At 36.2% G+C, this 72,089-nt stretch overlaps 1 protein-coding gene across 1 annotated transcript; it reads right to left on the bottom strand.

The window, feature by feature from the left end:
• Positions 1-22,187: 22,187 nt before the first annotated feature.
• On the bottom strand, positions 22,188-64,164 carry LOC102959637 (tigger transposable element-derived protein 1). Its single transcript, XM_042977208.1, is given in 12 exon segments — positions 22,188-22,900; positions 22,903-23,573; positions 23,575-23,678; positions 23,680-23,807; positions 23,810-23,836; positions 23,839-24,010; positions 41,662-41,805; positions 42,336-42,446; positions 45,117-45,219; positions 49,661-49,734; positions 52,872-52,897; positions 64,017-64,164. Coding segments are annotated over 12 exon segments (2,421 nt in total).
• Between the last annotated feature and the right edge of the window lie 7,925 nt (positions 64,165-72,089).

Below are 72,089 nucleotides of genomic sequence, written 5' to 3'. Positions count from 1 at the left end.
CTATCAACTGAAATTATAATTTCTTTCCCAGTATTATTTCTGCTATACCATGAGATATAGTATTTTACCTAGAAACAATTAGAACTTTATATTTAATATGTTAATTTAAAAACACATTTTAAAGGAATTCATAGAAGGATTTTTGATAACTTCCTTTAGGAATTAATGTTAGTATTTAATGTCACTGTGTAATTGAGGAAAATTTCTCCTGCTGCAGGAGATGATCCAGCCTCTTAATTCAGGTTATTATGTGTGTTTGTAATTAAACTCAGCACAGTTGATGAGAAGAAAACATCCTAAAATTTGCTCTTTAATGAGCCATTTTATAGAGCACTAACACGCTAGGAGCTATAGCAACTTGTCTAACTCAATCACCTGGCCCACAATAGCATCTGAAATTTCATATACCTATGCTACCTAAAAAATAAAAAAAATAATCAATTCTGATATCTAACAAATTAAAAGTAAATTAAAATCAAACATATGCAGTTTAGAGAATAATAATTTTAAAAACACCTATGAAATCACCACCGGCTTTAAGCAAGTGAATACTGTGGGCACCATAAAGGCCTCTGTTCTAAAGAACTAACTACACTACCAGCCTAAAGCGTGTGTAAATCACTCACTTGACTTTCATTATAACTGTATCACCTATGTATGCAAGCCTAGACAGTATGTTGTTGCCTCACATGTTTTGGAGATTTATGTGAATGGAATCATACCCTATGTATTCTCCTATGAGTTGGCTTTCTTTGTTTGCTCATTATTATGTTTTTGAGGTTCCTCCATCTGACTATAGTGGTGACAGAATGTTTATTTTCAGTGTTTTATAGTGTTGCACTGTATAACTATTCCTCAGAACACTTTGTCAACCATTTCTGATAGCTTATTTGAGTTGTTTCCAATTTCTTGCTTAAAAACAATTTTTATAAGAATATATGCATCAGAATATATCCTTATAAATAGTCTGGCGGCAAATGTAACCAGAGTTATTCTAGTCTATATGCGTGGGAATGGGTTTGCCTGGTCACAAACATACCTGTGCCGAATTACTGGTAATGAAGATCACCAAAGGGTTTTTATCATTTAAATTAGTCCTGTCAATAATACTGAATAAGTTTTTAATTTGTGAAATTTGGTGGCTTTGATTTGGAATTGGGTTGTGTTGTAATTTCAAGTTCCCAGACTACTATTAAAAGTTAAGGTTTTTAAAAAAATAAAGCTTTGAAACATTTGAATATCCTCCTCTGCAAAATGCCTATTTATTTCTTTTACTCATTTTTTATGAATTATCTGTTCTTACTGCTTATCCTCTGAATAGTAATAATCTGCTATTTATAAATACTATAGATCTTTTATATATTATTACTTCTATTCTCCCTCTCTGTACGGTGTCTTTTAATAAATATAAGTTTTTTTTTTCTGTCATGAAAGTTATCAATCTTCTTTTAGGCTATGTAATTTTTATTATTTGATTAAAATTCTTGCTTCCACCACAATTATAAAGATATTTCCTTAGAGCTATGCAAGTAAGTCTTTAATTCATCTAATACTTATTTTGGTAGAGGGTGAAGTAGGAATCAATCTGATTTAGGTATTTTAATACATGACCAAGTTTTCCAATATTATTTATTGAATAGTCTCTCCTTTCCCCACTGACTTGCAATATCCACTCTTCTATAAATCAAATTTGCATTCATGAATGCAACAGTTCCTGGGTTTGCTATTTTGTTCCTTTGTTTACTTGTCTATCTCTTCATCAACTCCTCTATGTCTTAATCACTATACTTTTTGATAAGACTTGGTGCTTAAAAGGAAATTTCAGGGACGCCTGGGTGGCTCAGTCGGTTAAATGACCAACGTCAGCTCGGGTCATGATCTCGTGGTGCTTGAGTTGGAGCCCCATGTTGAGCTCTGTGCTGACAGCTCAGAGCCTGGAGCCTGCTTCAGGTTCTTCTGCCAAAAGAATTGATCATTATTTTTTAATCTAATTATTAGGTATTTTACATTTATCAAGTTATTGTCATTTTTATCCGTTAATACAGTTATATTCTCCAACTGATTTTTACTGCCGTAAAATCAGCAGTAAATGTTTCCTTTTGAATACTGTTATCTAGTAACATGACTGATTTCTAAATTAACTCTAATAATCAGTAAGTTCAATTATGTTATCTAGATTTAATGGCTGTGCTGTTTCTTCCATTCCAATTTTTATACCTTTTACCCCCCTTATCTCAAGGCATTAGCTAGAGCTTTCAATGCAATGTTAAATAGAAATTGTGATAATGGGAACCTGTGACTTGTTCCTTGTTTCTAATTTGAAGAATTTTCAACATATACCATTAATATGATGTTCATTGTGGTTTAGTGAGAATGATTTGCTGTGCTAAGAAAATTCCCTTCGGTTTTTAGTTTTCTAAGGATGTTTATCCTCAGTGGATATTAAATGTAAAAATTTCCCCAAATACCTTCTGTAGGAATAATGAGGTGATTTACATTAATTCACTTTCTAGTAATAAATGGTCTTCACATTCTTGGGATAGATCCAGCTTAGATTATGCTATATGTTTTTGTTTTATAAATTGCTAGATTTAGATGCAAATAATGTATTTAGGTTTTTGTATCTGTTCACGAATCATTTTTGGCCGATAATTTTCCCCTTTTCATTTTTTATACTTTTCTGTTTTTGTTGTAGGCCTTTCCTTTTTTATATGGTGTGGAGAAGTTTGCATAAACTGAAATTATAAAAAAAAAACAACAAAACCTTGTGTTTCAAGCTACCTGGACCTGGTATTACCACAATGAGATTTTTTAAAATTGTGTCTATTGGGGCACCTGGGTGGCTCACTCGGTTAAGCACCCAACTTCGGTTCAGGTCATGAACTCATGTTTGGTTCCTGCGTTCAAGCTCAGCATGGGGCTCTGTGCTGACAGCTCAGAGCCTGGAGCCTGCCTCAGATTCTGTGTTTCCCTCTCTTTCTCTGCTCTTCCCCCACTCACACTCTGTCTCTGTCTCTCTCAAAAATAAACATTAAAAAAAATGTGTCCATTATTTTGACAATAATAGAACCATTCAGATTTACCAGTTCTTCTGGGGTCAGTTTGGATGAGCTGAGGTTTTATAAAATTCATTCATTTCACCTAATTTTTATATGTGTAAAGTTTTCATAATATTCTTGTATTAGGTGCATAATACAAATAGTATCTCTAGTTTTATCTATTTTGTCTTTCAACGTGGTATATGTTGGGAGACTTTTTATTAATCATCCAGGGAACATATATGTCATCAATGTATTCAAATAGCTCTCTTGGCTAGGTTGGTCCTCCCTCTTGCACTTTTTATTAAATTTTACTTCTATGTTTCCTTTTTTCTACTTTATTTGATTGTCTCCTTAAATTATCTATCTTTTAAGTTGGATATCTGGCTTATTAATTTTTAGGTTTATTTCTGTTCTAAATTAAGCTCTTAAGCTATACATTCCCCTTTACTACATTAGGACGTGCCAGAAGTTTTGAAATGCAGTAATTTCATATTTGTTTACTTACAAATAAATATTTAGTATTTCCTTTTTTAATTTTGATGATTTAATTTGTGAGAATTTAGATATATATTTTCTAATTTCCAAGTATGTGAAGTTTTTTAGCTGAGACTTATTATTGATTTCTAATTTAATTCCACTGTGATTGAAGACTGGCCATTTTAATCCCTTTTACTACTTAAACAGTTATAGTCATTACATTTTATTCTTTTAGTGATGACCTTAGCTATTGTAACACACACTCTAAACTAAAGAAGCACTAAAATTAGTGTTTTTACTCTTCAGCTGAGCAAAACAAAGACTTTATATATTTCAACTTGAATCATACCCTCCTACCTTACATGTTACCTTTTGCCTTGTGTTTCAGTTCTTTGTTTCATTCCGTTTGGAAGGTATTATTAAGTATTTTAGATAGTGATTTTTCATAGAATTTATGCACATATATTTCAACACCTTTTTTCTAACTTGTTATTATATTTCAGACTTTACTTCTGTTATCATTTTTCTTACACCTGAAATTCATTCGCTGGAATTTAAATTCAATTTAGGAAGAATCTAAAGGCTGTAAATTCTCTCAGTGTTTTTTTTTTTTTCCCCTGAAAACTGCCTTTATTTGTCCTTTATTCTTGAAAGATAGTTTCACTGACTCTACAATTCTAATTTGACATTTATGTTTTCCACATATTAATAATAATTTTTCATTGCCTTTTGCCCTTTATTCTTGTTTATGAGAAGCCAGGCATTAGTTAAATTACTGTTCCTTTCTCAGTAAACTGGATGTTTTGTTTTGGTTTGGTTTTCACTGCTTCCTTTTATGATCCATCTCTGGTCATTTTGATGATTTTGGTTTTTTTTAAGGAAGAGAATCCCATGAGGGGCAGAGAAAGAGAGAGAGAAAGAGAGAAGCAGAGCTCACCCAGGGTTCATGTTCTACCTGAAGCAGGGCTTGAGCTTACCCCATGCGGGGCTCAAACTCACAAACTGAGATCATGACCTGAGCCAAAGTCAGATGCTTAACAACTGAGCCACCCAGGTGCCCTGACCATTTTGATGATTTTACATATGATTTTCATTTTATTTATTTTTTTTAATTTTTTTTTAAACGTTTATTTATTTTTGAGACAGAGAGAGACAGAACATGAACGGGGGAGGGTCAGAGAGAGAGGGAGACACAGAATCTGAAACGGGCTCTAGGCTCTGAGCCGTCAGCACAGAGCCTGACGCGGGGCTCGAACTCACGGACCGCGAGAACATGACCTGAGCCGAAGTCAGACGCTTAACCAACTGAGCCACCCAGGCGCCCCCATTTTATTTTTTGCTTGGGCTTACTTTGTTCTTAAGTCGGGTAAGTCTGTTTTTCAATAATGTTGAGAAATTCTTATTTATCATTTCTTCAAATAATAGATTTTTCCTCCATTACCTATAGTAATTCTTTCTAGAAGTCCAATTCGAGACACCTTAGACTGTCGCAATCTCCCCTTGATGTCTCATATTCCTTTTTCATAATTTCCAGACAAAGGTCTCTATGATAAATTCTGAGTATTTTCTTCAAATACTTCTTTTCTAAATCTCTGTAAGGTCATGGCTAATTATTATTCACTGAGGTTATTATTATTATTATTATTATTACTATTATTTTATTTTATGTCTAGAAGCTTATCTATTTTCCAAATATTCATGAATCTCTTTTCATTTGCCTGTAGTTTCATGCTATTCCTTCATTATAAAAATCCTAGTCATAATTAAGTTTATAATTTGGTGTGTGATATTTTCAGTTTTACGTCTGTGCGGGTATGATCCTAATGTTTGTTTTACTCTTTCTCATTCATGGAGACCTTTAGCTAGTGGACTTTGTGACTTTTGTCCATGAGTTGTTCATTCTCCTCAGAACTTTATCTTGGGGATGATGTGAGGCCAGAGTTTACGCTGCCATTCCTTCAGAAAAGAGTGTCATTTTCTTGTGTAAGTTGTCTGACATGATCTTAAAATAAGAAAATTTGAGATTCTTCAAATAATAAAAATTGTGAATTAGAATCCAAGAAGTACTTAAATTTTTTTTTTTTTGTTTTTAATATGTACTTCTAGCACCATGGTATGGTGACAAGTTTCTTTGGAATGTCTTTGGTCCATACTTTGCAACACTTAATTTTGCCCTCTTCTCTCACCCTGCCCTTCCTCTACTACCACCACACAGAGGATAGAAACAATAAATCCCAGGTTTATTGTCTAAGCAATGTACTTTAGGCATTCCTCAGTCTTTATCTTTTGTGCCCAGGTCCCACAAAGTTGTTTCTTAAAAGGTCAGGTTTCCAGAATTCCATACAATTCTTCGGGGAAAGACTATCTTGGATCCTAACTTTCCACTCAGGAGTTCTAATTTTCCTCACAAGCTGGCCTTTGTGGATTTCCCTTTTTTGTACAATTTTAGCAATGGATGTCTACCCAGCATTATCATTAGGAGGGTTCTATAGTGTATCTAGTGAAACAAACCATCTGAAAGGAGGTATGTATGCTATTTTTCAGATATATTAATATCATAAAACCTATGTATAATGTAATATTAAAGTAGATAATGTTTGCAAAGTAAGTTTTAAAACATTTCATCTATCAGGGCACCTGGGTGGCTCAGTCAGTTAAGTGTCCAACTTCAGCTCAGGTCATGACCTCACAGTTCATGAGTTTAAGCACCATGTCAGGCTCTGTGCTGACAGCTCAGAGACTGGAGTCTGCTTCAGATTCTGGTCTCCCTCTCTCTCTCTGCCCCTCCCCCACTCATGCTCTGTTTCTCTCTCAAAAATAAATAAACATTAAAAACTTAAAAGAAAATAAAATGTTTTATCTATGTAAGATCATTATAAGTGAGATGTGGTAGATGTTGAGTCCTCTATGCACAGCTATATAGAAAATTCAGAGAGATCACATGTACCACTCCAGGTTTCACACCTCTTGACTATCACAAACCTACAGTGTTGAAAACAGCATTATAAATGTGCAAATTTGTGCTACATTTACCTTACTTACATAGTTAAAACAATCTGATGGGATAATATTGTCAGTTCTGGCATTCCTCCTTTCTAGGAGAAGTTGTAATCTCTACCCCTTTGAATTTATTATGCAATAGATATGTTAAAACTAGTTAAAATATCAACTCTTTCCAATTTATGGAATATGTATTTGAATTATAAAATTGCCCTGACACTTTATACTAAATAAAATTGCTCTTGAAGCGTTGTTCCATAGTTTGCCTTTCCAATGCTTATTTACCATGTGTTTTGGTTTTTTTCTAATTTAGGTATAACTGACATACAACATTACATCAATTTCATGTGTACAACTATCATGTGAATTTCCAACTCCAAAATAAGTTTGTATTCTATATTCAATAGCAAGGGAAAGCTGAAGTTAGAAAAAAGCAAAATAACTACTTCTTTTCCTATTAAGCTTAACATAATGGCTAAGATTGCACTTCCAACTTCCCTTGAAAATGTCTCAAACATATTTCTTCCTTTATGTTTCCTTAAATACAGGATAATAAAGTTATTAAATACTCAGCTTTTTAAAAATCCATACAACATCCTTTCCCAACATGTAGAGTTGCCAAATAAAACAGAATGCCTAATTACATTTAAATTTTAGATGAAAGATGACCATTTTTATAGTATCCGTATGAGCCATGCATATTTTTGACAGTCTATACGAAAAAGTACTTATCGTTTCTATGAAATTCAAATGTAACTGAATATGTCATTTTTGTTGTGGTGGTTGTTTGCTAAAAACAGCTACCATACTATTATGGCAGCATCGTACATGTACACACTATAAATAGACTTTTTCTAAAGTACTAATAAATTACGTCCCCATATGCTTTCTCAAGTGTTTAGTGGGCCCCAAATGATTAATTTTCTTATTTGTAACAGCTTGACCTCATTTGTGTTTTAGAATAAACATTTAAGTTTATTCACAGAAGCCAAGTTCTACAATATCAAGAGTAATGAAGGGGCTTCTTTTAATTAATTAATAAATAATTTTACAAAAGACCAGGTGTTTACATTAGAAGATTAATGTCAAGTGGGGGAAAACTATCAGATTACATTTTGTGATCCTGCAAAGTCAGCAAGTAGGATTCTCAAGCACTCATCTTGGCCTCTGTTAAAAAGAAAACAAAAACTTCTCTCATATAGATCATCTCATATATCAACAAGACACTCTATATAGAAACCCCGAAAAACTCCACCAAAAAATGGCTAGAACTGATGCATGAATTAAATAAAGTCATAGGATACAAAATCAATTTACAGAAATCTGTTCCATTTCTATACACCAATAATGAAGCAGCAGAAAGAGAAATCAAGAAATCAATTTCATATACAATTTCACCAAAACCCATAAGATACCTAGGAATAAACCTAACCAAAGGAGTAAAAGACATGGACTCTGAAAACTATTAAACATTGACAAAAGAAATTGAAGGGGACAAAAAGAAATGAAAAACATTCTATGTTCATGGATAAGAAGAATAAATATTGTTAAAATGTCAATACTACCCAAAACAATCTACACATTTAATGCAATCCCTATACAAATAGCAACAGTATTTTTCACAGAGCTAGAATAAACAATTTTAAAATTTTTATGGAACCAGAAAAGACCCAAAATAACAAAGCAACCTTGAAAAACAAAAGCAAACTGGGAGGCATCACAATTCTAAACTTCAACTTATATTACAAAGCAATAGTCATCAAGACAGCATGGTACTGGCACAAATATAGACACATAGGTCAATGGAACAGAAAAGAAAATGAAGAAATGAACCCACAACCATATGGTCAAGTATTCTTCAACAAATTAGTAAAGAATATCCAATGGGAAAAAGACAGTATCTTCAACAAATAGTATTGGAAAACCTGGACAGCAATATGCAGAAGAATGGAATTGGACCACTTTCTTACATCATACACAAAAATAAATTCAAAATGGATGAAATATCTAAATGTGAGAAAGGAAACCGTTAAAATCCTCTAGAAGAACACAGGCAGTAACCTCTTTGACATTGGCCATAGAAACTTCTTACTAGATATGTCTCTTGAGGCAAGGGAAAAAAACAAAAGCAAGGATACACTGTTGGGACTTCATTAAGATAAGACATTAAGACAATCAACAAAACTAAAAGGCAGCCTATGGAATGAAAGAAGATATTTGCAAGTGACATATCTCTAAAGAGCTTGTATCCAAATTCTAAAAGAACTCAACACCCAAATAACAAATAATCCAGTTAATAAATGGGCAGAAGACATGAATAGACAATTTTCCACAGAACACATCCAGATGGCCAAAAGACACATGAAAAGATGCTCAACATCAGTCATCATCAGGGAAATACAAATCAAAATTCACATCTGTCAGAATGGCTAAAATCAACAACACAAGAAACAACAGGTGTTGTCAAGGATGTGGAGAAAGGGGAACCCTCTTGTGCTGTTGGTGGGAACGCAAACTAGTGCAGCCACTCTGGAAAACAGTATGGAGGTTCCTCAAAAAGCTAAAAATAGAACTATCCTACAATCCAGAAATTTGCACTACTAGGTATTTACATAAAAAACATAAAAATACTAATTTGAACAGACACATGCACCCTGATGTTTATAGTAAGATTATAATAGCCAAGTTATTGAAAGAGCCAAAATGTCCATCAACTGATGAATGTATAAAGAAGAAGTGAGATATATATACTCATTCAGTAAAGTCGTAGGATACAAAACCAATGTATAGAAATCTGCTGTGTTTCTATACACTAATAATGAAGTAGCAGAAAATAAGTATAAAATATATATTATATTAATGGAATATTAGTCAGCCATAAAAAATTGCAAAGTGCCATTTGCAATGATATGGATGATGCTAGAGAATATTATACTAACTGAAATAAGTCAGAGAAAGGCAAATATCATGATTTCACTCATATGTGTAATTTAAAAAACAAATGATATGGATGATGCTAGAGAATATTATACTAACTGAAATAAGTCAGAGAAAGGCAAATATCATGATTTCACTCATATGTGTAATTTAAAAAACAAAACAAACAAGCAAAAGGACAAAAAAAGAGAGAAACAGAGGCAAACCAAGAAGCAGACTCTTAACTGTGGAGAACACACTGATGGTTACCATAGGGGATGAGTATGGGAATGGGTTAATTAGGTGATGGAGATTATACTGTATGTTAATGGGAATTTAAATAAAAAATTTTAAAAAGATATAAATGTTTAAAACTTAGGAGTCTAAGAATATAGGTAAAGACCTGTGCTTACCTTATGGAAACTACAATGTGTATAATGTGCCCTTTAAGTAACATCTTCATTCAGTAAGATATAAGAGTTTTTACATGTATGTGTGAAAGCATATGGGAATAGCCGTGTGCTTAACTGGTTGATACTACAAAATATATAATTCTTCTTTCAAGTAACATTTTCATTCTTTAAGATATAAGGGTTTGTACATTTTATATAGGAACATGTGAGAATAACCTTATGCTTCTGCTTAACTGATTAAAACAACAGTGTATATAATATACATGTATATATATATACATATCATATACATATCACCTCAAATATATGTAATATAGACAACATGTACCACATGTATACACTGTGTATATCACACATCATATACCACATATATATATACCATATAATCATGCTATATACCATATATATTATATATACATTATATGTTTTATCTCATATATAGCATCATAATAGTCAAGTTGCTAATATATGAAAAGTTTGATTTTTTCAGAAGATTATTATTATAGTCTTAAAACCAAAATATAGTTGGTAGGTTTCACCTACAATCTTCATCATAACTAAACAAGTAAGTTCAATAAAGATCCAGGAAAACATAAACTTTACATATCATCCAAGAAATGCAGTATATTATATCAGGAATACCATCTACAAACATGGGTAACTTGAATTTCATATTATGTGTCTCTTCTGAACGTTCAGATTATGCCTAAATGTCAACATCACATGACAAGAACTGTTGAACCTTCTAGCATTTTATGAGTGTGTGTGTATATGTGTGTGTGCATGTTACACTTTTCAAATTATTTCATTCATATGAAAAGACTTTGTCTTTTGGCTTCCAATTTTGTTCAGTATGTTCACTTGAGGACAAAATCAGTATTATGAAGCTGTTAAAAAGTAGCATGACATTTCACAGGCTGCCTAGAAAGCTTTTAAATGTTAGCCAACCGTATTACGTCCCTGAGAGAAAGATTCAAAACTACCGGAGGTTTTTTTTTTTCTTTTGTATATACATTTAGTGAGGCGTAGTGTGGTTTTCTTAAGAGCATGTAGAGCTTTGTGCAGACAGAAGTGGGTTTGAATTCCAGCTCTCTCTTTTTCAGTATTTGTTACTACTGACCTTTCCCTTTGTGTGATAACACACCGCTGGTGGTTCTCCATTCACTCAGGGTGCTCCATACAAAAACTATGGCTAACGCTTCCTTCCTTATCTAAATTTAAAATGTTGGAGTTCCTCAAAGCTGGGTGCTAAGGCCTCTTTTTTTTTTTGGCCCTCTTTTGATTCAGTAGTTTCTCCCAGGTGATCTTTCGACTTAAATTATATTTAAATGCTGATGACTTCCAGGAATCCTGACCTCTTTTTCTAAAAGTCATTGTACATATAGGGCACCTGGGTGACTCGGTTGAGCGTCCAACTCTTAATTTTGGTTCAGGTCATCATCTCATGGTTTCATTCATTCAAGCCCCATATCAGGCTCTGCACTGACAGCACAAAGCCTGCTTGGTATTCTCCCTCTTCCCTACATTTTCTACCCCTCTGTTGCTCACGCTCTGTCTCTCTCAAAATAAATAAACTTAAAGTAAAAAAAAAAGTCATCATACACATCCACACAGACCTTGAGCTGCACAGCTTGCTGCCTTTGATCTGTGATGTACAACCTGCACAACTGCACATGGAAGCCCTTTCTGAGACCTGGAACCACCTAGGTAACTGAATTTGGCAGATGCCAAATGACTTGAAATGACTCCTAGGCAACTGATTGGTACTTAGATTTTTCAATCTTCATCTTAGGATGACAATCATGGCTTGGTTAGAGTTTACCAAATACAGCTCTCTACTCACACATGCTCCCTAGTTACCTTGGTGAATTAGAGCCATATTTTGCACATACTTAATATTCAAGGACAAACCTACTAGTCTCAGCACACTGGTCACTCAGAGGGCAAGTTTCCATTAGTTATCAGTTTAAGGTAGCTTTTCTCACTGAGACTTATAGAGTAGACCAAAAGTGCCTGGAGTATTGCAAGTGTATAACAAGTATGTGTTGAAAGAAATATTCAGCAAATGAAAATCTGACCAGGCCAGGGTTCTTGACCCAGCCATGTAGAGATATCAAGACCCGAGAGACAGGCTGACATGGTACCCTCACTGACATCTCAGGTCGTCTCAGGTCGTCTAGCTCTTCCTAGTTGCAAAACTATGATTCTGGCCAATATCAGAATAGCAAAAGGCTTTATTAGTGAGAGAACATATATGCAAAACCCCAAAAGGTCAAGGAGCAGGACAGGCCCACCTGTTTGACTAGAACAGCATCTGGGTCAAAACCTCAGTGCTTTAGGTAAACTTACCGTAAAGCTTAGCAGTTCACTGACAAAATGTAGAACGGTATTACAATAGCCATTCCTCTAGTACTGCCCCCCACCTAGTTAACACATCCATGACTTTCCAATTTGGATGTTTCTGTTTGGACTCTTTTGGAAGAATTAAAATCTCAGCACACAAACAAAATAATGAAATATTCTTTGCCAGTAAGGATGGTCATTCATTGTGTTCTCAGTACAAAATTCTGGCAATAGATTTCTGTAATTTCTAATACAACACAATACGAAGAATCATCCTACAATAATTTGACCATTGCTAACAACTATGAAATTAACTGTCCCGAGAATTTCTTTCCAATTTAAAGAGGGTTAAATTGCTCATTTGCATGTTGATTAGCATTCACTTTAAAATCTGGCAAATGTAATTCCTCTGCATCCAACATTTAATGACAAACTTAGCATATCTAACCATTAAATTTAAAGGGATCACTACTTTGTTTACTAGATATTTTTAGATAATAAACTCATTATTCCATACTGTTTCCAAATATTAAAAATGCTGATTTATTTGCTTTCCTTGACATAAAAAAAAAATGTTCCCAGTGTAGCAGATACAGCATTTCATAATAAAGCTCAACTGTCTTCACAAATGTGTAGGTTTAAAATAAAGAATCGTGTAAGCTGACATTTAACTTTGGAATTTGTTGCCATAAGGCAAAACCAATCACTGGCCTGTGTTCAGTGGCATTTAATAATTAAAGTTTTTCTCCTATAGCACTGCTATAATACATAGTTATTTAATGAGCAAATAAAGAACATTATTTAACCCTTTATCAAACTCATAAGCTCTGTTTCAATACATAATTTAGAACAATACATAATTAATAAATTTTACAAACATAACAAATAATTAAATGTAATTTTTATGTTATATATGTTTTAGAAACAGCATGCATTTTTTAAAGAATTTTTTTAATATTTATTTATTTAGGAGACAGAAACTGCATGAACTGAAGAGGGGCAGAGAGAGAGGGAGACAGATAATCTGAAGCAGGCTCCATGGTGTCAGCACAAAGCCTGACCTGGGGCTTGAACCCACAAACAGAGATCATGACCTGGGCCAAAGGTGGAACCTCAACTGAGTCACCCAGGTGCCCAATTCATTTTGAGATCTAGGTTTTTTGGGTTTTTTTTTTTTTTTTTTTTGCTTTTACTTAAACAGAGATCAAATTCAAATATGGTATAATTTTAAGTTGTCCTTATTTTTATATTATTTTATTTTATTTTATTTGGTTTTGGTGCAAGGGATAAGCTAAAGGCTTCTTGCATATAGAGTCAAAACTATCCACAGATTTACCACCAGCAAGTTCTATATTGCTCATACATTGGAAATAGGGAAACACAATTAATTGCTTTAGTGACATAAAAGCAGGGATGATAAATGAGAAGGCAGATAATTATCTGTAACCATTTGAAGCAGTGGGGGAGCAAATGTTCTGTAACTATATAGATTTAATTAAATCCACTTGAAGTTTTAGCAATAACTTATTTCCACCAATATTCATAAATGTAGCCATTATCTGACAGGTCAGTGTCTGTACATACTCAACACTGTTCTAGGTGCTAAAGTGGCAATAATAAATAATCCAGTCTTATCAATTTTGGATCTTGCTAGTGGGATGAACAGGAAGTTAACAGTTAAGTAGCTTATGTGCTCTGAGGGAAGAAAGTACTGGAGACCATGTCAGTTTATAACAGAAGTGTCCAAAATGCTTTGAAGGATCAGAACAAGCTTTGTAGAATACCTGATAAATGGAGTTTTACAAGATGAGTAGGACACAGCCTGGCAAAGAGAAGTTGGTGGGAAGTATGGAAGATAACAGGGCATCGCTCTTTTAGGAGGAAAGTTAAAAAGAAAAAGAAGAAGGTGGGCTCTTCTACAGCCTTTCACTGAACATTATCCTCCTTCTCTATAGTTTTTGTAGTGATTCAAAAGGACTACAGGAAAAAGACATTTCCACTGGAGGAACATGTATGATTGGTGATGGAATCACAGACACGGACACAGACCCTCACATTTTGTCACACTGGTGACCGCTGCAGTGGCTCTGTCCACCCAGTGTGAGATAATTCACCCTACTGAGCTGCAGAGAAAACACAATCGTATCTGGGAGAGAGTACTCAGCAGTAAAGGGTGACATTTCTTTTAATTAGATGCAATGGTAATAGAGTATGTACTATGAGTCAGGTTCTGTAGTGATTTAGTTCTCCTCAGATCTAGGTGTTTTTATCCTTTATAAATGAGAGAACTATAGCTGCGAGAATAGTGAAACAGACTGGCTGATAAGGACTGGAGGGCAAGTAGTGTATTGGGGAGGGCTGGGAAAAAGTGGCAGGGAGTAGGGCCAGGCGTACAGATAAGGGAAGAAGGCCAGTAAAGGGTATGCTATGAAACTACCCTAGGGAGCAAATGAAAAGCCCGGGGAAGGGAGGAAACCCACGTCTCAGAATTGTCCTGTCTATGGAGAAAGGGACTGGGATCTTTATACTCATGAGAGTCATTTGTTTGGGACTCTTGGGGGTGGGTGGTGTTATTCCAGCATCTTATCTCCTACACATAAGAACAGAATAGCCTTCTGTGGTTTCCAGTAGAAAAATAAAAACAAACCTCTCAGGCACAGACGTGTAGGCACTGACATTTGGGAGCAAACCAGAGAACACTGAAAGGTCTGAGCAATGGGGACAGGGCACCACCACTATCTGTGACAGATACTCTACAGTTTAGAACAATCATTACAGACAAAATAATAAATAAACCATGACTAGGAACGATTTAAAGTTATGTGAGTCTCTCATGCCTTTAAAACAATATGCCAACTATATTTTGAAATACTAAAGACCCATCTTCTTAAAACCAGTGGCAAAAGCAATTACACATTACAATAAAATAGGAAAATTTTAAGTGTTGAGCAAGAAATTATGCTCTGGCCCCAAGGTTCACACTGTGGTCTAATATTAATAACTTGGAGCAGAGAGTTGAAGAAGATGAATATGAAATCAGAAAAAAATCTAAGGTAAGAAAAAAGTAAAAGCAGTTGAGATGTACAAAATATAAAATGAAGACTATATGTAGAAAATATAAGAACTATGTCAATTATAAATCAAGCAAGAGGTCAGTAAGGAAAAGATTCACTTCTAAATTATAAATAGCAGAGGTTATTTAGAGACAAGATGCATGGTTAATAATTTTTTACTTAAAAAAAGTAGCCATAAGACTTAATGCTAGTGGCACAAAACACATACTTTTTACAGAAAAAGAGAAGGAAAGGCCTTTCACCTGACCCTGGGCTTTGTATAAACAATCATAGGCAAAGTTCACCTAATCATGAGGCAATTTATAGACATATTCCTTCTAAAAATACTTCAGAAGTAACTCACAAAAGTTGGAAGGAAATAAAGTGTGTGTGTGTGTGTATGTGTGTGTGTATGTGTATATATATATATATATATATATATATATATATATCTAGACATACGCACACATATGTGTGTGTATATATATATACACACACACACACACACACACACACACACATACATACTAGAAATATAGGAAATATAGGCTAGGTTGTGTCAGTACTAACTAGCAAAATGACTTTGGAAAATTATTAAACATCTATAGACCTCAGTTTTCTGTTTACAAAACACCAGTTTGAGTGTGATGATTTGTACGGTAACATTTAAGAGGGAAGCCTTCCAAACATATTAGTAATTAGAACCAGACATTTTATTTAATATATTTATAGAGTGAGTAATTTATGGTAAAGGGGTAAAGAAGTATATATTTTAATTTAGAATTTAGATATGACTTACCAATGTGAGAATGTGTTTGCCCAAAATTAAACACTCATTGAATAAGAAAGAACATATGTAATGAAAATGGTCTCAATTAAACTTTGAGTATTTTCAACACAATTTTCAAAACCACTGGAATGAAAGTCAATCTGCTACATTCTATGAATATCAAGAAACTCCACATTGTTAAAAAATTAGTAAAAGTGTAAGAAAAACTTGTATTCTCCATGTCAGTGTATCTCTAGGTATAAATAAACTGGTCAGCACACAGGAGCTATCAGATAGATTCTGGTCTATCACGATTACCAACCCCAGAATCAGTCATTTAAAATTAGTTTAGGGGCACCTGGGTGGCTCAATCAGTTAAGTGTCCAGTCCAGGATATGATCATGCAGTTTGTGAGTTTGAGCCCCGTATCAGGGTTTCTGCTGTCAGCAGAGAGCTCTCTTTGGATCTTCTATGCCCTGCTCTATCAGCTTTTCTCTCTCTCTCTCTCTTTCTCTCAAAAATAAATAGACATTTAGGCACGCCTGGGTGGCCCAGTCAGTTAAATGTCCAACTGTTGGTTTTGGCTCAGGTCATGATCTCACAGTTCATGAGTTCAAGCCCCACGTTGGGCTCCGCACTGACAGTGTGGGGCCTGCTTGGCATTCTCTCTCTCCCCCTCTCTCTCTCTCTGTCCGCCCCTGCTCTCTCTCTCTCTCTCTCTCTAAAATAAATAAGTAAAACTTTAAAAATAAATAAATAAACATTTAAAACAAAAAATAAATAAAAACAGTTTACATATCAGAATGCTTTTAAAGAGCCTAATTTGAAATTCAACTGATGCACACCTTGCCATGTTCATGAGCATAATCAGGCAGCCAGTTCTATATATTTGGGGTATTTTAAAAAGAATAGGATTGAGAACGGAACTTAGAAAAGTTAGAGTGTTATGATCCTCTGAGGAAATAGGAAGGAGTGAAAAGTCAAGATTTGATAAAAAGCTGAAGCAAAAGGAAGAATGAGGATATAAGCTGGTCATGCTCCTGACCCCGGGAGTCGCAGGCCCTCTCTCAAGGCAGAGTGTCACTTCAAGAAGGAGTAGGGCTCAGGGAGTAATGCTGTGTTTCCATTTTGTTTCATGATACACATTTATGCTTGAGTTTTGCCTCTGCTGATCCACATACCTATTCCATAGACTTTGAGTATCTTTAAACTCACTCAATCCTGCCCTGCACAAACCAGCCCGTTACCATGCTTAGAGCTTCAGCTCATTTCTTGTACCCACCTTTACTAGTATCTTGGCCTTTGAGGCTCTCAAATTGATATTCTACATTTAGACCCAAACAGATCCAAATGGCAACAGCTACTTTCAAATACATAACAAATCCTCATTGTACAGAAGTGATTTGATGTATCGTGTGGCACCAGAAGAGAGAACCATAAACAGATATTACATGTAGACATTAACAGAAGGTAAACTTGAGGCTCAGCAAAAAAGATATTTTCTAAAGATAAAGCTTCTTAAAAACAGAGGATAACCCTACACCAGGCTAGAAACTCTGGTCTGCCACCTTCGACCTAGTCTCAAAATGCCAAGACGTCTTTGCTTCCCTAACAATTTTGCCTCCACGGGGTCCAGTTTCTAACCTTTGATCAACATCATGAACTCCTCTTTGTATTTGTGCTTCTGGCTTCCTGGGAGCCACTGGAGAAAGGCAAGGCATTATAATGATTAGCCCAACACAAATCTAAATTAGCAAACTGCATTCCAGCTCTATTTGCCTCTTGGCAACATTTTTATTCAGTTCAGAGATTCTCTAGTTCAGTGGCTTTTGGAATTTTTTTTTTAATTACACTCCACAGAAAGAAATCAATTTTATGTCATGACCCAGGATACTCATACATATCTATTTAACTGCAACAAAATTTCATGGAACAAAGCTTACCCTTACAAAATGTAGTGTGCTCTAATATTTTCTGTTTTATTCTATTTTGTTTTGAAATATACTAGTTGCAACCCACTGAAGTGATTATATGAGCCACCAATGGATCGTATACCCGTGTTTGGAAAAGTAGTAGTTTCATGATTTAGGCATGTATGCTTCAGTACATGACTCCTAAAGTCAAGAGAAGTCATAAGTGTCATCTTTTTCTTCTACATTTCACAATATGCATTTTTACAAGCATTGTTTTACCAATGCTCTTGTTCCCCTAGTTCTGCCCCACCCCCTCCTCTCCAAATCCTCTTTGCTAGGCTTCGATGGAATCCCAGCCGGCCTACTGAAAACTTCTTCTTCTATTATTCCCACTCTCCTGGCCCCTAACTGCCCTTGTATCTTGTATCTCTTTCCCCCACTTCATTCTTCCCCTCTATAGACAGATATTTTTGGATCAGTTCTCTCCTATTTTGGCAAACAATGAAAACAACAACAACTTCCTTTGAGTCAGCCTTCTGTGAAGAGTAGCTATTTTCTTAACTCATCATTTGTCAATTAATTACTCTTTTGAAACTTGATAAGGGGTTTTAAACCCTTTATTCTCACTATAAGTTTTTTGTGTTTATTATTTCTCTGCCTGGATTGGAAATGCCTTGAGAATAGCAATTGCATGTTGTAGCTCTTTGGTGTGTAATTTCCCTGACTCATTTAGTGCATTGCAGGCAGCAATCAGCAGGCACTGAATGACTGGAATAGTTGGAAGATGTCATGACAGGAAGTTCACATGGTCCAGCTTCTCTGGAACGTATGTAACTCTGAACCTAAGGTTCTGCAGGTCGTACACAGGCATGGAAGCCACTGATTACCTCACTCCAGTTTTTCTGGACCGTTTTCATCCCTGCACCTCCTGCCTAGAGCTAGGATACTATACAGATAGATTTGTTTACAAAGTCAAGGCGATAAAAATAACGTTTTGTTTGTTTGGAAATGTGTGGAGTACTTTAGCATGAATCATCTTAACCCATCATCATCACCTGAGCCTTCTCAGCAAAGGGGGCAGATCTATGAGCCCCACTTCACATCTGAGAAAACCAAAGGGATTCATTAAACTAGAAAGATAGAGCTGAAGTTACAAAGCTACCATGTGATCAAGCCAGGGTTCCAATCTAAGCCTTCTGACTGAAAGCTTGGCCTCTTCACTATGTCAAGTTTCGCCCTCAATCAAGAAACAATTACATGCAGATTTTCTTCTAATCAACTAAGTACGTACATATGTGTTTTGAAAACTACAAGCTCCACATAAACATTGAGCTATAAATGCTATTGCGATTCTTGTTCCCATAACACTTCTATTTTTAGAGTCCTCCTAGGTTTTTTTCACAATTACTCTTTCCCTATAGGATAAGCGAAGCAGGTGTTACGATCACAGTAGTCAGATGAAGAATTGATGCTAAGAGAAACTATGTGGCTTCCCCAATTTCCCACTACTCAGTGGTGGTGGAGTCACAGTTGTGGGTGCACGTCTGGCGTTCCACACACTGTTCCACATTACCTTTATAGCCTTCACAATGTTAAAACCCTCCCTAATGTTTACCATATAAAGTCTGAAAAACTGACTTGAACTTTAATAATTAATTATAAAAGAATATTCTAACCCTAAAACCAAGACTGCAGGATTCTAAAAGTGCTGATCAGAACATTTCAGTGGAACTGCAGAAAAATACATTATGATATGTAATTTACTAATACAAACCTCATTCGTTTCCTTATATAATAGAATCAGCTCAGAAATCCGAGAAAATTATTTTATAACCCTAAAATTATGTATATATATATAATATATACTTTATATACTATATATATACATATATACATACATATATATATATATATATATATATTATATATATATAATTCTCATACACAGGAATATAATTTTAAATCTCACTGCAGTTAAGAGCCCTTAAAGCCTTGTAGTTTGCCAGGAAATGAACATCATGAAGCATATATTTCTAATAACACTATGAACAGGTGAACATCCTATGTACTTCAGATAGACTGGAAAACTCCACTTTTAATTATCGTGAGAGAGAATCAATTCTTTCTGTATGTATGAATGGAAGTTTGCTGTATGTTAGTGAAATGAATATTGATCTTGTTCTACTTTCTTTCAGTCTCCAAGGAAGTTTTTCTAACTCTCATAATACTTGGCTTAGTATTTTAGAATTATGTGCATAGTTGTCTTGCCCTCCTCTTCTCACCTCATTTCCCTCATTTCTCTAGGCATCTCCACGTTTTCCCAAGACTTCATCGGTTTCAAAAATGAGACCAGAAGAGTTGGTCATTATGTATATATAAGCTTCCTGAAGACTAGAGACATATCTTACTCCAATTTTCCTCTTGAACCACACCGGGCAGATTTCTGCAAATGATAGGCTAAATAAACATTGGTTGACTTTAATGAAATGTGAAAGCTGAACACTAATAATTTACTCATGGTTATTACCAAATGCAACTAGACTCACTACACATTATAACCTGATTTGTATTTGAGAAGCTACAAAAGCTTAGGAATCAGGCTTAAAAGTAGATATGTGGTTATGGAATGAATAAGTCATGGGAATAAAGGGCACAACATAAGGAATAGAGTCCATGATACTGTAATAGCATTATATGGTAACAGATGGTAGCTACACTTGTGACCACAGCAGAATGTATAAACTTATCAAATCAATGTGTTGTTTACCTGAAACTAATGTAATGCTGTGTGCCAACTACACTCAAATTAAAATATTTTTTAAAAATAGATATGTGACTCCCAATTAAAGATTCAGAAATAAAGTGGTTTTGAAGAGGGGTTTGATTCAAAATATTTAACAACTTTTATTTTTAATAAATATTTAATTAGTACCTATTACTGAACACTTACTCTGAGTGCAAAGCATCGTAGCAAGCATTGAAAGAAAACCATTTCAGTTCAGTTCAGTTCAACCAATCATTTAATTCTTCAAAAAACAATTTTGGCCCAAGTTAAAACCCATCAGTTTTTCCTGCATAAGAAGAATACATTTGATATCCATAACTGCTTTTTTAAAAACTGCCATAAGGAATAGGTGGCTGTCACTGTTAGTATTGGCCAATTAAGTCATTTTTTTGATTATATGTCTTGATACAGAATGTTTTTGTAAAGGGAAGCTCTGATACGGCTCAAATTATGTATATCAGCATATTCAAAATTGAATCAAATGCATTTCAGTTTCCTTAATGATGCCTAGAACATATGGACTTCCATGAAGTCTGAGAATCATTCAAAATTTCAGTACAAATTAATCCCATATTTATCACCATTACTGTGTGGGAAAATCTTTTTGTTTACTTTCCGTTAGCTTTTGAATTTATGAGGACTTGGCTATGATGTATGGAATGAAAGCTCAATGTACTTGTCTTTCTGCCAACCTTCATTCAAATTTTATACCTTAACAGACTTCACACTCATATATTTCTCTGGACAGACAAGTACCAATTTACAGTAGAGTGAAGCAAATTTTGACTATCTTTCTAATTTTGAGGCTTATCATTTGATCATCTCTGATGAACTAGAAAACTGAAACCCCTAATAGAAAATAGGAAGATAAGGATTCTATTACACATACAAATATTTTAAAAGCTTTGTTATAAAAGTGGTATTTGTTGTGTCAAACACAGCATTGAGCAACTTTATAATGGTATTTAATTTTATGGAAATCCTATGAAGTAGGTATCATTTACTGCTCAGAGAGGTTATATATATTATTAGATCTAGGGTTAGAACCTAGTTTGATTATAAGAGTCCTTAATTACTCTGGGCAGCGGTCATAGTAAATTCAATACACTTCCTCCTGTTAGACTAATTAAAATAAAACAAAAGGCACTTGCTCAAATTAAAAAAAAAGAAAGAATAAGAAAAAAGACTATCACAAAATAATAATTCCAAGCAAAAGGAATAATTTTAAGTTTATATACTTCAACCATTAATGAGTTTATATAGGCAGACTTCTGGATATATTACCAGTGGTTCCAGACCAAGGCAATAAAGTGACTATTGCAATAAAGTGAGTCAAATTGATTTGTTTTGTTTGTTTCCCAGTGCACATAAAAGTTATACTGACACTATTCCATAGTCTATTATATGTGCACTAGCATTATGTCTAAAAAAACAATGGACATACCTTAATTAAAAAATGCTTTAGTACTAAAAAGTGCTAACCATCATCTGAGCTTTCAAAGAGTCTTAATCTTTTTGTTCGTGGTGAGTCTTGTCTCCATGATGATGGCTGATGACTGATCAGGATGGTGGTTGCTGAGCACTGGAGTGGCTGTGGCAATTTCTTAAAACAGGACAATAATATTTGACCCATCAACTGACTCTGCCTTTCATGAACTATTTCTCTGTAGTATTCCAAGCTGTTTGATAGTATTTGACCCATAGTAGAACTTCTTTCAAAATTGCAGTCAATCCTCACAAGCACTGCCACTGCTTGATCAAATAAATTTATGTAAGATTCTAAATCATTTGTTGTCATTTCAACAATCTTCATAGCATCTTCACCAGGAGTAGATTCCATCTCAAGAAACTACTTTATTTGCTCACCCATAAGAAGTAACTCCTCATCCATTAGAGCTTCATCAGGACATTGCAGTAATTCAGTCACATCTGCAGGCCCCACACCCAATTCTAATTCTCGGGGGATTTCTATCACATGTGCAGTTACTTCTTCCACTGAAGTCATGATCTCCTCAAAGTCATGCCTGAGGGTTGGAACCAACTTCTTCCACACTTCCGTTTATGTTGATACCTTGACTTCTCGTGAATCACAAATGTTCTTCATGGCATCTAGAATGATGAATCCTTTCCAGAAGGTTTTCAATTTACTTTCCCCAGATCCATCAGAGGATCTACAGGCTATAGCAGTTCTAGTTCATGAAATGAATTTTTTTTTAAATAATAAGACTCGAAACTCAAAATGGCTCCTTGATCCCTGGGTGGATGGTGTGTTAGCAGAATGGATGTTACGTCAAGAGGCAGGAAAACAACATTCATCTTATTCTCCATCTCCATCAGAGCTCTTGTATGACCAGCTGCATTGTCAATGAGCAGTAATATTTTGAATGGAATCTTGTTTTCTGAGCAGTAGGTCTCAACAGTGGGCTTAAAATATGCAGTAAACCATTTTTTAAATAAAAATGCTATCATCCAGCTTTTGTTGTTCTATTTATAGAGCACAGTCAGGATATATTTAGCATAATTCTTAAGGACCCTAGGATTTTTGAAATGGTAACTGAGCACTTGCTTCAACTTAAAGTCATCAGCTGTCTTAGCCCCTAAAAAGAGAGTCAGCTTGTACTTTGAAGCTTTGAAGCCAAGCACTGAACACTCTCTAGCTAAGAAAGACCTAGATGGAATCTTGTTTCAAGAGAAGGCTGTTTTGTTTACACTGAAAATCTGTTGTTTGGTGTAAACACGTTCCTTGCTGGTCTTACTTAAATCTCCTGGAGAACTTGCTGCAGCTGCCGTATCAGCACATGCTGCTTCACCTTGCACCTTTATGGTAACGTGATGGCTTCTTTACTTAAACCTCATGAACCAAACTGCTTACTTCCAGCTTTTCTTCTGCAACTTCCTCACTGCCCTCAGCCTTCATAGAATCGAAGAGAGTTAGGGCCTTGTTTTGGGTTAAGTTTTGCCTAACATTTGGGAATGTTGTGGCTGGTTTGGTCTTCTATTCAGACCACTAAATCCTTTTCCATATCAGCAGTAAGGCTGTTTTGCTTTCCTATCACTCGGGTGTTCATTGAAATAGCACTTTTAATTTCCTGAAAGATTTTTCCTTTGTATTTACAACTTGACTCACTGGTGCAAGAAGCCTAGCTTTCAGTCTTTCCCAGCTTTGGACATGCCTTCCTCACTGAGCTTAATCATTTCTAGCTTTTGATTTAAAGTGAGAGACCTGTGACTCTTCCTTTCACTTGAACACTTAGAGGCCACTGTGGGGTTACTAATTGCTGTACTTTGATATTGTTGTGTCTCAGAGAATAAGGGAGGCCTGAGGAGAGGGAGAGAGATGGGAAAATGGCCGCACACTGGAGCAGTCAGAACATACACACATTCATGATCAAGTTTGCTGTCTTATATAGGTGTGGTTCATGGTGCGCCCAGCCCCCCCGCCTGCCCCGCCAATTATAATAGTAACATCAAAGATCACTGATCACAAATCACCATAAGAAATAAAGTAATAATGAAAAAGTTTAAAATATTGCAAAAATTACCAAAATGTGACACAAATACACAAAGTGTGCAAATGCTGTTGGAAAAAATGGCACCAGGAGACTTGCTCAACACAGGGTAGCCACAAACCGTCATTTGTAAAATGAAGCAAATAAAGTGAAGCACAATAAAAGATATTATGCCTGCATTTAATAATTCCATTTTGAGAACAAACTCATTATATTATCTAGGTATGTGTTTCATACTTTATTTTGGGATGTAAGTCAGAAAGTTGTATCACGTGTTTTAAAAATGCTAAGGTTATTTACTGAGATGAACTTATGGCTATGTCAAAGATGCAGCTGTCTTTTCTCAAACAGATACGAACTCATTTCTAACAGTTCTCTGTGTAAAACTAATAGAGTCACACTCCAATATAAAACATTCATGTTTTTATTCTCTGCACTGGAGTAGATACAAGACTACTTCTTCTGAAAACATCTTGGCTCTGTTTTTCAAGTGTTCCTCCAACCTACACCTGAACAGAAACCCATCTCAACATTGATACAGACTTACTTAAGCTTTGTCTCTTTAATAATCAGAATAAAGCCTAGAGGTATGTCTTTAATCCTTACAGGAAATAGTTACATTCATACTTACCAAGAAATCCTCAAGGATTTCACTATGTATTCACTTTTCTGCCCAGAATTCCTTTGTTAATCATACTGGCATGTAACTTTGTGCCCTGGCATAGTTTTATTGGTCATCTCATAGAATTACCTTTAAGGAAGCCATCAATAATAGTTAACCTAAGCATTCAAGATTGGTGAAAACTCTTTTAGAAAAAAAGATGCTAAATTTGTGAGCATAGAATTTTTCATAATATCCCTTTATTATCCTTCTAATATCCATGGAATCAGCAGTAATTACTGCTCTTTTGTTTTTAATATTAGTAATTTGTGTCTTTCTGTCTCTTTTTTTTAAACTAAAGTTTAATCAATTTATTGGTCTTTTCCTAGAACTAGCTTTAGATTTTATTGACTTGCTCTATTGCTTTCCTGTTTTTAATTTCATTGATTTCTGCTCTGATTTTTATTTCTTTTCTTCTGCTTGCTTTGGATTCAATCTGTAATTTTTCTCTATAGTTCTTAAGGTGGAAGCTTAGATTATTAATGTTAAGTCTTTCTTTGCTTTTTAAAAAAAATTTTTTTAAATGTTTATTTATTTTTGAGACAGAGAGAGACAAAGCATGAATGGGGGAGGTTCAGAGAGAGAGGGAGACACAGAATCTGAAGCAGGCGCCAGTCTCTGAGCTGTCAGCACAGAGACTGACGCGGGGCTTGAACTCACAGACCATAAGATCAGGACCTGAGCCGAAGTCAGACGCTCAACTGACTGAGCCACCCAGGCGCCCCAGTCTTTCTTTGCTTCTAATATAACATGCAACAATATAAAATTGTTTCATAAGCTCCACTTTGGTTGTATCCCACAAATTTTTACAAACTGTGTTGTATTTTCATTTAGTTCAAAATATTTTAAAATTTCTCTCTGAGACTTTCTTTGTTTCATATCATTTAGAAGTGTGTTGTTTAATCTCCCATTATTCGGAGGTTTCCAGCTATCTTTCCATTATTGATTTCTAGTTTAATTCCCTTTGGTCTAAGAGCAAATTTATATATATATTTTTTTAATTTGGTAAGATATGTTTCTGACCAGAAGATGGTCTTTCTAGGTGAAATCTTCACGTGAGCTTGAAAAGAATGTGTATACTGATAATGTTGGGTGAATGAAGTATTCCAGAGATGTCAATTGATCAAGTTGATTGATGGTACTTTTCACTTCAACTATCTTCCTAGTTGCTTTTCTACCTGCTGAACATACCAGTTACTGATATTATTTTGAACAAATAGTTATCTGCTAAATCAATTGAGAGCAAGAAAAATATAAGACTTTATTTAACCTTCATTATTCCTTCTCTAATCATCTTCTTTTCTTTATGTGAAAGGAGTTTCTGATGTATATATTTTCTTTCTTTCTGTAGAATTTCTCCTAACAGTTCTTTTCAGGTAGGTCTACTGGTGACACAGTGCCTCAATTTTTGTTTGTCTGAGGAAGTTTTTATGTATTTATTTTCTGTTTTTGATTTTCTGCAGTTCGAATATGATACACCTAGGTGTAGATTTATGCATTTTGTCTCCGATGTTCTGATTAGTGTCTCTGAGCTTCCTAGATCTGTAGTTTATTGTCCCTAATTAATTTTGAGAAACTCTCAGTCATAATTCAAATATTTCTTCTGCTCGCTCTCTCTCCCTCTCTCCTTTCCTTCCTCTCTTCCTCTCTCTTTCTATTCATTCTGGTAATACCATTACATGGATTTTATGCTTTTATAATGTTCCCACTATTTTTGGATAATCTATCTTTTTCATTACATTTTTTTCTCTTTGCCTTTCAGTGTTGGCAGTTTCTACTGGCATTTTTTTCAAGTTCGCTGATTCTTTCCTTAGTTCTGTCCAATCATTTCATGAGTCCTTCAAAGGCATTCTTCATTTCTGCTGCAGTTTTTAGAATTTTTATTTCTCATATTTTCTTTTATTCTTTATTAGTTTCCATCCCTCTGTTTACATTACCTATCTGTTCTTGTATAATGTCTACTTTTTCCACTAGAGCCCTTAATCATATTAATCACAGTTGTTTTAAATTCTCAGTCTGATAATGCCGACATCTCTGCCATATTTGAGTGTTATTTGAAGTCTTGTTCTGTCTCTTCAAACCGTGTTTTCTGTTATTTACTATGTTTTGCAAGTATTTTCTTGAAAGCCAGACATGATGCATTGGGTAAATGAAACTGAAGCAAATATGCCTTTAGTGTAAGGTTTATGTATATCCAGCTAGGGATTTGGGTCTTTCCTCTTGTTGAAACTATAATTTCATCAGGGCCTAACATTTCATCTGGTGTCCATGTATTTATCTCCTCTGTTGTTTTCAGGCTTCTCTAGAGGCTTCTTGAATAAGATTAGAGATATGCCGTTCTTTCTGTTGCATTCCTCTACTATTCTATGGATGAGGTGGTAAGGTGTTGGTGGGAGGAGGCGAAGTGTTCGGGAGTCCTGTGAATAGGTCTCAGCCTTTACTGACCTGTTGGGCTATGACTCTCTCAAGTGCTCCTCAGGGCTGATCTCTCTCTCCCTCATCACCCTTAGTTGAGACAGGAAGACTAGAAGGGGAGATGGGCATTTCTCTTCCCTGAGGTTGGCAAAACAGTTTTTTTTTTTTTTAGTTTTTTTTTTTGAGGGTATGTCTTGTTAAGAAGCCCAGAATGCTCTGACACATTTTTAAATGATGACTTTTCCTCTTCTGCCGCTTGAAGCAGAAGGGGATTTTTTTTTCTTTCATCTTCAATTTAAGAACACGATAGGTCTCCCAGAGGTAAAATTTATAAAAGCATAGTGGCCTGCTTGAGACAGCCCTCTACCCACCCGAGTTTTACCTCAAACTTATCCACACTGAGGCTCCAGCAATTCTTCAGTATACTGCTAATGATTCCCTCAAAATCCTCACACTTCAGCTTTGCAAAGTTGTAATTTCTTATATCCCCTTGTCCAATTTTGGGGAAAGCAATTTGCCCCATAACCTCAGTTCACTGATGGTTCTAAATAGAGCTGTCGATCTTTCAGTTTGTTTAGTTTTCATCTGTTTCTGTTGGATGGCCGTGACAACTTCCAAATTCTGTACATAATGGACCAGAAACTGGAAGTGCTCACTTATTTTTATATCTATAGAATACAAAGTACCTAGCACAAATGAGTTTTGAACAAATGACTGAAAGAGTGAATTACTGGATGATTTCCATATCTAATCGACAGAATTACATGGAAATAGGAAAGAAATAATTAATTAAAACTGATTTACGCGTCAAGCATGGCTTTCTGTGGTCTGGCCTTATCATGAACATTTCTGGGCAGTGACTTCCAGCCTTACAGTTCTGTAATATCTTGTTTTTTTTTATTATAATGGGTATAATTTTATCACTTAAATAACCAGATTAATTTATGTTTCAAGGGAGGAGCTCACCTAGTGCCAGACACTTAACAGATAATACTTAATAGATAAGGAGAATAATATTGCCATTTGTAGATCTTCAACAATGCAATAATAGAAGCTATCATTAGACATTGTAGGATTAATTTTATGCATAATTCATTCAGCATGGAGCTACCATGATATGCTGAAATATTATGTCAAGAAGCCGTAACATAATTTTAAAAGAAACTAAAAAAAAAAAAAAAAAAAGGCTAGGAAAAGTAAACCTATAGATCTGTAAATGCAAAAAGCATATACATGGTAAAGAACCAAGACTCTGCTGTATGATTTTTCATGATATCTGACATCTGATATACATCAAAGTGAAGTTGCTGAATTGTATTCAGAAAGTAAAAGCCTGACATAGGTGTTATGGCTCCAGGGACCTAATGCTAGCAGCACATTATTATTTTTTCTTCACTGCCAAGTCTAAGCCTGAGATTAAATCAAGAGACAGAAAGTTGCATTTAACTACAAATTTACACAATCATAATTTCAGAGATAAAAAAATTTATTATTAAAAAATATTTATTATTAGAGGCCCTCCAGGTTAGCCTCCCATTTGGCGAAAGAATCCCTCAAACAGTATTCTTGAGAAATGAGCCCCAGCTACCTTTGGAAACCACACTTTGTGAAACATGCCTCCATCTGCTCTGTTGAGCACTTACTATATGCTAGGCAATGGGCCAAGATTTTCATGCATTGTCACAATAACTCTGTGAAGAATATAGTGTTGGTTCTATTTTACTAAGGAAAAAAAAAAAAAAAAATATATATATATAGGCCTAAAGTGGTGGGAAAGACAAGAGGGAGGAGAGAGAAGGGAAGGGACAAGTAACAGACAAGGTAGACCAAACCACTGAGGTGAGGACTAGCTGACATTAATCCAGCAAACTTTGGTAGAGAAGTAAAACTGGAAAAGTAGAGGTTGGGACTCAAAATAAGAAAACCAGTTAGCCCTTATAAAAGAGGAGATGGGCCAGCAGATCCCCTAGTCTACTCTGGCAGAAAACTGAGGCTTGCTCTCTGGAAAAACTGAACCAGGTAGGATTTAGTCTTAAGAACATCTGATACAGTTTAGGGCTAAGCTATAAAACCATTTAAAATAAGGAGATTAAGTGAAAATTTGCATATAAGTGAGATTTCAAATTTCTTTTCTGTTCATGGCTTCTGAAAGCTTCACAGATACTGACCCCTGGAGGTCATTCACTGAAAAAATAATAATAATTACTACTTATCACACCATACTGAAGGTTGCCATCTGGTAAACTCAACCCATACACATAAACCTTCCAATCAAACTTTTGGTCCCTTAGTTATAAATAAGACTGTCAGGTAAACAGCCAAGTACTACAAAATATATGAGGAATGCCTCAAGCACATAAACTGTAGATCAAACCAAATGTGCATTTGCTTGCTCTCTCACTCTCTGTCTCTCTCTATTTCCCCCCACACACATACACACACACAATATGAAAAAATGTTCAGTAGAAAATCTGGAAGATAATATTGTGAAAATCTCACAGAATTTTGACCTAAATACTAAGACATACACATTAAGACATAAATATTAAGACATAATATTAACAGCAAGAAAAATAATAAGGAATTTGGAAGATTCATTCTGGAATTATAATATCCAAATAAGAGAATTTTGAAAGGGAAGAAAGAGAGCAGATGAGGAAATTATCAAATATAATATTAAAAAAATCCCAAAACAAATGGCGAGATTTTCCTAATTGAAATATTCTATGGAATGGCCTGCACAGTGATTGAAATTTGATTCATAGAAAAGCAAGTCATTATAGGATGTTAGCATATTAGGAATCTTTGGAACAGTGTGCATGGTGTGATTTCCCAGACTTTACGTGGAGCATTCCCTCTTCCTGGAACATTCTCCCTCAGATAGATGGCTGTAATCAATGGCTCCCTGTATCTTCTAAGTTGTATCATTGTCTTTTCATTAAGGTCTTCACTGAAGTCCCTAATTAAAATTCTGTTTGCCCAGAGCACCCCCTCTACACTCTACTCTTATTTTCCTCCATAGCACATAGGACTACCCAGTGCTCTGCATATTCTATTATTTTCTATCTTCTTTTTTAGAAGAAGATATTACTTTCTATTTTCTGTCTTCTTTTTCTATTTTCCCACACTCACTGTGATGTCAGCTCCACAAGTATGGAGATGATTGGTTTATTACTGTATCCCCAGTAACTGGAATGGTATCTGGCCCATTGCTGGCTGTAAATAAATGTTTCTTGTGAGAAGAAATGATGAAGAGAAATGTCTAAATGTTTTCAGAAAGAAAGGATTGGGATTAAAGATGACATATGACTTTTCAAGAGCAACATTAAAGTTGAAACCCGGTTGAAAAATAAATCAAGTATAAAAGTAGAATAAGCACATTTACATTTACCGATACACGTGGGTCCCACAGTTTTACCTTGTGTGTCTTAGGAAGCTTCTGGGGACTAGGTTCCAGCAAAAGGAGGAAATAAGATATAGGAAGTCATAAGATCAAGAAAATGAGGAATAAAATCTTGGAGAGAAGCAAAAGCAGTCACAGGATGATGATAAAAAGAAGTCTCAGAACAATAGCTGTGCAGCAGGAGTGGAGAGCAACCTGCGGGGGCTGGGGTAGAAAGAGAGAGGTCCCTACCACCTATTTCTCTAAAATGGGAAGGAGGGAAATAAAAAACAAAACAGAACTGACCTATTGCCTCATGTGTCTGACATTTTGTATTAACACGTTGTTATCAGAGGCACTGGTGGTTCAGTCAGCTAAGCGGAACTCTTGATTTTGCCTCAGGTCATGATCTCACAGTTCACTTCAAGCTCCACATCAGGCTCTGCGCTATCAGCGTGGAGTCAGCTTGGGACTCTCTGTCTCCTCTCCTGCCCCTGCCCCTCTCTCACATGCTCTCTCTCTCTCAAAAATAAATAAATAAATGTTAAAAAAAAAGACTTTGCGGGGCGCCTGGGTGGCTCAGTCGGGTAAGCGTCCGACTTCAGCTCAGGTCACGATCTCGCGGTCTGTGAGTTCGAGCCCCGCGTCGGGCTCTGGGCTGATGGCTCAGAGCCTGGAGCCTGCTTCCAATTCTGTGTCTCCCTCTGTCTCTGCCCCTCCCCCGTTCATGCTCTGTCTCTCTCTGTCCCAAAAATAAATAAACTTCAAAAAAAAAATTAAAAAAAAAAAGACCTTGCTATTATATATGGTACATAGTTCAGAGATAAATTTGTAATAGGCAGTGATAGAAAACGAGGCAAATATAAGAGTAAAGCAATTTCTAACTCCAGGAAAAAAGAGTTGTACAAAAAAGAAAACATAATCATAAGGTAATAATATTATATATGAAGCTCAGACAATTTAGAAGCCACAGTGACATAAATTCTGGGTATCGACTTACCACAATAAAATAGAAATCTTTATGGACTGACAAGATGTAAGTGAAAACATATGAAAGCAGAATAATATGTAAAATAAAATCACATTTTATGTTTACATTTCCTATAAAAGTTAACAATTTGATGTAAATGTTTAGACACTTATCTAAAAAGATAGGGACCAAATTGTTACTACATACTTTTACTCATTGTTCTATACTTCTGATTTTTAATTTTTGATACAAGCAAGTATTCCAGCATCTCTTTTAATAATTAAATTTTGTGTAAAATATAGATCCAAAATGCAATTTTAATTTTTTACATAGTATTCTAGTTTATATGTGTCATAATTTAGTCATTCTCTGTTTTTTTTTTTTTCATTGTAGGTTTAGCATGTTTTCAGTATTTTTCTATTTTAAACATCCTATACATCAATCTTTGGAATTCATTTGATTATTTTTCTAGAATACATGCCAGACGGAATTGTTGATGGGAAAATTCCTATTTTAAGTCCTTTGCTAAATAATCCAAACTGAACATCAAAAGATTGAAACAATTTATATCCTCATAAGGACTGTTTACCAGTGTTTGTTTTCTCACATCTTGTCAACACTGAGTAGGATCATTCTTTTATCATATTTGACAACCTTATAAAAAAAACTCTCCAAGTTTGTATTTAGTTGATTATTAGTGATGTAGACCATGTGTTCATGTGTTGCGAGCCAATGGCAATCGTTTGAATGCACCCCTTCTCACTTTCTCTCCTTGTCACTGCTATATAATGATTTCTGATCATCTCTCTTGGGCTTTTAGCCTCATATCTTATCACAGAGCCAAGCTCTTGCCTGGTGTACCATCTCTTAAACTGCTTTTAGATATATTTTTTCTAAATCACAAATCTGATCATATCATTTGCTTGCTTAGAAGCCCTTGAAGACTAGCAATTTCCTACAAAATAAATTGTAAAATTCTTCAAGGGGCACACCAAATCAGCACGGATATGAGCTCAACTATTTTCTAAATTATAAAAATGGGTTTTTATGACAGCCTTTCTTCAATAATTATAAAGAATGTGGGATTAGGGGCCCCATCTTCTTTACTATAACATTCACTCTATCGAGTTAAGAAGCGTTTAAGGAGTGACATCACCAAGATGTCAAGGTAGGCTGTCCCTGATTTCACTCCCTTTTAAAAGAAGAACAGTTAATAACTGATTAAAAACAAGGTACTACTATGAGACTCCTAGAAAATGGCAATGAGGATGAAGCACCCCACCGCACCTCAGAGCCCAAGACAGACCACATTAGAAGGGAAAGAGAAGCAGCTAGACATTGATGTTATTGCCCTGTCCCCAGGCCAGTGAAGCACCACATAGAGAGATCTCCCCTGAGTCTCTGGTTCCTTCAGGAGAGACAGGGGAACCTAGGCAGGGACAACTGACCCCCACAGCACTGTTGGTCACTTGCGGAAGCCTCTACTCTGATCTCGCCCCACAAGTACTGCAGGGGAGTCTTTGGGCTCAACCACCAGGATGTGACAGAGAAGTGGGGAGGGGCATGGAAGAACCCGCGCATGAATCTTGGCAGGCACAGTTGATATGCCCAAGTATTAACCCAAACCAGCGGCTTTGCTAATTTGAAGAACCAAGGCAGTGGTGTACTCTGGCCAGGGAACTCGGTGGGGTGGTAGCTCTGCCTTATTTAGATCCTTAAAATGCGGAATTTGCTGGTCCTAGAGCTGAGTTTGCCCAACCCAGGCAGGGAGGTGAGTCATAGGTGTCCACCATTTGTGGAGAGTGTTTTGAGGCTACATCTGACCACCGCGGCTGGCCACAACTCCTGGAAGCTGTGCGTCCTAGTGACACTTGAGCAGAGCAGTGGGATGACAGAATGGATTGCCCCCACATCGAAGCTAGTACCCAGCAGAGAGGGTATCCGTGCTACACACAGGCAGAGGGATTAATTCATAGCCAAGCCTAAGGGTAGTCCCAGTTCGTCCCATTGGAGAACTTGTTTGAGAGATTGAGAGTTACCTGGAGCATCCCCTTCCCTGCCCACTCAGACGAGGGAGCCGAGACCCAATTCTACCTGCCAGAATAAAACAGGAATAATGCTCCTTGACATGGCTGTTGGCAATGGTTTCTTTGATAAGACACTTAAAACACAAGCAACAAAATCAAAAATAAACAATTGGGACTAAGTGAAACTCAAATACTTCTGCAGAGCAAAAGAAACCATCAACAAAGTGAAAAGACAGCCTACAGAATGGGGGGAAAATCTGCAAGCCATGTATCTGATAAGGGGTTAATAGCAAATATATAGATAAAATTCATACAACTCAATTGCAAAAAACCAAATAACTCAATTTTAAAATGGGCAAAAGAACTGAAGGGACCATTTTCCAAAAAAGATAGACAAAAGGCCAACAGGTGCAAAATAAAGATGTTTAATATCACTAGACATTAGGGAAATGCAGATTAAAATCACAATGAAATACCATCTTATGCCTGTTAAAATGTCCATCATTAAAAAGACAATAGTTAACAAAGGCTGGTGTTGATGTGGAGAAAAGAGAACCTTTTGTGCACAGTTGGAATTGTAAATTGTTATGGCCACTATGGAAAACATTATGGAGGATCCTCAAAAATTAAAAATAGAACTACCATATGACCAGGCGATTCCAGTTCTGGTAATAATTTATTTTTAAAAAACCCAAAAAACTCAAAAGACACCTGCACCCCCATATTCATACAAGCATTATTTATAATAGCTAGGACATGGACACATCTTAAAAATCCATCAACATTATACAATGGAATATTATTCAGCCATAAAAATGAGAAAATCCTACCATTTGTTATGTGGATGAACCTTGATTGTATTATACGAAGTGAAATAAGTCAGAGAAAGACAAATCTTTAAAAGTAATCTTAGTAAAAGGGATCAGAGTTGTGGCTGCCAAATGTGGAGGGTGGGAGGAGCGGGGATTGGAGGAAGATGGTCAGTAGGAATACAATTCCAGTTATAAGATAAATAAGGACTAGAAATGTGATGTACATGATAACTATAGTTAACACTGCTATATGATATATAGAAAAGTTTTTAAGAGTAAATCCTAGGAGTTCTCATCATAAAGCAAAATATTTTTTCCTCTGTAACCACCCACAATATATGTAAATCAAACTATGCTGTATACTTTAAATTTACACATTAATATATGGCAACTATTTCTCACTAAAACCGGAAAAAAATAAGTGATTTATCAACGGTGGATGAATATACCGATGTAGGACAGAGTGGTATTCACTTACTCATTCTTTTTAAAACATATTTATGGAATCATTACTATGTGCCAAACACAGCTCTACACTTTAGAGAGACAAGGATGGACACATGGCCAATAGAACCAACAACACCCTCCTCTTCTCTTTGTGGAGCCAATGGCAGGGAGAAGGGGAGAGGACAAAAAAATAAAAAGGAAAAAATTGTGTTTACAGAGTAATAAGCAATGGTGTGCTGATACACAAACACTCTGGAAAAATCAAAAAAACCTAAGAAGCATTGTTTGTAGTACTTGTGTATTTCCCACCACAAACCATGGCTGATTTCAAGCTACTGATGGTTGAAGAGCCAGCTCTCAGAATTCTTATACATTGAACAATTGGCTCTGGAGAGCCAGCACAAATAGAGTCTGACCACCACTGAGGGCAAACAGAGTACTAAGGTTGGGAGAACTGACAACGGTCCACTTGAGGTAGAGTTGCAAAGCAGAGATCCTCCCCCCAACCCCCGCCCAGAGAAAGTGACATTGAACTACCACACATATGAAGAGAAGAACCAGGAAGGTTCACATGGAAGAACATTACAGAGAGATATATTGCAAATGTCTTAAAGCAGGAAAGCACTTGGCACATCTGAGATACAGAAAGAGCTAGAATATAGATTTTTAATTTATTTTTTAATCAGGAGACAACCTTAAGATCAAAAAGGCTTTAACTAAAAAAGGTTGGCAGCAGCATTTTAGGAAAGCTGAATTGTGAGCCAGAAGCTAAGATCTTCTTTGAGTCTTTTGTACTTTTTTTGCTAATGGAGGTTCCAATTACTGCTGGGTAATTCCAGGGGGTGGGGTCAGTAAGGTATGTATATATACATTTATATTTACATATACATTTACATATACATATGAATGTACACATACACACGCGTGCGCACACACACACACACACACACACACATAGCAGAAAGCTGTATTATAGAATGCAGAATATAAATGAAGATAAGTAGTATTTTATTTCACTAGCATGTATGTTTCTGAGAATTTCCATTCCAGATACTTGAGTCTACATTTCATCAACTTTGCTGATCCTACAAATTAACTAGACCTTGAAGTTTTTTTTGCCACATTAAGAGGACTAGTAACTTAAACATATAATGGTGAAATATATTATCAGGACAATTGGGGCAGTATTTGGAGAAAATTAAATCCACTTGGGGCACCTGGATGGCTTAATCGGCTAAATGTTCTACTTCGGCTCAGGTCATGATCGCATGGTTTGTGAGTTCGAGCCCCACATTGGGCTCCACACTGGAAGTGTGGAGCTTGCTTGGGATTCTCAGATTCTCTCTCTTTCTCCCTTTCTCTCTGCCCCCCACCTATTTGCATTTTGTATTCTCTCTCTCTCTCCCTCTCCCTCTCTCAAAATAAATAAGTAAACTTAAAAAAAATCAAATTGTAGGCGCAAAGCAAGGGGTAATTGGACTGAATTTGTTTAGCAGTTGTGGGAGTCTTCCTCTTGGAGACAAGACGGCAAAGGTGATTCTGTTCTGCTATTTTATCCTGAGCAGGTAGATTTGGGGAGAATCCAAAATAATATTTTAAGAATGAATCAGTTGGAGTTGAAATTCAGGCTTGACAAGTTCTCCTGAGTGAAAATAAATCCAGTCGTGAGGCAAATGAAAATTAGGAGGATTAAATGTCACATGTGGAGGATCTAAAAGTGGATTTGTTTTTTATTATTGAAGATATTTTCATGGATTATTTGTATGGGGATCAGGCTCCTTTGTTTTTTCTAAATTGAGATGAGCCAGTATGTCTCTGAGGCAGGAGAGATTTTTATTGCATGTAAGGATGTGCAGTTTTCATTTCAGTATTATACACTTGTGGCTAACTGTCTTGAGAAAAGAATTATGACTTGTAGAGAGTCTCACAAGAAATTAGCTGTTATTAACATGTTAGCTATATTAATAGTTACACTGCTGTCTTTATCCAAGTGACTATAATTTGTATATACATTCAAACTGCTTTAGTGGTAATGCTCAACATTTACACGGAAACATAAGTTCAAGGCAATAGCTAAAACAATAGAGTTATTTCCAAAAATGTGAGTTATATATAGAGCTAGGTTGTTAAAGCTAGAAATTTATTTTTCCGCTTATTGAATATCTATAAAAAATTCAGCTTTTTTTTACTGACAAGCAATCTTTCTCTACCAATAATACCTAAGAAAAATATCTTTAAAAAAACTTTTTTTAATGTGTATTTATTTTTTGAGAGAGAGAAAGAGAGACAGAACACAAGTGGGGGAGGGGCACAGAGAGAGAGAAACACAGAATCTGAAGCAGACTGCAAGCTCTGAGCTGTCAGCACAAAGCCTGACGCAGGGCTTGAACTCAAGGACTGCAAGATCATGACCTAAGCCAAAGTCAGATGCTTAACCAAATGAGCCACCCAGGCACCTCACCTAAGAAGAATACCTTAATTTTTTATCAAATTATAGAAAAATTATATTAAATGCCCAATGGAATTAAATTAAAGCTATGACTCTCAGGCTATTTTACTTTATTTTTAAAGTCATATATTTTGACTTACTTCTCTAGATTTATAATATATCTCTGAATAATATAATCTTTATAATAAAATAACACAGGACACTGCTATTCAGGTACAAGACAATATAAAAGCTTAGAAATCACTTATTCAACTGAAGGAGCCTAGGGAATAATAAAAATTCAGATTACCTTGCTTCTCATTCTAAGTCATTCTACCAATGAGTAACAGAATTCATTTCATGTGAATTTAGAGTCACTTCAAAGTATACCAAAAAGACCATACTGTTGGAAGTTCAACAGAAGAGGACAGATATTTTGTCTGAATCCACATGGAAAATAAAATTATAGAAGCTATTCATATTACTCAGGCCAAAAAATATTCTCAGCCAAATCCTCACCACTATCATTATAATCATCATCACAATCAAGAAGAGCCCTTACTGAAGCAAGAACCAAACAGACATATTTAGCTTTGGAATTTGAAAAAAAAAAAAAAAAGACTTTTGCATGTTTTACTTTAGTAAATACTTCCTTTTTCTGTATATAAAATTCAGTTTCATTTAAAAGGGAAATTGTAAACCCAGATTCATTTAAAATTCAAGCTATTGTCAAATTTTTAGGCTAAAATAAATCTTTAGGTAAAAGAAATTTCAACATTACACAAGAAAGGAGTCTTACAAGGTCTACAGCACATTTAATTATTCCATTGGTTTCCAAAGTGGACTCTTGTACAAAATTCTGCACAATGTTAACAGATTTTGATCAAAGAGAATTTGGAAAATGCTGTCAAGTCACCTTACCATGAGATCTCAGCTCTTTGAATATCCAGATAAAAATTGTCAATCTCTGCATTAAATACGCAGGAATATATGCTGAAATACAGCCACGAACGAGATGGGAGGCATCCCAGGCAGAGGGAAGATTAGGAGCCAAGATGAGCAGGTGGGAAAGCATAAGGCATCTTTGAGAAACTGTAGGGAAATTCTGGAGTTGCAGAAGATAAATCTGGAAATGGAAGCCAGAGCCAGACTGTGGACATTTTGAATTGACAGGCTAAGTAGTTCAGACTCTTGAAAAAGTCAGTCATCACCCCCTGAACGTGGTCATTTAAGAAGATTAAATGGCCATAAATGGGTAGCCTGGTTTGGAGCAGGGAAACTACTGGAGATGGGGAGTCCAGTTCAAAGGCCCTAGCAAAGATTCAAAAGTGAGATTAAATATGAATGGTGGAAAGAGATTGCAGAACGAAGACCGAGAACAAGATCTACTGGAAAAGAATGAGAGGAATGAGACACAAGAGCTCCCCAGGATAGTGACGGTGACTTTAGTGGCCAAAGAGAGAGAATCTGTTGCAGTTTCTCTGTGGGTGGATCATGCTCTGGAACCGCCGCATGTCTTGATGTAGGTTTTCTATCATATAAGACCTACCATTTGTCACTACACAGTTAATTTCTAGTCATTCTTTAAGAATTCTAGCTTAATTGTCATCTCTTCTTTCGTAAATCAGTTTTTTACACTTAGTATCTTAGGTATACAATTGCTAGTACACTTATGGTGTGTGGATGTGTCTGTCTCCCCAGTTGGGATGTCAGCTCCCAACTGAAGTTAGGGACCAAATGGGTCCATTTTTCACAACTAGCACAACAGTACATAACAGAAGCTCAACCCTTGTTTGGTGAAGGAGCATACCCAGGAACATTAGAGCACTGATAAGCCTAAAGACACACAGAAATAGGGACACAGATAAAATAGAAGGCTAGAGGAAAGTTTGTTTTATCAACATGTTGGAAAGCCAATGGAAATAAGATTGAAGGAACTAATAAAAAGGGAAATTGATGAGACAGAATTCCAGAGTACAAGAGAGGCTGTAGCAGGTAGAGCAGGTGTGGAGAAATCACCCTCTTAGGAGTCCAGTGCTTTCTACAGTTTTGAAAACATGTCTCATGCCCTTCTATTTCCTCACCTTAGCTTCTTGTGTTTCCACTGTCAAGAATGCCATCCCATCTTCAGCCTCAAGTTCAACATCTACTTCTGCATGTTTAAAGCACAGATCATATGTAGCTATCCCATGAGAACCTTCTCTGGTTACTTATTTTTCTAAATCATATATATGTAATATATATATATAAATATATATATATAAATCATATATATTACATATGTGTGTGTGTGTGTGTGTGTGTATATATATATATATATATATGTATATCATCTCAAGACCACCTACATAAAATCCACTGGGAGTGATGCTTATGGAAATTTCTCTTTATAGACATATTCCATGTAATTAATAATGAATGGATGATAGAATTAGAATCATCATTTTACAACTTGAAATGAAGTAATAGATTTAAGCAAATGATCATCGATGGTTACAAAAATCATTAGTGGAAAAAAGTGAGGTACTTAATGATGGATGGATCAAACAGCTATTATCTAAACCCATTTCTCAAACTTAAAGTCATAAAAATAGAGGCAATTAGACATCATATGCCTCTTTACACAAGGGTACAATGTGCCTTGTATTTTTGCCAAGAAAAAAGTATGAACTTGAATTTGTCTAGATCTCTATATGTAACAATCAGTTTAAAAGAAACACAGAAGACAGAGGAAATGAGAAAAGACAGTATTGGATTACATTTAGCAAAATCCTGAATATGTCTAATTTTTTCAGCAGATAAATTGCAAGAAGTAAACATAAGGAGGGAATGAAAAACCTATAGTTGAAATATATATTCAAAGAAACTTAAACACGTGTCAACCAAAAGTATAGATATGTATGTGTGTATGTTTAGAGAGAGCAAGCACATGCATGCACTAGTGAGGGAGGGGCAGAGGGAGAGGAAGACAGAATCCTAAGCAGGCTCCATGCCCAGCATGGGGCTCGATCACAATCACTGGACCCTGAGATCATGACCTGAGCTGAAATCAAGAGTCAGTTGCTTAGTGGACTGAGCCACCCAGGTGCCCCAATAATGGATATTTTGAACCCTGTTTGAAATTCTCCATTTTAATCATTTTAAAATGCAAGTTCCTGGGCCCCACTCAGAACTATTGAATTAGAATACCTGAAGGAGAGGCTGGGTATCTGCATTATCAAGTTCCAAAGTGATCATTATGCACACTAAGTTTTGGGAATCACAGTCCTAAAACAGTTTATTCCATGTCCTTGCTCTTGACTGAAAAATACAATAAATTATGGATACATGCCACACCTTTAAAAATAGAAACTGAACCTTGGATCTCTCAAGGACAAATATTTTATATGCACTCAGTAAATACTAGGGATGTTAGTCAAAATATTTGTTGTTGTTTAGTCTGAATAAATATTTTAGGTCTAGATTATAGAAGAGTTCCCCACACATTCCAAGATATCAGATCCATTTGGCATCAGGAGTGTACACCTTCTCACAGTTGTGAGCCACAGTCAATCCTCTGACCAAGTGGAATCTCTTTCTTAGTGGTATTTTACACTCCTAATTCTTAAATGGCCAAAATCTTCATACCTCATGCAACAAGGATAAATGCTAACAGGATAAGAATAATAGCCTCCTCTTGCATAGAGAGATGGAAAGAGAGGATTATAGTAGCATGCATAGAATATCCAAACTGATAATATATATATATGGCCCTTTAGGGAAAAAAAATGAAATGTTTCTATATGAATTACCTCTCAACTTAGCCTCTCAGAGTTTTCGTTTATTTGTTTGCAATGGTCCATTTATTAAGTAATCACTTTGACTTTCCTAAGAGGGTATTCTTTGGAAAATGTAACCTTTTAATGAGAATTGTTTTCCTAAAGTCCTAGTTTTCGCTAAACCTCAGAAATCTTGAAAGAACCCTATAACAGATTCTGTCCAGTGCTCTGCTTTTGCCACTATCTAGTTAGGTGATTTTGAATAGGTCACTCTTTTTACTGGGTTCTGGCTTCCCCGTATGTGTAATTCTAAAATAAATATCAGTCTGCTTTTAGATCTTCTTTAAATTCACCTACAGTTTTATGTGACTTCTAGGAAAAAAAAAATTTCACCTAACATTTAAACAGAAAACAACCTTTCAAGAAAAAAAAAATGGTTTCACCTCAGCATCTTAGATGACAATAAATAAGGCTAAATGCATACATTCTGTTGTGAAGGTACAAATCTAGGAATAAGAAAGATTTTTCCCACTCGGGCTTACCTGCTTATGAGCGTGATCGTAAGAATTAATATGATTGTCAAACTCCTGGTGCTTGTGATATTGCTTGTCACATAATTCACAGTAAAAGTTTGCTTTTACATCTTCCAGGGCCTTTGCTGTGGACTTCTCCTTTTCTGGAAAGTCCTTTAAAGGAGGAAAAAATGTTGGTTATATTTCTCTCTCATAGCATAACCAGATCTCACATTAACCAACTTGTTATTTAAATTTACTATGACTGAAAGAATATGGTGAGGCTCATTATTTTTATTTATTTACTTTTTTTATTTTGGAAATTCATGGCACACTGGAAATAACTTTCAACTCAGCCTCATTCCTAACTTATCAACAAACACAGAATGAATTCCCCCAAAGAAGCCCACAGTTGCAGCTTGGTCATTCTCTTTCTTGCCATCCATTTCCAGGTTGGTCTACTGACTCACCTAACTGAAAGAATCACCACAATTTCCTCTGCCAATCCAATGGCTGATCTCAAACACAAGCCTCCACTATGTCCTTGAAGCACCCATTACTACAAGGCCTCTCTACTATAATATTTTATTGGGACATTGATGACATTGTTTTATATCATTCATTTACTGCTTCATGTGTTTTAGCCTCACTGAAACTGTCAGTGTTGGGACTTGCTATTCTATGCATACAATGCCTATTCCCACCTTGTCAAGTTGATGAGCTCCTACCCCTTTCCCAAGGCCCAGCCCTTTGTCCCCTCTGGAATGCTTTCCCATGGCTTTATCGGAAGGACAAAGTGCCCATTTCGTTGCTTGCTACCAAACACATCCATGAACATTCATAAACATTTCTTCTTCTGATATTATCCCTTACGTTTCTGTTTCACACAATTCCATCTTCAGCCACTGATCTATCTACTCCATACAGTCTCCGTGGATGACCTCCATTCACACTATAGCTAGGGTCATATTTATCTGCAGTCTCTAACTCCAGGCTAAGCTTCTTTGAGAAACATCAGTTCATGCTAGACACGGCCACTGGGTTTACCACATAGTTTTCAAAACCATTACTCTTATAATTTTGACTGTGCTTTATCACAGACAGAGTTTTGGCCACATCACTCCCCTGCTTCAAATCCTCTTGAACATAGAGAATATAGTCTGTGGTATTGTAACACCACTGCGTGGTGACAGGTGGTAGCTACACTGGCGGTGAGCATATAGAGATGTTGAAACATTATGTTGTACACCTGAAACTAACATAACGTTGGGGGTCAATTATACTTCAATTAAAAAAGAATAATAATCCTCTTGAATTCTCTTATTTCCTATAGAATAATAGCGATGAATACTTACTGAGCATAAGCTATGTGCCACGTAGTAAGCTGAGTATGTGGTGAATTATCTCACTTATTCCTCACACCAACCCTATAAAAATAAGTTGTCTTTTAATCTACACTTTACAGAGGTATCAATCAGCACTTAGAATCACACACTCGAATCACACACTCATGGCCACTGAGTAAGTGGAGGGGGGATTTGAATTCAAATAATGTATGCCTAGCTCCCTTGTTAATAAACAAGATGCTTTGCTATCTCCCTTGAGGCCAGTCCTCTTAATGTACCATACAAGCTCCTCCCTACCTCATCAGCGTCATATTGCATGAACCCATGCTCCCATATTACCCCCTTTAATTCTATAATCAGACAAAGTCACATGATACTAGATTATCTGTTTTCATGTCTATGCCCATACATCCTCTGAGGACAGGAACTGTTTTATTCAAGTTTGTGTCCACAATGCCAAACATATTGTCTAGTCCAGAGTTACCTATTTAGTATACATTACATAAGTTAATGGATAATAGTAGCCTACATATTCACACCTTCTGCCATTCTGCAAGTCCTCTATTATCCCAGTGCCTAAAGAAAAGAGTGACTGGCACATAGAGGGTACCAAATAAATACGTATAAAGAATGAAGAGACAGGGGGTGCTGAGTGGCTCAGTCAGTGAAGCGTCTGCCTTCAGCTCAGGTCCTGATCTCAAGGCTTGTGAGTTTGAACCCCACATTGGGCTCTCTGCTGCCAGTGCAGAGCTTGATTCAGATTCTCTGTCCCTGTCTCTCTGCCCTTGCTCCACTCACACACACACACTCTCTCTCCCTTAAAAATAAATTAATAAACTTTATAAAAAGGATGAAGACACAAAATAAAGGATGGACTTTAGTTCTGTTTCTCTAACGTGACTAACACTCTATAGAAAGAAATCAGGCCATTAACCTGAATCACAGGACCATTGCTGACCAGGTAAGAAAGCAAGCACAGGGAATGTAGGCAGATCATCACAGGGTTGGGCAAGGTGATGGAGCAATGAATTTAGACATGGGAGCATAATGATTCAAGCCCAAATATAAGAGGCTAACACAACATGGCACAAAAAGCAAGCAGGATGGGAGTACCATTAGCAAACAACAAAACTAAGCCAAATATCTGGACTGTCTATGTAAGAGAATTAAAGTAGCAATTTGGTTACATTCTAGGCTAATGGGGGATATAAAAACTACTGACAGGATGTATCCAGTAATGAGAACACGGACTTCAATTTCAGGACAAAAACCCAGTTGCTCAAAAAATTGAAATAATGGCTTGTTAACGTAGTCACTTGAGAACTGAGGCAGAGGTGTAACACTGAGGTAGAGTTCATTCTTTTGAACTAGTAGCCTTACAGTTAGAGGCAACCATTATTTCTCATCCCATCTTTCTCCAGGGATCATTTTACATGTCCTTTACATGCCCTGTCTAAGTTCAAAGACTGGGACTAGAGACTACTTAGGTTTACCCACAGTTTTTCTTACATGATCACGACACTAGAATAACAACCTTAGAAAAGTGACCATGTGCCTTGGATATGGAAAACCTCTGCTTCAGTGATCAGAAGTGCCTCGGCTTCATTAACTGGAAGTGGGTGGTAACTGAGAATTCAGGGGAGCTAAAAATACCTCTCATGTTATTCCCGATTATGTGGAGGATTTTTTTTAATGTTTATTTATTTTTGAGAGACAGAGCAAGACCGAGCATGAGCAGGGGAGAGGCAGAGAGAGAGAGAGAGAGAGAGAGAGAGAGAGAGAAAGGGAGACACAGGATCTGCAGCAGGCTCCAGGCTCTCAGCACAGAGCCCCACGCAGGGCTCAAACCATGAACCCTGAGATCATGTGACCTGAGCCAAAGGCAGACCCTTAACCCACTGAGCCACCCAGGCACCCCTATATGGAGGATTTTTATAACAACAGCTCAATGACTAGGGGTGAGGCTTCTGCAATTACTCTTGGTATCTTCATCTACGCAGCATTTATTACTAAAAAATCCTTTAATTATGACATTAAGTGAATTTCATTGCAAAATTTATAATTATAAGAGAGTTACCAACATTTAAGCCATCTCCTGTGAATGTCCACATTTCACCTTTATCAGACTAAACTGCATACCCCATTTCTTAATTCATTTTTCTTGCCGGGAAATGGTGCTGCTATCCCCATCTTCCTTCCTTCTAAGGAATTAATGATATTCCCCAGGGCATATTCTAGTTCCCTTATTAAGAGAGGAGGAATACATATGAGGGAAATAACTGCCATTAGCATAGCACACAGAGGTCACAATCTAGGGTGTCTATCAAACCCAGAAGTAAGAGCATAAACTTAACAGCAGGTAATTGGGGGTCAGAAGTGGGGAAGCTGAGACCTGAGAATGAAAGTCTCAGGCAGAAGAGAATATAAGCCAAGAGTTGGATAGGGCGAGAGGAATCACAGAGGAAAAGAAACAAAAATAATAATAATAAGGTTTGTTAAGCATCTTTGGCAAAATTGGAAACTGTGGTTGGCACTAGAGCTACTTTTGGTAAAAGAACCATAACCCAGTGGTCCATGTGTGAGGTGGGCCTGTTCTCTAGTGTGAAGTTGAACTGTCCATGGAGAAGGAGCTGAGTTGGTCTAGCTGTATGTACCAGAAGACTGGAGGGCAAGGGCTCAGACTAGCAGACTAGTAAGGAAGGTATCGTGTAGTGTAAATCTACCAGCTGAAAGAGGCCACTGATGTTCAGTAACTTCATGAGCTCTAGAAAATCAGGCAATGGTAAAGCAGGGAACATTATCCACCGTGTCATGCTTCTTCACCCATCCAGTCATTCATTCTTCCCTCTAACCACACACTCATCCGACTAACCACTAAGTAGTTATACATTCAAGAATTGTTAAAAAATAGAATTACCCTCTGATCCGTTAATCACACTAGCTGGTATTTACCCCCAAAATACAGAAGTACTGTGTCAAAAGGATACAGGCATTATTGCATATTTACACTGAATGCCATGTTTATTGCAGCATTATTTACAATTGCCAAATTATATAAGCAGCCCAAGTGTCCATGGACAGATGAATGGATAAAGAAGATTCATACATACATATATACACATATGCACACATACATTCACACACACACACACACACACATATATATATAATGGAATATTATTCAGTCATAAAAAAGAATGACACGTTGCCATTTGCAACGATGTGGATGGAACTAAAGAGTATAATGCTAAGTGAAATAAGTCAGTCAGAGAAAGACAAATACCATAAGATTTCACTCATGTGGTATTTAAGAAACAAAACAAATGAACAAAGGAAAAGGAGACAAACCAAGAAACAGACTCTTGACTATAGAGAATAAACAAAAGGTTACCAGACGGGAGGTTGGTGGAGAGATGGGTGAAATAGGTGAAAGGGATTAAAGAGTACTCATCACGATGAGCACTGAGTAATGTAGAGAATTGTCAGATCACTAGACTGTACACCTGAAACTAACACAACACTGTATGTTAACTATACTGGAAATAAAATTAAAAACATATAATTCTATCATTGCTTTGCTAGTTATTCAAAGTTCTCTTTCACACTTTGCCTAAAAGGAGGCTTTAGAAGCTTATTTAACAGAAAAAAAAAGTAACATTTATGAAGCAAAAGAAAGCCTCGTGTTAACCATTCTCAATGATTCATTAAAAGGTTGAAAAAGAATTATAAATTGAATATGACAGTTATCTTAACAAGAGTCATTTTTAAAACATTAGGTATTGCCAGTGGGCATTTTATGTTTCAGTTCAATAAGAATTCTGTAGTAATTAATTACTTTTAATAATTAATATTTTGGGTGCAGGGAGGGAACATGGACTTTTTCACACCAAAAATTTACATTCATGCAAATAACAGGGACATATCTAATGTGGCAAGAATTCTGACTAAAGTAATGCTTTTAATTGGAAATATGGCTATTTTGCTACCAAATTATTTTATTATCGTAATGATGATTACACAGTAACACCCACTGAGCATTCATTGTAAACTGGAAATCTGCTAAGCACTTCACACTTGTTAACTCCCTTAATCTTCCAAATAACCTGATGAAGTATTATCTATTATTATTCCATATAAAGGTATGGAAGACAAGGCACAAACATGTTTAGAAACTTGCTAATCACTGAAAAGCAGAGACTAAATTAAGAATCAGATCTGCCTGACTTCAGAACTATTAATCACCATGCTAAAGGCTGTCCCAATTACTTAGGTTTTATCCAGTTGCCACAAAATTTCAAGCTGCCTCTGCTAACATTTTGTGGATTTGGGATGATACCAAGGCCCTAGCTCCCAGAGAGTGTAAGAGGAGTAATTATAATTTTAAAAATCTATTAAGTTCTTGAAGCTGAGAGATAGGCACTAGGAAAATACAAGGTGGTAGTCTTGTTTCTGCTGGTTGTGAATATGTGCCCTGGTTATTAAAAAGGAAACGAAAAAATCAATTGCTGCTCTTCATATCTCCTTGATGGTAATACCAGCTCAGAGCTTTGAGGATTGAATTCATATTCTTTGTATGAAAGCTCACATTTGACCTTTCACTATTATGTGTAAGAGATTGCTTTAAGAATTCTAATATTCTCTAACCTGTTCTATTATATTGTCCCCAAATAAGATCCTGCTTCAAAGACAGTGCATTCCCCTCCTCTGATCAAGTGGCTGTCATGGATTCGGAAAACTCTTTTGGTCCCCATTGTCTTCCTGAATCTTTGCAACAGACTGGATAATGGAAAACTCACTGTAGGGGGTTTTATTCATTGATTTATTTTATTTTTGTGATGGGGAAAAAATATTCCTTGGAGACTGACTAGCTTGAATCTCAGCCTCTCTCTTATAGAAGTTTCAGTTATTTCAGTATAAATTAAGGAGAGTAATGAGTAGCTTGCAGAACTGCTGTAAGTATAAAATGAGTTTATTTTTATGGAAGCACTTAGCATAATGCATGGCAAAAGTAGAACTTGATGTCTAGATATTTTGTGTGTATATGTAAACATGGATGCATCATTGTATGCATGTGACACTAGGAAATTATTTTTAAAAATACCATTCTCTCATGAGTCTACAAAGCAACTTTAGTTTTCTGATGGAAATTTGAGCAAGTGAGAGGAGCCCATCTCAACCTCACTCGACCATCTCATCTGAGAGCATGATCAGTTCATGCTAGTCAATGCAAATTTGGTTGATGCAATTAGGAGATTCAGAGGTTTTTATCTCATGATAATTGTTTAAATTTTGGACTATTTTGGAATACCACACACAGTCAAGAGATCATCATATGCACTCATACTTGAACATTAATATTACTAATATTGATTTTCCTAAAGATGTCACTAGTTTCTTTAAAAAAAGAATGCTCTTTGCATTATAATAGCATCTACCATGGCACTTTTTATTTAGAAAAACTCAATAAATACTTGTTGAATAAATAAAACTCATGAATTAAAAGGCAGAGAATGCCATTCCCCCTACATAATAGATAGCATGGCCTGCCCTGGCAATTTAAGTCATATCATGGAGAATGAAACTGATGAAATGATGGCAGATCGGTATGATCCTAAACATATGAGGTTTTAGGTGTTTAGAACAAGATATATATATATATATATATATATATATATATATATATATACACACACACATTTTTTTTAATGGAGAGTCTAAGGTCTAAGGAACTCAATGAAGGATTATCCTAAAGTAAGGAAGGGTAGTTCTGCACACAGATTCACAACCAGAACTACAGATTCTTGACTTTCAGTACTCATCTGACCTTGCCATAATCAACTTTTCGCTTTACAATTCATTAAGAATCTGGTAATGGGTTACCCGACTTGGACTAGAAAATGACCAGAGTGGGGCGCCTGGGTGGTGCAGTCGGTTAAGCGTCCGACTTCAGCCAGGTCACGATCTCGCGGTCCGTGAGTTCGAGCCCCGCGTGAGGCTCTGGGCTGATGGCTCGGAGCCTGGAGCCTGTTTCCAATTCTGTGTCTCCCTCTCTCTCTGCCCCTCCCCCGTTCATGCTCTCTCTGTCCCAAAAATAAATAAAAAACATTGAAAAAAAAATTAAAAAAAAAAAAAAAAAAAAAAGAAAATGACCAGAGTTATACCTTTCCATCAGTGCCCACGTAGGTGTGATGTCAGCCACTTCCTAGATTTGAACGATTTTCCCTTCTTATTAATAATTCATTTCAGGTACCCAGATTAGAAGACAAATACAACCACATTAAATATATGAACTCTTGCCTCTGTGTAGCATGTTGTGGAGACAGTTTGGCATCATTTCTAATTTGGAAAGAAATGACAAATTTCTGACTTACTGGCAAAATGGCAGAGTGAAGATTGCATTTCTGATCATGAAGTAACAATTAAATACTTAGAGTTTGCTTGTATAACTGCTTATTTTGGAAAAGCTTCCTAACTGGCTGCACTTGAACAGAGACTATTTTTGAAAAATACATGCATTTCTATTAGAACCACTGTTCATCAGCATTCTACACCACCAACTACATCTTCTTCAGCATATATTAATATACTTTTCTTCCACCAGAAAAACAATTTAGAAAGAGAGTAAGGCAGTCTCAGATGCACCCTAAGATAATCATAACAGTAGCTGTTGCTTCATTGCTTACCTACGCTTGTCCACCATGAAGGCAAAAAGGGGGCCGGTATAATTTCCAGATTGCTTATCGATTGAATACAGGTGCTACAATGTACATGTTTTAAAGGTCATGAAATGGTTTGCAGAGGTTTTTAACAATCAACGAAATAGTAAAATACACAAAAACTGATGAGCCTTGCTGGACACAATATATTAGCTCATCAAGATGCAAGGACAACCAAACAGTATACTTGGGTTGGGGAGAAAAAGAGGGTGCATGAACAGATATGCAAACTAAGCCAGGGTCAGGGAAGTGGTTGAATCCATTAAATAGCAGTGCTTGGCCTGCTAACACCCATTAATGAATGCATGAATGAATAAATATATTGAGTGAAGGAATAAATACATTCGATTTCTCTTTCACTTTTTGTCTGGGTGCGTATTGTGCTATAAGGAAGAGCATTGGAATGCTGAAATGTGTATGGTGGTGTCAAAACCCATATAATTGTACAAATCAAGAGTGAACCCTAAGATAAACTACAAACTTTGGCTAATAACAACATATCAATATCAGTTTATCAGTTGTATCACAGTAACCTACCACACAAATGCAAAATAGCAATAATAAGGGAGATTAGTTGTAAGAGTTGAATAGATAACATGGGGATTTTCTGTGCTTTCTGCCCAATGCTTCTGTAAACCTAAAACTGTTCTTGAAAAAGGTGTCTCTTGAAAAAAAAATGTACGGCAAAACTACATTTTGATAGTCCTACTTTCATTGCACTCAAAGAAAAACAATGTACAGTGTAAAATTAATCTGATCCGTGCTATATTATGCATATAGCTGAGCTTGAGGCTTGCCATGTGACAAATGCAAACTTCTTTGTATGGAATGATCTTGACACTCTCAGTTCCTTTCTGTCATTTTCCCTGAGACAAAGAGCAGCCCTCGTCAACCTTCAAGAAAGGCAACCTCCTGGCAGACCGTATTTACAATCATTAGATCCAATGGAAGATCAAGGGCAAAATTTCTACACTTGAAAGAAAGATCCTAGAATGTGTCTATTGTGTGGGTGTATAAAACATGATAAGAAAAGGAATTTTCTTCCTCCAGACTGACAATACTGTCCCATTTATAAAAGTAGTAATTACCACCCCATCAATTCAGCCCACAGATAAGTATAACTGTAATGAATATAGACATATTGCATTCATCTAAATTGAATACATTTAAATGAATACATCCATTGTGCATTAGACAGAAAGTGCCTTCATTTAGCCATTACTCCTGCTGTAACTACTTATTGTAAAAACGCAATTAATAGTGTCTGACATTTCATTTTCTAATATAAGAGAAATCAGTGAAAAATGTCAGGTAACTAAGTTTTCTAGAAAGTTGCAAGTGACACCTGCTCAATTACAAGACCTTTTTTTTTTAATTCAATATTTCAAGCGGTTATTTAGGGGAGAAATGGTCATTAAGAGATGCTGATCTAGACACTGTTTCACTGTGGCTTGGGAACTGGCTTGCAAGTATGCTCCCTTAAATAGATTGAGGTGATTGTCAGGTAAGTTCTCATTCCCAGGTCTTCTCAGGTTCTTCCAGTACTAATCTGTTCAGTTCTAAAAAACTGGGTTTACTTTCCACATGTGCTAAAAACAGGCCCAGGAACTCCTGAAGTGATGTATGAAAAGAGGATAGTGCCAATGGCTTTGTTTTTAAGGACATGCAAGCCAGATAAATGCCAAAACTCCAAGGGCATTGTCTGTTTTCCTGAATGTCTGCTATCATGCCTGATAAAACGTCTACTACATTTGGTTTATTCGTTCTATAACCAGGGATGTTTAAAAAGTGACTGTGCTCACAAAGGCACTTCATTATTTCAAACTGGCTGCTTCAGGCTTCTCTCTATTGCAATTCTAATAGGTAATTTACTTTCAAACTTAGAGAAAACTAGCTATTGTGAGAGAAGTATGCTATACTGAAGCTCTGTGACTCAGATCTTGAAGTATTAAGTGCAACCTGGGAAAATGTGTCAAAGTAAGGAAAACCTATTAAAATGCTAGCTTGAGAAAAAGGCATTCACATGGGCTAAAAGAAATGCTATAAACTAGATTATGTTCATTTCAGGATCATGAAATGATGCACAAAAGCTTGGCTCCGTTGTCATATAATTTGGAAGAACTATTTGTCACTTATATTTTATCTATTTATTATTAGTCTCACAGAACTTTGCAAAATATAGTTTAGTGACTTCAGAAATCCCTAAAAAGGAAATCTGCATACCAGTTTTATGGTTACACACTTGCTTTTTGAAAACAAACTTAAAACACTTGTCGTTTGAAGTCATAAAGCCTGATTACCAGCTGGAAACTGGGTCATAATGGTAGCACCGATGGTACATCCCACCCACATTGTGGCCAAAAGACTATAGTTGCTACAAATTTTCAAAGTTGCTTGAGCACTTGGAGGATCCGTACTTATTTAACACCAGTACCAATTTAATAAGCCATATAGCTGTGCTCCAATCTATTATGTGTGTGCACGCACACACATAGCTGTATGCACTGCGGATAGAGCAAGTCTAAAATCAGAGGTAGCTACAGTAAAATAGAAGTTGTGGGTCCATTGTAAAAGAAGGGGAACAGAAAAGTTAGAGTCATTATAGAAACATGTAATTGGAAGGGACTTCAGAAATTCTCCACATAAAGAAATTTAATCCAGAAGCTTTATGGTTTGCCCGGGCTGATGTAGGATAAGTAGCAGATTCAGGATGAGAATTCAAGTTCTTGACTTGTATCTCTGAGACCGATGGTAGAGCAATTAATTCTATTTCTTCACTTGGAAAATGAGATAGACCTAAGGAACTAGATTTTTGTGTCTCTGAAACACAAGAAGTACAAATGAATATTCAGTGTTTTAAGCTGATATAGATGTAGATATAGATACAGAATATTCCCTTTCTTAAACCACACAATCAAAATCTACTTAACAACATACTTAGAAAATTATGTTCTTGCTCTTGCAATACCAGAAATAGAAAATTTTCAGTTTTAAACAATCCCATACAGAAGGAGAATCACCCTCAAATATACCATCCCCCCTTCCCTTTATTCCACAGAGCTATAAAAAAAAAGCATTTAGAGCTTTATGAATCCATAGATCATTACAGATAGTTATCTGCGACTGAGCACTGAATTTAGCCAGTACTAAAGACTGGCTCTAGAAAGGAGGAAGTTACCATCTTTTCTGATATTGGAGGGATATCTGAGGTGAAAAGAAAGAAAAAGCAAAAAAACAAAAGAATTCATACCTCACCTTTCTTTTTTTAACTTTTCTATGCTGCCCTTGAAGGAGTTTGGTACAGGGTAGGGATTTAGTTGTGCTATGAAGGTTTGAATTAGTTACTGTGCTATTCCACTGTGCAAGACAATGTAACACACAATTCCTATTTTCAAAGACTCTCAGACCACCTGTGGGGATAGAATTATTTCACAAATTGCAAGCCACAACACAAAGGGATATATAATCATTTGGCTGGGATTTAAAGTGCTATGTGTATTTAGAGAAGGGAAATAGCCATGCTGTTTGTAATGTGCCAACATACCTAAGCAGAATAAGCCTATTATGATAGAATTTTATAATGAGTTTAAATTAATAGTCTTGGATTTGACTTTTACATATAAAAATGAATAATATTTGATGGGCTCTTTAATTCTGGAGTTTATGAAAGTACATAAGTATTGCTGAGCATGAATGAGCCCACATCTTGTGATGTGACTAATGCAGATTTTACTCTATGTGCTAATAAACAAGAACCCACACAAACTTTAGGGAGGCTGTGATTCCTATCCTCCACTTCCTCTTCTATTCCAGCTGGTATTATTTCCGCTCAGTAGCTAAGACAGGAATGATGTTCCTGCTTATACTGTTCCTCTGTACACTGTTTGTGATTGTTTTCCCAGGACATCTCTTTTGGACTCTGCGTCTTGTGTCAGAGTCTTTACACAAAGTCTAAGTTCACTTTGAATGTCCAAAGCACAATGAAGTGATCTAAAAAAATTGATTCCTATAGAATGTTTTCCCTCTATCCATTATGTCAGAGAAAATCCTGACTGGCTGCTGTCTGCCTAAATACTCTGGAACCTGTATCCTTATTAATGGCTGCATTTATCAGCAAATCTCTAGTTTGTATTAGCTGCAGTGGTGGCAGGGGACATTTATACCCCTTTTAGTAGAAACAAGTCTCTTCTATAACATAAAAAGAAAAGAGAGCCTTCACTGATACGAAACAACTTCTAATAAATAAATATATTAGGCATTCCCTAGGAGCAACAGCATAGGCTTAGGCAAGAGAATCCCTCTTCATTTACTGCATGACCAAATATCACAACGGCTTTATGGCTTTACTTTGGATTTCCCTATAGGGTAGAATGCCAAGAGACAGAAAACAAAAAACAAACAAAAAAAAAGTGGTAGTAAAACCTGCATGAGGAATATGGACAAAGACATAGAGTAAGAAAAAGAGACACATGGGATAAATAGAAGAACCTATATTCTCTCATAGAGGAGTAGGATACAAGGCTAACGAGGAGGAAAGAACCAGGTTTGTGGCACTGAAAAGTAGAATTTTAACATAATATATTGGAAGGCATAAGTCATAAATATTTTCCTTAGTCCTAGGTAATTTTTTTAGCCAATAGCTATTTGTGGGGATCGAGAGGGATATAGCTCTTCTAGGATTGTCTATGATTTGAAATTTAAAGTATAGGAAGGTTGGGGCATCTGGGTGGCTTAGTCGGTTAAGCGGCCGACTTCGGCTCAGGTCATGATCTCGCGGTCCGTGAGTTCGAGCCCCGTGTCGGGCTCTGTGCTGACGGCTCAGAGCCTGGAGCCTGTTTCAGATTCTGTGTCTCCCTCTTTCTCTGACCCTCCCCTGTTCATGCTCTCTCTCTGTCTCAAAAATAAATAAATGTTAAAAAAAAATTAAAAAAAATAAAGTATAGGAAGGTCAACAATACTTACATTTCATATGAACCATCTTGACCTTTACATTCTTAGACTGACCAAGTTCAGATCAGTGTTCCTCAAGGGGAAACATTTTGCCATGGGATATTCTTCAGGAGTCCACACATTTTGTAGTAAATTTGTCTCAGTTGGAAAGTCATAGACCAGGACAGGAATTCAAAGATTGGAAATAAATATTTATTAAGTTCTTACTGTGTTGGTATTGCTGTGTTAGGTGCTGCAGGAACCGTATAAAACTCAAAAGGTATTATTATCCCTACACTAAGAGAATGTACAGTTAGCCAATGGAGGCAATATATGAGGGAAATAAGGAAGTACTTTGCATAATAAAGAGTAAGAGCATTTAGGAGATAGAGATTGGGGTAGGAGTCTGAAGCCTAACTTCCATAAAACAAGAATAAAAATGTCATTGTCAGAGAATGAATGTAACAATGAAACAAGTTCAAACATAAAAAGCCCCTAACGCAGTTTCAGGCACTACACGTAACTATAGTGTAGATGGATAGATGGAGACAGAGATAGATGTATGTGTCTATTTAGAATAAATATAATCTGAAATGTGGAGGAAGTGGGCAAAATGGAAAGATGGAGTGGGAATGGAGTCTAGGAAGGCCTGTTTTGAAACTAGTTATTAAAAATGGAGGAGGCAATATGTCCTTGTGATCAGGAGTATAGTTCTGTATCAGGCAGCCTGAGTACAAATCAAAGCTCTATTCTTCACGTGTATAGGACACTCATCAATTCCAACTACGTGTGTGCCTTCAACTGTGAAACAGGAGTGAGAGATAACAGTAACCCACAGGGCCACTGAACTAATTACAGAAACAAATCAAATGAAATACTTGGCACAGTACCAGCCTCATATTGCTATTTGTTACTTTGTGTATATTTCCGAGGCTTGGGAGTTTGTTTTTCACTGTGCTTTTACAGAGTTTAACAGCAAAAAGAAAAACATGGCATTGGATTTGAGTGTGATATATTGGGCCAGTTAAGGACAAACAATGGGCAAGTTATATAGTACAAGTGTTTGAGCTGGTAAAGGAGACTGGAGGAGAGTCTTTGAGGACTGCACCAAAAAATACTGGCTCCAGTAGGGATGGGGAGCTGCATGGCCCATAACCAACACCCAAACAATGTAAGTATGTAAGTATAGGCCCATAAAGTCCAATAAAAAGAATTTCTTCCCACAGGGAAGAGATGTTATCTGTACCCGACTGAGTGATGTACTGTGCAGATGACAAGTTTTTCTTCCTATGGGACCTGTCTTTCTGTTGCAAACTAAAGGGAAAAAATTCAATGCAAAAACAAGCGGAAGCTTCAGTCAGCCACTTAATCATGCTCCTATGAGAACACTAGTGCCCTTTATTGCTGACTCTTTTATTTCCAAACTCCCCGTGGTGCCATATTCCAGATAAGTTACTTGTTAGAAATAATGTTCTTTGCATTAAACATACATTTTCCTTTCTGTAAATAGACGCTGCTTTCTACTACAGATGGTGAGCTGAGCTGGCTTCCTGACCTGGCCTTTTGCTACTGTCTTTTGGATTTCTGCCTTTGGCACAAGTACAGATGGACTAATTTTTTTTTTATGCACTTTTGTTGCTATTGAAAAAAAGCTTTAGTTATTTTCTGTTAGAGTTCCATTACTCTATAAAAATTATAATTTGAAAGTTTGTAATTTATAACATATAGGAATCTACCTCTCAGAGAAACAGTAAGTAATGTTCACTCATTCTGCAATGGCATGTTTTGACTTCTACTCCATTTATGTGAAAATATTCCTTAGGTCTCACGACAAATAATCTCAAGGTCACTTTATTTTTTATTTAGTATCAAACACGTGCTACCTTATACTATTTTTCACTAATTGCAACATGACCTAATTTATTCTATATTTTCATTGAAAGAAAAAATATTCTTACAAATGATATTAATATTGTACAGAAAAAAGCACTCACTCAACTCAATGTAACCACAAACTTGGAAGGTGATTAGAATTCATTTTGAGCCTTACATATTTTATTATTAATAATAAAAATGCAAGAATCAATTTCATAGGCTCTAACTAAACAGGGTGTCCAGACTCATGCCAATTATTTTATCTCTTCAGCAAAACTTTCAAAATGTCTTATGTGTGTATATGTTTGTGTGGTAGTATTTCCATAAAATATTTCCTTTTCACCTATCTGCCTTAAATCAACTCATTATTTGATCAAGCTATATTATAATCAAACATGAATTTGTGAAGTTTTAATTATCTGTTGATTTTGTCACTTCTTCTGTTGGCCATTTAGTTAACATTTTCATGAAAACTTGGATACTCTAAGGTCAGTGTTTTGTTTATCAGTCTTTAATGACCAGCTCTGTAGGTTGAAACACACCAATAAGATGTCATTATTTTACAAGATGTTTAGCAACATCTAAGCATTCAATTTGCTAATCAATTGAAGAACAATTTATTCAGACAGAAATGAGGTCATGTTTCCTCAATATTTGAGATGAAAAAGTAGGAGATTTCCCACTTTCTTGTGTCTCCATTTAACTAACTTAAATTTAACTTCACCAACCTATGCATAAGCTGTCTTTTGCAGTGTGTTGGGGAAAAGAGCAAGAACCTAAGTGTGTTCTTAAGAGCTAAATACGAATTCCAATGAGTAATCAAGTGGCAAGTATATTAAATTAAAAGCTAAGATTCCTGTTTCCTCATAAGTAAGTTTTCAAAAACATTTCTCCCCTTTTTATTTTAACACAGACGTTATAAAAAGGAGATACCTTGTGCAAACTTTTAACATATGCAGCATGTGATTATAATCAGACAGCCCATGGAAGAAAAAAAGGAAAAGAAATGAAAGAGATATTACACAGATAACGTCTTTTGGTAGAAGATAAATTTGCAAAAAGAAGCCATCAACAAATGGAGAGATGGTGGTGTGCCTAAAACTTGTACCTATTTTGCATCTGCTTTTTTTAAAAAAAAATTTAAATGTTTACTTATTTTTGAGAGAGAGAAAGGGCAGCACGTGAGCAGGGGAGGGGCAGAGAGAGCGGGGGACAGAGGATTCTATCCTGGCTCTGTGCCGACAGCAGAAAGCCCAGTGTGGGGCTTGAACTCCAGAACTGTGAGAGCATGACCTGAGCCAAAGTTGACGCTTAACCAACTGAGCCACCCAGGGGCCCCTTGCATCCTCTTCCTGTCAGACTTTTGTGAGAATGTATATTGGCTCTAAAGGAATTCTTAAGCTTGCTATAGTCAGGCACTAAGGACTTTCTGTTCTGTTTTGTTTGGACTAGGAACTGAAGAATTTGAAGGAGAATTCTTTTTTTAATTTTTTTAATGTTTATTTCTGAGAGAGAGAGTGCACACGCACAAGTGGGGGAGGGGCAGAGAGAGAGGGAAACAGAATCTGAAGCAGACTCCAGGCTCTGTGCTATTAGCACAGAGCCTGATGCGGGGCTCGAGCTCACGAACTGTGAAATCATGACCTGAGCTGAAGTCGGACACTCAACCGACTGAGCCACCCAGGCGCCCCTGAAGCGGAATTCTTAAACAACTCATACACCTTACCAAAAAGCTAATTAAATATTAATGTTTTATTTTTTGTCCTAACAGTTTCCCTTTCTTAATATATAAATGGGATCATGCCATATGTACTCATTAGCTCTAACTTTTCACTCAGTGTCCTTGTTTTGGACACTGTTGTGTGTCCAATCCATGTTGTGTGTGTCACTGGCTCATGTTTATCAGAGGATGGCATTCTTTATATGGCTTATATCACTGATGTATATCCATTCCCCATTAAAGGGCATTTGGCTTCTTTCTGGTGGTACTCTGAACTGGGGAAGGAGTAGAAGGGTTGTAGAGGTAGAAGGAAGGAACTACAAAAGGGCACTAGAAAACATTTGGTCATATATATTATATAATAATCAAATATATGTGAGGATATCTTGATTGTAGTGATGAAGATTTTGTAGGCATATATAATATGTCATAACTGATTGAACTGTGCATTTTCAATATGTGCAGTGTGAAAAAAGCAATGATTAGTCTTTCTAATTTATTTTCCATACTCCTAATAAGAATTCCTTATGCTCCCATTGTTAAAAAAGGATATGGGTATATACTATCCCAAACATAACAACATTAACATTTTCTTCCAGTATATAATTATTTCTTCTTTATCCCATTCTAAAAATAAAAATTATTTTCATAATTTTACATGAATGACAAAAATAATTTCATTGCCAGATAAAGTTTCCTTCACACATTTACCTTTCCAAGGGTAAGGTACAACTTAATACGGAAAATATGTTTGATGGAGGAACTTCTAAAACTCCTGTTCAGATTTCTCCCCTGCCACTTGGCTACAGTATTTTTATTCTGCTCCCAACATAATATTCTCAGGCAATGTTTTTTTTTTCCTTTTCCATGTGTCCTGCTTGGCCTGGTGATGTATGTTACCTTTATTTTATGGAAGTGATCAAGAATCCTTAAGTTCCTGATGTGAATACTACTGAATGTCATTCAAATTCTTTTTTTAAATATAGATTTCGTGATTTATTACAGAGATTACAATATTACTGAAGTGATAACGAGTGGTTCAGTTGAGGAGATAGTTAATTCCCATACCTTATAGGCATAGCCTTCAGCTGATGAGTTATTCAGCATTTAGTTAAAGGTAAATTTAATAATCCGGTGGGCTATCTTTTTTTATACTCTATTAGCGTTTATGAGGCATTAACAACATTCAGGTGATAATTTTGTGTTATAAAAGATCATTTCTCAGGGCTCCTGGGTGGCCCAGGAGGTTAAGCATCCAGCTCCTGACTTCGGCTCAGGTCAGGATCTCATGGTTTGTGGGTTCTAGCCTCACATCAAGCTCTGCAATGGTGGTACGGAGCCTAGTGGAGATTCTCTCTCTCTCTCTCTCTCTCTCTCTCTCTCTCTCTCTCTCTCTTTCTCCCACTTATGTGCTCTGTCTCTCTCTCTAAATAAATAAATTTAAAGAATTTTTTAAAAAGATAATTTCTTGTACCTTTTGGCCACTTGACAGTAAACGTTGAACATCATGGGCAAGAAACAATGAATTATATATTAAAATTAATTGCTCACTTGCATATTTTGTAGATTCATAATGAATACTGAAAATTAAAATGTTGATAAACACTGATATTATGATTCCCAAACTTTTTAGAAATACACATGATAATTTGATATGAAAATGAACATTTTACCTGTTTTATGTAATTTTTAATTAATGGTACTCTTGAGAACTTCTATTTAGGTTGGTTTCAAAAAAAAAATATGTCTTTAGCAAAAATTTATCTTACCTGAACTGGACACATATTTTTTTAAAAGTTATTCATATAAGGAAAATGCAATAAACAGTGTGTGAGCCCAGTTTTGAAGCAGGAAACTAGGGAGACCTCAGTTCTGTACCCAGCTTTGCCTCCAGCTAAGATGTGTGCGGCATCCTTCATTCTCAGTTTTCCTGTCTTTAAAAGAGGGGTTTGGTTAGTTGACAAGTTTCTTTTGAACTCTAAGATTGTGCCATTAATTTTTGTGTTTTTGGAACAGAATTTTTTTTTTTTAAGTAGGCTTCATGTCCAACATGGAGCCCAGTTTGGAGCCCAGAGTAGAGCTTGAACTCAACACCCTGAGATCAAGACCTGAGCTGAGATCAAGAGACAGACACTTAACCAAAACTGAGCCACTGAAGTGCTTTTGGAACAGACTTCTTAAATATCAAAATGTATGTTTGAGGAGAAAAATATGCAGTTAATAGACTATCCTGACAATAAAATGAGGAAAGAGTTTTGGGGGGGAGGAGGTTGAATTATTCAGACTTGCTGGTTTCTGCAACAATTTACTCAATGACAGAACCCATGGATACTTCTCCAGCCCTTTGTCACTGTAGACAAAGCCCAAGGAACAAGAAGACATTAAACCAAATGACACGTGTCATACATTAAGAATTAATAATATCAAAATCTTCCAAATATCTTGAATCTAATTATTTCTGCCAAAAAAAGGCATCTGATTATATAATTACAGTTTAAATGTGTTGACGCCCACTTATTTAACCTGTTTTTTACTTTGTTTTTGTTTTCAATTTGTTTGGAGTTCCCTTAGTTTCCACTCAGTCAAGATAAATGACTAAAATAAATTAACATAACGTGTTTATTGATGTACTTGCACATTTGCAATCCGCTAGTGAGAAAGAATATGATGGGACTGAAATTGGTAGGGTGGAAAATATCATTTCGATTAAATGAGCTTCTGCATCAGAAAGCCAAAGAAAAAGATTTGGAACTTGAAAGGATCAATCCCAACCAGTAAGAGCTCAAGCTGATTCCCTGCCAGTGGTGGTGAATGCAGTGATTAGAGGAGGGAGGCCTTTGCATTTCCAACGTGGAGTTCCGCAAGCCACATTCCAAGTCTAGAGTGAAGAATTAAGCCACTTTCCTAAATAAATAAATAAATAAATAAATAAATAAATAAAAATTAAAAATAATTTTTAAAAAGCCCCTGAAATTTGTGCTTTTTCAAATAAAATGCTGAGTAACTTTGGAATTACATTCCAAGATCATCATCAAGGTTGACAGAACCTATCATATTTTGACAGAAAGATTTAGAGTAGAAAGGCAGGAGCTAGAGAATTTGGTTTGTCCAATCAAGGTCCTTGGAATGATTGTTTCCTTGGAGATTATATTGCAAAGGGCTCTTATTATTTCTAAAATGAGCAGAAAAGTGATTTTCTCTGTTTCCAAAAGATGTATTTATAGAAGCAACACAACTACTAAGCCATATCACTCAAGACTCATGTAGGTGAACAAATATATTGTTTTCTTTTTCTAAACATCTTTTTTAATCAAGAAAAGATTACTATTTGGGGAAGAGTTATTTATTTTAAAATCAGATGGCTTGGCACAGGGCTTACCAAGAGCTACTGCTCAGATAAGGACAAAGTTGTTTGCCCTTTTCTGTACAAAAAAAAGAGTTGGGGTGGGAATTTAACCTTTAAAAGGAATATAAACAGAAGAAAAGAATGAATTCTGAAAGTGTTTATAATCAGGTGTTTGGTTTTAGACATTTGGCTACATGATAAGAATATCTTCTTTTCCTTTCTGTTTTCACTTATTTTGCCTCTTTGAGGATAATTCTTACAATATAGTCTTACCTAAATCTTACTATATTAAACAAGCAGACTTTTTCTATAAAAGAATAAAAATGTTGTTATTTATAGTGAGATATCTTATTTACCCAAAGATTAACTTTAAGGTACTGCAAAGTAAACTTGCTTTTAAAAAGTGCGTTCTTTTTTTTAAAACAGGAATTAGTACTTTATACTGTGTATACTGTCATTGCTAAGATATTTCCATTTGCAGAAGGAACGATGTGTTTTATAAATACTTTTACCTTGTTTACATATGTGTTAATGGTGTTTTTATAATTTAAAAAATTTACAATGTTTATTTTTGACAAAGAGAGAGACACGGCATGAGTGGGGGAGGGGAAGAGAGAGGGAGACAGAGAATCTGAAGCAGGCTCCAGGCTCTGAGCTGTCAGCACAGAGCCTGATGCTGGGCTTGAACCCATGAGCTGTGAGATCATGACCTGAGCCGAAGTCAAATACTTAACTGACTGAGCCACCCTGGCACCCCAGTGATTTATAACTTTTATACAATATTTTATCACAATTTAAATTGACAATATATACATATTCTTACTGACTGTTAAATTGTCACATTTCCTTTTCTATAGTTAACTTTTCAAATGGTCAGTTGAACATACCAATATATGTATATAGGCACATACATTTTAATCTAATGATAGAGTTGTTTCACATACCTTCAATATATTTTTTAAATTTCCACTTCAGTTTTTTATTATTTTTTTAAGTTTATTTAAATATTTTGAGGGGAGGAGGGGCAAGAGAGAGGGAGAAAGAATCCCAAATAGGATCTGTGCTAACAGCACAGAGCCTGATGTGGGGCCCAATCCCACCAACCATGAGATCATGAACTGAGCTGAAATCAAGAGTCAGGTGCCCAACAGTCTGAGCCACCCAAGTGCCCCACCTTCAATATTTTTAATGCAGTAACTTTTTAAAAAATATTAATTAATTAATTTATTTTGAGAAAGGGAGGGGCAGAGGCAGAGAGAGGGAGAGAGAGAATCCCAATCCACACTGTCAGCACAGAGTCCAACACAGGGCTTGATCTTACAAACCATGAGATCATGACCAGGGTTGAAATCAAAAGTCAGGCACTTAACCAAATGAGCCACCCAGGCACCTCTTGAGGCAGTAAATTTTCTTTTTTTTTTTTTTCAACGTTTTTTATTTATTTTTGGGACAGAGAGAGACAGAGCATGAACGGGGGAGGGGCAGAGAGAGAGGGAGACACAGAATCGGAAACAGGCTCCAGGCTCCGAGCCATCAGCCCAGAGCCTGACGCGGGGCTGGAACTCACGGACCGCGAGATCGTGACCTGGCTCAAGTCGGACGCTTAACCGACTGCGCCACCCAGGCGCACCCAGGCAGTAAATTTTCTATAGCACAAACCCTAATCCAAATAAAAAATCAAAACTTTCTCCCTGATTTCCTGGAATAGTCCTAATATATAAAAATCTTGTTTGGTTATTCCTTAGGACAACCAATTTTAAATGTGTAAAATATGTTAATTATAATACTGATATTAAATAAGCATCTAAGTTAATACATATGTTATGGATTCTTCAAATATGATTCTCTAGGGCGACATGAGTCTTAGACTCCAAACATGGTAACAAGTGGATAGAGTAGCCTGCATAAAGAGCGACAACAGAGTCATACAAGCTAGAGAACTCGATGAAATCCATGTCTGCAGTGAAGGAAGAGTTGGGAGTATTTTTGAAATACCACAGAAAAACAAGCACTAAAGAAGAATTATTTATAAATACTGAAGGTCCTGAAGTAACATGAGCACAAAATTCAAAGAGAACAGAACAAGAGAAAGAACTGATATTTAAAGTTGACACACCCTATGTTAAATACCTTATAAAGACCACATTACATCAGTAACCATTTATTCTTCTCTCTGGGAAGGCTGGGGGGAGGAAGAGATAAAAGAAAGACATTTATTCTTTTTCCAAACTGTTACATCATCCATGAAATGAATCCATAAATTGGATTCTGTAAGCCACTCTACTAGGTCTGCAATTTCCACTACTATTTATTAGAGGAAAGTTCAATATATAAATCAGACAAAAGTGTACTGCTTTAAATGAAGCGTGTGTGTGTGTGTGTGTGTGTGTGTGTGTGTGCGCGCCTGTATGTGTCTGTGTGTGTCTGCGTATGGAGGATTGGAGTCCCGCAACCCGTGGGCTTGTCCAGAGCACTCTTGAGTGTCTCTGAACAACGTGGAGGCTTGCACTCAGCTAGGCCAACTCGAAGTGACTTTCGCCTCACAAACTCAGTGATTCCATGAAGCTGTTCTGATCTTATTCCAAACTCCTTTCCATACATCTAATCGTAAAGCAGACCAGCCTTTTCAGGACGGAGAGCCAAGCAGTAGTTTCCCTGTTTACTGGAGTTTGTATGATTTCACAGTGACAGCAGCTCATAAAAAGGCTAACGGTATAAGAGGTTGGAATTAAGGGCCCACAAAAAAATGTGTTTTTGACTGTCACTCCTCCTGGCTTCCAAGTGACTCGGGCCTCCCAATAAGATCCCGCATTCGGAAGCTGCATTTTCAAATACCAGAAGGATTTAGACATGATTGTGCAGATGGCTGTATAAATAAAATGACTGTCACTGACTTATTTTTCTTCAATAAAACGAGTGCTATGATTCTGGCTAATCTTGTCATAGCCATTTTACCATTAAGGCAGGCATTATTTGAAAATTAAAAGCATTCCACTTTTCATTCACATCTGAAATTTGTTCTATCTGAACATGCAGATGTACTTAGAAATGCAGGATGTGGAGCCAAAGAAGAAAAAAAAATGATTAAGCAGGGGGAAAGCCTGCTACATCATTCCTTCCTTAGAGAAAAAAAAAAAAAACCTATTTTTAAACAGGAAATTATTTTTATAGATTTTTTACTACCAGTATTAGCCTGACTTTTCCCTTGCATGGATGAGCAGACCAAGCTAGACTATTCCTCTGGGACTTTCAAGAGAACTTTATGTGCTCTAATATATCTTACATATGGTTGCCCAATAAATAATATCATTCGGATCACTTGCCTAATGAACAAAATGCATATGCTTAATTCCTCCATGATCTAGCTCCAGTACACCTTGCAGTCTTATTTCTCATGGTGCTGCCACACACATCTGGCATCCCCATCCAGGTAAGTGACTCACTATTTACTCTCAGTATCTATTATTTTCCTTACTCTGTACCTTTGCTTTAACTCTTCTTCCTGGAATGCCATTCTTATGCTTCCTCATGTTTATATTCCAGCCAACATTCAAGACTGAAATCATTTGCTATATCTATTCCATGAAGCCTACTGTGGTCACACTTTCCAAATGTAATCCTTTGCCACGACCACCCCCCTCCCGCCCCCGCTGTTGCCCTTAAATACTTTTCATATGATCTGTGTCAATTCTACATTGCATTTATACCTTTTCTTTGGTGTCTATTTCTGGAAAACATAGATCATACCCATATTTTGCTAGGATTTAACACTTTTCCTAGTACAGAGTAGACATTCGAAGTATATGTTTTTGAACTAACATGTGGGCAGAGAAACTCTGCGTGTAGCCAAAATCCAATCCTGAGCACAATCAGCTAACAGTAGATCAAATCAAAGAATACAGATGAGCAATGTAAATATTCAGTCAACTCTGGTCATTTCTGCTGCAGATTAATTTTCCTATATTCATGGTGCAACTCTCTCTGCTTTCCACCCTTGTGGAAACAGAGGCAGAGAAAGACTCAGGGGTCTGTCTTTTAGTTTTCAGGAGAAAGAGCCAAACTTGCTTATTTACAAAGTTATCAAGAAAAAGTTTTTATTTTTGAGAGACATAGAAAGACAGAGCACAAGTGGGGGAGGGGCAGAGAGAGAAGGAGACACAGAATCCGAAACAGGCTCTAGGCTCCGAGCTGTCAGCACAGACCCCAACACGGGGCTCGAACCCACAAACCGTGAGATCATGACTTGAGCGCTTAACCAACTGAGCCACACAGGCACCCCTCTGATAGCTAATTATAAAGCATATCCATCCAAGAGCGTCAGCCAACAGCAAGAAGTTATTTCTTGAGTTTTTATGTAGCACATGTTTATCATTGACAGTAATTACAAATATACTAGGCCCCTCTTACCATGTCTTCACATCCATTGCACTAAATTTTTCTACTGCCATATATAATTATCATGCACATTATAGTATGTTTTATTCGCTGAATTTTGATTACTGATAAGGTCAAGCTCAAATTAGCTTAGCCTTACTTTGGAGAATGTGTTTTAACAATACACCTAAGTGTCTCTTTACATGTTATCACAATTTTTAATTCATGAATGCTACCCACAATAGTATGCTTCCCAAAAATAGAATGGATAAAAGCAAGTGATTTAGTATCTGTAATTAGGTAGCATACCACTGTAATAGCATCTTTAAGAAAGGGCAATTTCCTATTTGATCTTGTTTGAATTAAATGTCATCTGCTCAAAGTTAATTTGTTGGAGTTTTTATCTGATTTTATCCTCAATTCAGAAAGCTTACAGGTTGAAATATTAAGAATGTACTCTATTGATTTGGTGGCTAATGGAGAATAAACTGGCACTTAACATGTCTCTTAGGGAGTTGCTCTTAGCAAGAACATTTATTAAAGTGTACCTTATTAAAACATAACTTGCAAAGAGTAAGGGAACAAATCATAAATTCAGCAAGTTTTTACAAAGTGGACACATCCTTTCAGCCAGCACTCAAATCAAGAACTGGATCATCATCAGTGCTGCAGAATATCCATCAAGCCCTCTCACAGCCCCCGTTCTGCAAAGATAACCAATCTAACTCTATGACAGTCCAGTTTTGCCTGTGATAGATCCTGTTCCCTTTGAGCTGCCATAACAAATATTATACACCGAATGGGTTAAACCGTATTTATTTCTCACAGTTCTGGAGGGTGGGAGGTCCAATATCAAAGCACCAACAAATCAGTGTCTGGTTGAGAGCCCACTCCCTGGTTCATGGAAGGCAATTTCACTTCAGAAGATACGTTGAAAATATTCAAGGCAGTATTATGAGAGTTCTTGCTATGTCCTCAAAAGGGGAAAAGAGCAAGGGGTCTCTCTGGGGTCTCTTTCTTAAGGGCACTAACCCCATTCATGAGGCCTTTGCCCTTATGACCTAATAAACTCCCAAAGGCCCTACCTCCAAATACCCTCACACTAGGGATTTTAACATATGAATTTGGGGTGGATGCAAATATTCAATCCATAATAGATAGATGATAGATAGATAGATGGATGATAGGTAGATGATCGATCGATCGATCGATAAACAGACAGACAGACTGATTCATCAACATATGTGCTTTTGTGCCTGGTTTCTTGTGTGCAAAATTATGGTTATAAGATCCATTTATATATTGCCTGTGATGATATCTTGTTTGTTTTCATTGCTCTATGTTATCCCAATAGAGGACTATACTACCATTTATTCATCCATTCCATTTTTGAAGCACATTTGAGTTGATTTCAGTTTGAGACTATATAGAATAGAACTGTAATGAATATTTTACCATACCTTATGAAGTGCAATTACTGGGTCTTATGATATATAGATATAGATATAGATATAGATATAGATATAGATATAGATATATATTTAAAGTAACTATTTTTATAATTCCATAATATTCAGTAGTTTATAACAGCTTAACTTAAATTACTCAAGTATTAAAATTTGGCTAAATATCAGTGATATCTGTATAAGAATTACAGGGAAGAGAGATTTGGGTAAATATCAGTGATACCACTATAAGAATTACAAGGAAGAGAGAGCACTATTGATTGGAGAGGACTGGGATATAAAGTAAAATTCTGTAACCTTGAATCACAATTTACAGACACATGTTTCATCCAGTAAGGGATTAACTTTTTGAGTGAAATAAGTAAGACCATTAAGTTTAGGTCCTTTGTTAAATAATGTGGGACAGAGAGAATTCATGGATTAATTGATGCCCCAGGAGGACTTATACAACAGTGTCAAACTGTAATCAGTGCCTTGAATTGTTGTTTCTAGAAACCCCAGGTCTCCATGGCATCACCGCTGGCATCACTCATTAGCTTCTGTTTAATGCATTCTCATCAAATACTGTGATAGAACTAGCGCTACTCTTCAAAATGTATTCATTTGAGGATATATGAATATGAAATATACACTATCGCTATGTCAAAATGTTTGCTTAAATTTTTATTCCAGAGTCCAATTCCAAAACTAAGGTCATGTTTTATGACTTCAAAATCAGGTGGAGTGGCAGGGGTGAGAGTGGGGACAAGCCTGCTTTAAAATTTAAATTATGAGTGATACACAATCCCCTGGGTTTGCTTAATCACAATGAATTATGTTTATTTATAAACACATATATTTCAAATAATTTATTTTTTTAAGTTTATTTATTTGAGTGAGAGAGAGCAAGAGAGCCAGTGGGGGAGGGGCAGAAAGAGAATCCCAAGCAGGCTTCTCACTGTCTGAGGTGGGGCTCAATCCCCAGAACTGTGAGACCATGATCTGACCCGAAACCGAGAGTCAGAGACTTAAGTGACAGAGCCACCCAGGTGCCCCAATATAAACACCTATATTTCAAATACCAAGTTCTACAAATGTCAATTAAGTATGTTAAGTTTGCTACACTGCTATAAAACATACCTGGTAGGAAATCTCAATTTTACTCTATTTAGGTGGCAAAATAATAAAATAAAAAGTGCATCTACAGTTAGTAAAACAGCTGACATGGCAAAAGAGAAAACAGATACATTGCAGGGAAGAAAATCAACAAGGATTATGCAGGTGACCTTCTATTTCTAGACTGAATTGACTGAGGTAGGCACAAGCACCCTACACGGAATTCTTGCTTAACTGAAGAGTTCGATGAGAACATCTAGCTAACATTTTGAAAGACAGACTCTACTAACTGCTATCACTTTCTCACTTCCCATGTACTCTTGTTGCAAACTGGTACTTTTCTCCATCTTACACTGAAATGTTTCTCTCAGAAGTCATCCAAAAGTGATATTTTCCAAACCAAATGTATCTTCTAAATCCTCATTCAGATATTCTAGTGCCCTCCGTTTCTTCATCCAGTCTGTGCGTGTCTCAGTTACCAGTCCCTAACCTATCAGGCTTTGTTTCTTTGTCTAGTTTTATTTAAAATATGGTGACAAAAATTCAAAGTACCCCCTAAGTGCCAGGGTTTGATGAGACCATGAAATCTTTTGACAACTATCCCACACTGTAAGTCAATTACACAAGTCCAGTTCTGAAAGGGTCAGGCTTTCATCTCACAAAGAGCCCTTCCTGTGATGTCAAAACTCTACTGTCTGGCGTTCCAGAATTCAAGTTTGAAATGACTCAATTATTATATTAGCTGGGGGGAAGCAATATACTTTAGGATTAAGATCCTTTGAAATCAGATGAGCTGAGTTCAAATCCCATTTTTGCCACTACTAGCTATTTGCCTTTGAACAAATTAATCCTCGTAGGCCCTGTTCTCCCCATCCATGATTTTATGGTGCTGTTAAAAATGTTTCCTATATAGAGTTATTAGAAGGAAGAAATAAGATAATGGACATAAAAGCTCCATGTGACTTGTACTCTTTAAACCCCAAAAATCGATTATTTTTGTTATTCTTACTGTTTTGTTGTCCTTTTATTTTGAAGTAGAAATGGGGAGAGCAAAAGCACATTTTGTAAACTAAGCAGAAACCAGAGTTCAATTCAGGCTAGAATCAGACCTTATTAATCATTCATATAAACATTCTTCCTGGTATATTTTGTCCCACAGTATTAATATTACCATGAATAAACACAAAATTTGATAATGCCAGATATTCCAAGGTAAATAAAGGAAGACATGTTAGAGGTGTTGGCCTGTGGGCTGATTGTTAAAAGGTGAGTTAAAAAAATTGGTGGGTTCAGGGCAGGTGGTTCAGTTGGTTAAGTGCCCGACTTTAGCTTGAGTCATGGTCTGAGTTTGTGAGTTCAAACCCAGTTATCGGGCTACGTGCTTGGGATTCTCTCTCTCTGTCTCTCTGTCCCTCTCTCTGTCCCTCCTCCAATTGCACTCTCTCTCTTCCAAAAATAAATAAAAACACTTTTAAAAAAATTGCTGGGCTGTTGAATGAGGGAAGAGTGATTGAGGCAGATGTGTAAATACTTCCCTCCTCCAATTCCCTCAGCTTCTTCATTCCCAGTTCATCCCAGGTATATACTGGGAGAAATACACCTCTACTCTTTCTGAATTCATAGCCTTAATAAAAATGACCAACCCATGAGCAAGGAGGCCTAGAGATAAAGTTACCCACCATTTTTGTTCACTACAACAAAGAACAAGTTAGTGTAGCCCTAGTTTCTATAACAAGATGTCCATTACTAAAGGAAAATAGATGGACACATTCATTAATTAGGCAAATCATTCTGGGCCATGACATCAAACTTAGCATATCACTACAGCCTGAAAAAGATAAAATACCCATTTCTTCCCACTTTAAAATGAAGAGTAAAATTCTGTTTCTGATCATACCTATTTCAACTCAGTATGTGTTTTCATATGAAACATATGACCAAGAAAATACTTTATGACTTCATTTTAAAATCAGCAAATACAGTGCCTTCCAAATAACTATTTCACAGATGTGTTCCATCTAGGTTCTAAGTATACAAACAGAAAGTTGAAGCGCGTATATTTGAAGGGCACTGAAATCTGGCTTCTCATTTTATCCAGAGGTCTTTAAAATTTTTCAGTAAGAGCACCCTTTAACTGATCTTTAAAGCACCAACATGAGGGCTTACCAGTAGCTTCCTGTTCATTCCAGACCATGGAGCCTGAAGCCTAGAATGCGGTGAAGGCCTGCCCTAGCACACCATCCTCGGGCATTCGAATACTTGACCTCCTGGCCCCCATGCCATATGCTTACATAAATTATTCATATTTCTTCCCAACCTGATAATGCACTTATTCTTGCTACTGCAATTATATCGCTTAATTGAATATGTCATATTGATAAAATATAAGTTTGAAACGAAGGAGCTGTTTCTATGAAAACCAGATTTAATCCTTCAGAAAGATCCAAGAATTGATGTTATTGAATTACATGTGAGGACAGTGATATTAAAATATTGGGGGATATAGCACAAATCTAGAAAGGTTTGGCATTCATATTGCTTCACAAGTAGCAATTAAATTCTCACTCTACTCTGAATAAGCCAAGGAAATTGAGGATGATGCATTAGGATATATTTCATGTAAGAAAGGGTAATATGCAAATCCACTCCAATAAGCAGATCCATGCTCAAAGGAAAGTACTTGGCTCTACTATAAAAGGTGAAGGAATATTCTAAATTAAAATTTTTCACCTCTGTATGTGTCCTGTCTCATAATTTCTGGATTTAATGGATAACTTTTTATTAACTAACCAACCAACCACAAGTCCCAATGGCATTAGCTAGTAAGGCTGCCCATTAGAACTCATCAGGCACAAGGCAAACAACATCAAATTCCCTCTTAAATGCATAAAATTAAAAAATAATTTGGAGGTATTAGCACAACTATAGCTCAATCCTTTCCTAATTTTTTTTCCTCCCTCAATTTAGCTCTGATATGTGCTAAAATAATGTGGTAGAACAGTTTGCTCACGTATCTAAAAATAACCACTTCAGGGATTTCATTGTACTTCAGAAGGTCTGTGAACAAATACTTGTTTTCATGCCATTGGTTTGTGTTTTCTTAACAGGATTTCCTACTGAAAAAACTTACAGTAACCAGCATATAAATACTATGAAGACTACAAAAGGGAGAAATAAAAAGAAAAAATGTCCATCTTGATAGAAGGTAATGGAGAGTTATTTTCTCAGTGGATAAGCCTATTTCTGTTAATAAGATTGTCAATTCCCCTAATAATTTCATTGAATGCCATGTTAAATATAGATTATTGGTATTCAAATTTAAGCACCATGTACAGGTTTTGTTTGAATGTGTACTGTATCTTATATTAAATCTTGGTATCTGTGCTTTAATGGCCATTTTATTTTACTGGTATTGCCAGAAGAGGTCTTTTTTGGTGGTTTCTTTAGTTTGCATTTAAGATGCCATAAAACATGAAACTAAGAATAATAAGAGACTTTATGACAAGTTGTATAACTTAATGGTAACCACTTGGGCCCCTCATTTTTCCGTTTGAGATTCAAGTCTATTTAAATAATGAATGCCATAATTTG

The sequence above is a fragment of the Panthera tigris genome, chromosome A2 (assembly GCF_018350195.1).
Source record: "Panthera tigris isolate Pti1 chromosome A2, P.tigris_Pti1_mat1.1, whole genome shotgun sequence".
Classification (NCBI taxonomy): Eukaryota; Metazoa; Chordata; class Mammalia; order Carnivora; family Felidae; genus Panthera; species Panthera tigris.
Note: the sequence above shows the minus strand (reverse complement) of the source record. Positions and strands in the feature narration are given on the sequence as shown.